At 43.6% G+C, this 72,089-nt stretch overlaps 1 protein-coding gene across 1 annotated transcript; it reads right to left on the bottom strand.

Moving 5' to 3' along the window:
- Positions 1 to 32,414: 32,414 nt before the first annotated feature.
- LOC126278815 (uncharacterized) lies at positions 32,415 to 68,503 on the bottom strand. The gene is made up of 5 exons (XM_049979088.1): positions 68,414 to 68,503; positions 68,130 to 68,299; positions 46,587 to 46,900; positions 41,763 to 41,933; positions 32,415 to 36,311 (listed from the first exon to the last, which is right to left on the bottom strand). The coding sequence occupies exons 1-5, from the start codon at positions 68,501 to 68,503 to the stop codon at positions 36,133 to 36,135; spliced, it is 924 nt and encodes a 307-aa protein (XP_049835045.1). The 3' UTR covers positions 32,415 to 36,132.
- Between the last annotated feature and the right edge of the window lie 3,586 nt (positions 68,504 to 72,089).

Below are 72,089 nucleotides of genomic sequence, written 5' to 3'. Positions count from 1 at the left end.
CTCGGCGGAAATATACTAAGTTGATCACAGCTGTTAAGTTTTATAGCTCTAATAAGCCGAAGCAATTTGCGATATCGCAGTCTGTACTGCGTCTGGTGCGTCAGCAGACTGGTTCTCGTACACGTCTGCTTCAATGGAAGAATTGCAGACACAAGATAACATCTTGCAAACACTAGGGCGGCAGAAGGCGGTCCTCGGACTAATATACTCTAATTCTGCCTTCTCGTCACTGTGTTCTACAGACGAGAAACGCGAACTCCCAGCCACAAGGACGGAGTTGAGAGAACGTCTCAACGTAGTTATAGGCAGTAGAAGTACTCTCAATTAATTAACGATGCGTACTCAATGACGACTTCCAACCCAGAGGTGAAGTCCTGAATCGTATAGGTTCGGAACAGTACAGTGCCTAATTGTTCTAACTGTAAACTCTACTGAGAGCAAAGTCAGGAAGTCCCTCTATACCAACAAAGCTGATATTGAGCGACGGTTACGCATGGGCGCTCACAACGGAAGACCACGTCTCACCACGACTGGCTTCGCAGCAGGGCTCGGCTCCCCACACTCAAAATTCCGAAAACGAATCATATTCTCGAATCCACGGAATATTCTCCCTCTCTACAGATTCTTCCGAACGCCGACTAACCATATTTCAGTCTTTTGTCCTCCAGCGTGGAAAGTTTGCGAGGAAAAACCTATACTCGTACAGTGGTAAGCTTCTGAGTAAAAATCCTTGGAAATAACCCAGCCTTCAAGGTTTTGGAGGTACCGCTTCTTCGTTCCTCTCACCTGCGTCCAAGCTTTGCAGAGTTCTGAAGTATTATCCGGTTATCCTTCCGACCCTACTACAACAGTGGCTGATAGCGGCCGGCAGTCCCTGTATTGTGTCTTTGCGCTCAGGTGTCCAGATTGTCCGACTTGGCACTTCCTATGTGGAGCCGAACCACCACACCTGTGTGGGCCTTCCACCCAGGGCTTGAGTTCCGCCTACTGTGTCATTTCCACTGTCGTTCCAACTTCTACTAGTATAGACAATATATTCATTACGCCGTTCTGATAATAAAGACACTCCATCGCCTTTCATGCAATAACCATTAACAATTACTTACAAGGCGTACGTGACAATGTCAGCCTCCTTTTTATATTCATATATACAATGTAGAACCTATCACATGATACCTAATTGTGTTTGTAAATCATGGCAAAGTATGTGAATGGGTGCTTGTGAAGTGCGAAATTATAGCCACCTTACAAACTGAACAACCTGGTAACGGCGGCTTTGTGGACGTCACGCTCTTCATACAGCTGTACACCAAGCTGTCGGTTTTTATTAAAGATAAGGTGATAGTAAGTAGATGCAAGTCGAAAAGATTCTTCGACGGAGATGTCGAACTTTATCCTTCGTACTGGCAGCGCTGAGTGGAGGCACTTTGCCGTGGAGGAAGAGGAAGCGTGAACTCGATGGCAGTTTCCCGCCACGTCGACAGTCTATGTCACGTCTCACTGTTAGTCCCAGTTCAGCCATCAGCGAACGAAATTTTTGTTGAAGCATTCACACCTTGACACACTCTTTGGGCCAGAAGTAGGAATGAGTTTGAGCCCAAGGAACAATAGGGCCACTTCGTTTTCTTCAGTGAAGTTTCACAGGGAATGTAATGTCGGTTTCCGTTGCTGGCAACGACAGGCGAAAACTTATGTGAACAGATAACATTTGAATAATGACTACAGGGGACAAAGCACCTCCCCTGGTGTGCAATATTTAAGGACGAAGGGCGAAAGAAGCTTTCGCATGATGTGTCACGGCCAGGAAACGTAAGTCGATAAAAATGGGACCACACGTAGAAATACATTCCTGGAAATGGAAAAAAGAACACATTGACACCGGTGTGTCAGACCCACCATACTTGCTCCGGACACTGCGAGAGGGCTGTACAAGCAATGATCACACGCACGGCACAGCGGACACACCAGGAACCGCGGTGTTGGCCGTCGAATGGCGCTACCTGCGCAGCATTTGTGCACCGCCGCCGTCAGTGTCAGCCAGTTTGCCGTGGCATACGGAGCTCCATCGCAGTCTTTAACACAGGTAGCATGCCGCGACAGTGTGGACGTGAACCGTATGTGCAGTTGACGGACTTTGAGCGAGGGCGTATAGTGGGCATGCGGGAGGCCGGGTGGACGTACCGCCGAATTGCTCAACACGTGGGGCGTGAGGTCTCCACAGTACATCGATGTTGTCGCCAGTGGTCGGCGGAAGGTGCACGTGCCCGTCGACCTGGGACCGGACCGCAGCGACGCACGGATGCACGCCAAGCCCGAGGGATCCTACGCAGTGCCGTAGGGGACCGCACCGCCACTTCCCAGCAAATTAGGGACACTGTTGCTCCTGGGGTATCGGCGAGGACCATTCGCAACCGTCTCCATGAAGCTGGGCTACGGTCCTGCACACCGTTAGGCCGTCTTCCGCTCACGCCCCAACATCGTGCAGGCCGCCTCCAGTGGTGTCGCGACAGGCGTGAATGGAGGGACGAATGGAGACGTGTCGTCTTCAGCGATGAGAGTCGCTTCTGCCTTGGTGCCAATGATGGTCGTATTTGTGTTTAGCGCCGTGCAGGTGAGCGCCACAATCAGGACTGCATACGACCGAGGCACACAGGAACAACACCCGGCATCATGGTGTGGGGAGCGATCTCCTACACTTGCCGTACACCTCTGGTGATCGTCGAGGGGACACTGAATAGTGCACGGTACATCCAAACCGTCATCGAACCCATCGTTCTACCATTCCTAGACCGGCAAGGGAACTTGCTGTTCCAACAGGACGATGCACGTGCGCATGTATCCCGTTGCCACCCAACGTGCTCTAGAAGGTGTAAGTCAACTACCCTGGCCAGCAAGATCTCCGGATCTGTCCCCCATTGAGCATGTTTGGGACTGGATGAAGCGTCGTCTCACGCGGTCTGTACGTCCAGCACGAACGCTGGTCCAACTGAGGCGCCAGGTGGAAATGGCATGGCAAGCCGTTCCACAGGACTACATCCAGCATCCCTACGATCGTCTCCATGGGAGAATAGCAGCCTGCATTGCTGCGAAAGGTGGATATACACTGTACTAGTGCCGACATTGTGCATGCTCTGTTGCTTGTGTCTATGTGCCTGTGGTTCTGTCAGTGTGATCATGTGATGTATCTGACCCCAGGAATGTGTCAATAAAGTTTCCCCTTCCTGGGACAATGAATTCACGGTGTTCTTATTTCAATTTCCAGAGGAGTGTAGTTGCTACAATATAGCACAGTATATAACTGAAGGAAATAGGTAGTTACAAATAGGAATTTTATTCGAACACAATAATTACAATAAAGTCAACAGAGTTCGTGATGGCAAATCATATTCTGTAACGTGCTCCCACGCTGGCCAGAAAGTTGGTAAGCTCATGTGGTACGCCGATCCCTACCTACATTGGTGCCGTTGACAACTGATGGAGGACGCCTGGTGTATGTGGAAGTGTGGAAGCACGTCTCTCCAACACATCCCACATGTGCTCAATGAGACCATCAAAATGATAAAGTTCGACAACGTTCCTCGGTGCAATACTTCTCACTTTGCGAGGATATGTGTAGCATCGTCGAATATAATTGTCTTGGCGATCCAGGTGTTATGGTGTGGGCAGCATAATATTGCATAGGCATACTGACCTCAAATTCTTTGAACATGGTTCACTCACCAGTTGACGTTATTTTGGCAGTGTACTCCTTCCCCATATGCGTCTTCTCTGGCGTACATTCAGTCATTATTTTACTTTTAGGGATGGCAATGCGCGAACACACCGAACATCGCAAGTGGAAGAAGCCTTGGAAGGACAGGAATTTCAGCAAGTGGACTGAGCTGTCCTTTCCAATTACTTAAATCCCATCGAGCAAGTGGGTGATGTATTGGGGAGACGTGTTGCAGAATGTCCACATGTGCGAACGACCATCCTGCAGTTGTTAACTGCGCTAGTGTGCGAATAGAATGCCCTAACACCTGGACTGTTTACCAACATTGTGGACAACATGGGAACATATTGTAGAACATGCATTGCCATCTATGATCATCACACACGCTATTACGAACCGTGTTCCGCCGTTTTCAATGACAGCAGACAATCATGAATTGCATTAGATTAGATTAGGTTAGATTCAGTTTTCGTTTCATAGGCTCATCAATGAGATGATTTTTGTGGATGTGGAACATGTCAGAAGGTATAACATAAAAACCATAGAACATTTGAATATAATACTCATTTCCTTGATCAATTATCATGAGATTTTAATGGTTCAAATGGCTCTGAGCACTATGGGACTTAACACCTGTGGTCATCAGTCCCCTAGAACTTAGAACTACTTAAACCTAACTAACCTAAGGACATCACACACATCCATGTCCGCGGCACGATTCGAACCTGCGACCGTAGCAGACGCGCGGTTCCGGTCTGCGCGCCTAGAACCGCGAGACCACCGCCGCCGGCCCATGAGATTTTAAAGATATGTCAACCCATCACAGTAATTTAACACATTTTCAGAATGAAACGTAGTTATGCACTTATAATAACTTTGTCGTACACAAAATACCTAATGTTGACCTTGTGACTAAGTGGTGTCAAAACTGAAAACAGACAATGCTACTTAAGCTGATCTAACAGTCCATGTTAAGATATTCATCTATGGAGTAGGAGTTCCCTATTAAAAAGTCTTTCAATCACTGTTCAAGCTGAAACCAAGTTGTTAATGGCGGCTGGAAATTTATTGAGAAGATGTGTTCCTGAATATTGGACCTCTTTTTCAACTAAAGTGAGGTCTTTATGTAGACTTTTCTTACATCTAGTATTGATGCTATTTATTAAGCTATTGACTGGATGTGGAGGCATATTACTTGCAACACATTTCATTAATACAGTTACTGAGAAGCAGTGGTTAGATTACCTAGGTTCCCGAATAGGTTTCTACATTATGTTCATGAATTTGCACCACAAATGTGTCTTCTAAGGCTCATTTGCACTCTAGAAACGTTTTCTCGGTTTGACGAGCAATCGCAAAATACGCTCCTATGTGACTTAATAGGATGAAAGCAAGCAAAGTACGGAATTTTTTTATATATTTATATCTGTTACATCTGATGTCATTCGCTTTCCCAATACAGACTTGCTTAGGTGCTTCAGCAGTTCTGTGGTATGCCCTTCCCAGATATTTAACACTGTCAAATGGTGGAAGGAAATCTCTTACAAGTCCTGAACTGTGTATAGTAGATATTTTCAAAGTTTAATGACAGCGAATTAGCTTTAAACCATTTATTAATGTCAGGGAAAATTTGATTAGGAGCCATTTCTAAATCTGTGCTTGAATTGCTATTCTAAATCTCTACTTGACTTGTTATTCATTGCAGTTCTTTTATCATCTGCAAACAAAACAAACTTAGCATCTGGCATTGTAACAGACGAGAAGTCGTTAATGTACACAAGAAAACGGAACAGACCCAAGATAAAGCGCTGAGGAATATCACATGTGGTTCATTCCCAGTCAGATGAATGCTGATTGCTTGCTCCACAGGTATTTCGCAACGACATCTTATTAATTATGTTAGACTCGAACCATTTTGCAGCACTGCCGAGGGCTCCATAACATTGTAATGTTCTTAAATTTTGGGAAATTTGTGTTAAGGACTATGGGACCAAACTACGGAGGTCATCGGTCCCTAGGTTTACGCACTACTTAATCTTATGCTAAGGACAACGCACACACACACACACCCATAACCGATGGAGGACTCGATCCACCAACGGGGCGAGCCGCGCAAACCGTGACAAGACGCCCGAGACCGCACGGCTATCCCGCACGGTGAGATTTTGTTAGATACAAGAATGCGATCTTATTAATGTTCATTAATAATTATTATGACAAGATCACTACTAATTACTATAAACACTCGTATTACCGGTTTGAGCATATCAACTGCTATCTGTACATGTGACAATAATCCACATACAGCTTCGTTGTAATTTATAAATACTACTTACAAGCATACTAAATACCACGAGAAATTTTACAAAACCCATAATTATAATAAAAATGGATGTAGACCTTCTTACGTATGTACCATAAACTATTTCAAACAAAGTTGCTACACATGCGACTTAGAGTATGGAAAAGATCGTTGTGGGGATTAGAACCTACCTGCCTATAAAAACGCGGTGGGGCTGTGGGGTAGGGGAGGGGGGCGGTGAGAGTGAAAAAGCTCGAATACCGCTACTTCATTCATCGAGTGTATGAGAATGAGAGCACTCAGTGGCTTGCAACAAACTTAACACACAATTTCAAACTTTTACAAAACTTTATAGCTGACAACCCCCACATAATTAAGAGAATGGCGTGGTTCACATGATTAAAGGCTTTTGACAGCTCACAGAAAATATCAGTTACCTCTAATTTGTTATCTAATAAAATAAGTTAGTGGTGTGAAATTATTGCCTTTTAAGTAACGTGTCATTTCTGATCTTCTCATTGTGTAATTCTTTCAGTTACATTCTGTACCATACCGAAGTAGAGCTTTCTACACACAATCCAAGTGTTACAGAACCGCTTGCCTGGAAACTGTCTCGTAGCATATGCGGATTTTGTTATCAGGAGAAAGAAAACTGGCGTTCTACGGATCGGAGCGTGGAATGTCAGATCCCTTAATCGGGCAGGTAGGTTAGAAAATTTAAAAAGGGGAATGGATAGGTTAAAGTTAGATATAGTGAGAATTAGTAAAGTTCAGTGGCAGGAGGAACAAGACTTTTGATCAGGTGAATACAGGGTTATAAATACAAAATCAAATATGGGTAGTGCAGCAGTAGGTTTAATAATGAATAAAAAAATAGGTGTACAGGTAAGCAACTACAAACAGCATAGTGAACGCATTATTGTGGCCAAGATAGACACGAAGCCCACGCCTACTACAGTAGTACAAGTTTATATGCCAACTAGCTCTGCAGATGACGAAGAAATTGATGAAATGTATGATGAGATAAAAGTAATTATTCAGGTAGTGAAGGTAGACGAAAATTTAATAGTCATGAATGACTGAAATTCGCCAGTAGGAAAAAGGAGAGAAGGAAACATAGTAGGTGAATATGGATTGGGGTTAAGAAATGAAAAAGCAAGCGGCCTGGTAGAATTTTGCACAGAGCATAACTTAATCATAGCTAATACTTGAATTAAGAATCATGAAAAAAGGTTGTATACATGGAAGAACCCTGGAGATGCAAAAAGGTATCAGATATATTATATAATGGTAAGACAGAGATTTAGGAACCAGATTTTAAACTGTAAGACATTTCCAGGGGCAGATGTGGACCCCGACCACAATCTACTGGTTATGAACTGTAGATTAAAACTGAAGAAACTGCAAAAAGTGTGAATTTAAGGAGGTGTAACCTGGATAAACTGAAAGAACCAGAGATTGTACATAGTTTCAGTGAGAGCATAAGGGAACAATCGACAGGAATGGGGGAAAGAAATTCAGTAGAAGAAGAATGGGTAGCTTTGAGGGATGAAATAGTGAAAGCAGCAGAGGATTAAATAGGTAAAAAGACGAGGGAAACAGAAGAAATATTGAATTTAATTGATGAAAGGAGAAAAAAATAAAAATGCAGTAAATGAAGCAGGCAAAAAGGAATAAAAACGTCTCAAAAATGATATCGACCGGAAGTGCAAAATGGCTAAGCAGGAATGGCTAGAGGACAAATGTAAGGATGTAGACACTTATCTCACTAGGGGTAAGATAGATACTGCCTACAGGACAATTAAAGAGACCTCTGGAGAAAGGAGAACCACTTGCATGAATATCAAGAGCTTTGATGGAAACCCAGTTCTAAGCAAAGAAGGGAAAGCAGAAAGGTGGAAGGAGTATATAGAGGGCCTATACAAAGGGCGATGTACTTGAGGACTATATTATGGAAATGGAAGAGGATGTAGATGAAGATGAAATGGGAGATATGATATTGCGTGAAGAGTTTGACAGAGCACTGAAAGACCTGAGTCGAAACAAGGACCCTGGAGTAGACAACATTCCATTAGAACTACTGACAACCTTGGGAGAGCCGGTCCTGACAAAATTCTACCATCTGGTGAGCAAGATGTATGAGACAGGTGAAATACCCTCAGTCTTCAAAAAGAATATAATAATCCCAATCCAAAGGAAAGCAGGTATTGACAGATGTGAAAATTACCGAACTATCAGTTTAATAAGACACAGCTGCAAAATACTAACGCGAATTCTTTACAGACGAATGGAAAAACTGATAGAAGGCGACCTCGGGGAAGATCAGTTTGGATTCCGTAGAAATGTTGGAACACGTGAGGTAATACTGACCCTACGACTTATCGTAGAAGAAAGATTAAGGAAAGGCAAACTTACGTTTCTAGCATTAGTAGACTTAGAGAAAGCTTCTGACAATCTTGATTGCAATACTCTCTTTCAAATTCTGAAGGTGGCAGGGGTAAAGTACAGAGAGCGAAAGGCTATTTACAATTTGTACAGAAAGCAGATGGCAGTTATAAGAGTCGAGGGGTAAGAAAGGGAAGCAGTGGTTGGGAAGGGAGTGAAACAGGTTTGTAGCCCATCCCCGATGTTATTCAATCTGTATATTCAGCAAGCAATATAGGAAAAAAAAGAAAAGGTATTAAAATCCTTGGAGAAGAAATAAAAACCTTGAGGTTCGTCGATGACATTGTAATTCTGTCAGAGGCAGCAAATGACTTGGAAGAGCAGTTGAACGGAATGGACAGTGTCTTGAAGGGATTACATAAGATGCACATCAACAAAAGTAAAACGAGGATAATGGAATGTAGTCGAATTAAATCGGGCGATGCTGAGGGAATTAGATTAGGAAATGAGTCACTTAAAGTAGTAAAGGTTTTTGCTAATTGGGGAGCAAAATAACTTATGATGGTCGAAGTAGAGAGGACATAACATGTTGACTGGGAATGGCAAGGAAAGCGTTTCTTAAGAAGAAAAATTTGTTAACATCTAGTATTGATTTAAATGTTAGGAAGTCGTTTCTGAAAGTATTTGTATGGAGTGTAGCCATGTATGGAATTGAAACGTGGACGATAAATAGCTTAGACATGAAGAGAATAGAAGCTTTCGAAATGTGGTGCTAAAGAAGAATGCTGAAGATTAGATGGGTTGATCACATAACTAATGAGGAGGTATTGAATAGAATTGTGGAGAAGAGGAGATTGTGGCACAACTTGACTAATAGAAGGGATCGGTTGGTAGGACATATTGGGAGACATCGAGGGATCACCAATTTAGTATTGGAGGGCACCGTGTAGGGTAAAAATCGTAGAGGGAGACCAAGAGGTGAATGCACTAAGCAGATTCAGAAGGATGTAGGTAGCAGTAGGTACTGGGAGATGAAGAAACTTGCACAGGATAGAGTAGCACGGAGAGCTGCATCAAACCAGTCTCAGGACTGAAGACCCTAACAACAACAACAACAATATCCTGACATTCTATCGTATTCACAGGATAAGATTAGGAAACGATTAAATTACCAAATGACAATTTACATTATTAATGAGAATAACATACTCCTACTGGAGGACGTATAAGTGCCAAGGCAACTTCACTAGCATTAAAATATCCAATGCCCAAATTATGACTTGTACGTACTCATGTGAAGTCTCTGCCATCAACGGCAAGTAGATGAAGTTGAGGTACATTAGACTCAAACATGACCTCACTTTATTAGATTGATGTTGCCACAGGTTGCCATCTGTTTAGCTATCATTTTTTTGGAATATACCAATGTAATTATACTCGAACAGTCCACGGGTGTACTGCCTGTCCATAGTGTCCATAGTGCTGGTCCATGGTACCCGTTGGACACTATGGACCGGCAGTACACCCGTGGACCGCTGGAGCACGAAATACGCCGGGAGAAACCGAAGAATCACAAAATAATTATAATTCCTGTCTCATTTAATAGTTATAAATTCCCCAGTTAATTATTCTCGAGGGTACCCTTAGACATCTAATCGACGCCACCCAGCATTGTTCACTAACCGGAAATGCCAATCCATGATTTATACACTCCTGGAAATGGAAAAAAGAACACATTGACACCGAAGTGTCAGACCCACCATACTTGCTCCGGACACTGCGAGAGGGCTGTACAAGCAATGATCACACGCACGCCACAGCGGACACACCAGGAACCGCGGTGTTGGCCGTCGAATGGCGCTAGCTGCGCAGCATTTGTGCACCGCCACCGTCAGTGTCAGCCAGTTTGCCGTGGCATACGGAGCTCCATCGCAGTCTTTAACACTGGTAGGATGCCGCACAGCGTGGACGTGAACCGTATGTGCAGTTGACGGACATTGAGCGAGGGCGTATAGTGGGCATGCGGGAGGCCGGGTGGACGTACCGCCGAATTGCTCAACACGTGGGACGTGAGGTCTCCACAGTACATCGATGTTGTTGCCAGTGGTCGGCGGAAGGTGCACGTGCCCGTCGACCTGGGACCGGACCGCAGCGACGCCCGGATGCACGCCAAGTCCGTAGGATCCTACGCAGTGCCGTAGGGGACAGCACCGCCACTTCCCAGCAAATTAGGGACACTGTTGCTCCTGGGGTATCGGCGAGGACCATTTGCAACCGTCTCCATGAAGCTGGGCTACGGTCCCGCATACCGTTAGGTCGTCTTCCGCTCACGCCCCAACATCGTGCAGCCCGAATGGAGACGTGTCGTCTTCAGTGAAGAGAGTCGCGTCTGCCTTGGTGCCAATGGTGGTCGTATGCGTGTTTGGCGCCGTGCAGTTGAGCGCCACAATCAGGACTGCATACGACCGAGGCACACAGGGCCAACACCCGGCATCATGGTGTGGGGAGCGATCTCCTACACTGGCCGTACACCTCTGGTGATCGTCGAGGGGACACTGAATAGTGCACGGTACATCCAAACCGTCATCGAACCCATCGTTCTACCATTCCTAGACCGGCAAGGGAACTTGCTGTTCCAACAAGACAATGCACGTCCGCCTATATCCCGTGCCACCCAACGTGCTTTAGAAGGTGTAAGTCAACTACCCTGGCCAGCAAGATCTCCGGATCTGTCCCCCATTGAGCATGTTTGGGACTGGCTGAAGCGTCGTCTCAGGCGTTCTTGTGCACGTCCAGCACGAACGCTGGTCCAACTGAGGCGCCAGGTGGAAATGGCATGGCAAGCCGTTCCACAGGACTACATCCAGCATCTCTACGATCGTCTCCATGGGAGAATAGCAGCCTGCATTGCTGCGAAAGGTGCATATACACTGTACTAGTGCCGACGTTGTGCATGCTCTGTTGCCTGTGTCTATGTGCCTGTGGTTCTGTCAGTGTGATCATGTGATGTATCTGACCCCAGGAATGTGTCAATAAAGTTTCCCCTTCCTGGGACAATGAATTCACGGTGTTCTTATTTCAATTTCCAGGAGTGTATAAACGCAAAAACTACTCCTAGCACAAGTTCCTTTGAGCTACGTCAGTTGGCAGCAACAAATCATGTGAAAGTTACTTACATCCTTCTTGCACACCATTAACCTTCAAAAGGATGTTTCAGGCTGTTATGAAACTTCCTGGCGGAATAAAACTATGTGCCGGACCGAGATTCGAAGTCGGGACCTTTACCTTTCGCGGGCAATTGCTCTACCAACTGAACTACCCAAGCACGACTCACGCCCCGTCTTCACAGCTTTACTTCTGACAGTACCTCTTCTCCTACCTTGGTAGAGCACTTGCCCACGAAAGGCAAAGGTCCCGAGTTCGAGTCTTGGTCCGGCACACAGTGTAAATCTGCCAGGAGGTTTCATATCAGCGCACACTCCGCTGCAGAGTGGAAATCTCATTCTGGAAACATCCCCCAGGCTGTGGCTAAGCCATGTCTCCGCAATATCCTTTCTTTCAGGAGTGCTAGTTCTGCAAGGTTTACAGGGCAGCATCTGTAAAGTTTGGAAGGTAGGAAACGAGGTACTGCCAGAAGTAAAACTGTGAGGACGGGACGTGAGTCGTGCTTGGGTACCTCAGCTGGTTGAGCACTTGCCCGCGAAACGCAAAGGTCCCGAGTTCGAGTCTCGGTCTGGCACATAGTTTTAATCTGCCAGGAAGATTCATATCAGCGCACACTCCGTTGCATAGTGGAAATCTCATTCTGGATTATTCAGGCAGTTCTGCAATCTGTGGACTTGGTATAGAAAGCCTTAATGACTTTTGTACACTTTTCTAAATTTCTTGTTTCGAGAATGAGAAAATACTGACAATGAGAAACTACAATAGGTGCAGAATTGTTGTGAGCCAATTTGCGGAAAGCACATGACGCAACGTAATCGAAATACAGGAATTTTTGTGACTTTATCAGCTGCTACAATCGTCCCTTTCCATGCGTCCGTTATTAGTCGGCATTATATCCATACCTCAGTCGTTTCATGATTGCGTGATTTCTGTTTCGTGGTTCCCACACTTAAATCTCAGCGCGCATTATCATAATGCAATTTTAATCTCTTTTCCCATGTTTGCAAAAGACAGTGATGAACTCAAGAGGGACCGGCTACTTGTATGAAGTAACTTTTTTCTTTTGTTTAAACGTTTGCCATAGCAGTTGCAGCATCTTCAGTAACTAACCCACTGAAGGGTCCGCAAGAAGACGGGCACTCCTTAACTCATTCTTAACGTGAATAACTGTCAATTTGTAATTAGACAAATGTTGAGGCACACATAGACATCCCTCCTTGCCGCATTCTTTTTCTGCAGCATCTTATATCCTCTCTCAGCGTCCTTTGTCAGTGCTTTCTGCAATTATAATTAACATATGATTACGTGTACCTTTACTATTTGGCCACGAGTACATCTATACTGTCTGAAAATGGAACCTCCCTCCCCCCACTGATTTATGTATAGTGATCTATAACATAATGATTTATAAGAGATGGTTTAACGGTTTCTTTAACAGAAGTTTTTCGTTCCTGCCCTCCCATAACTCCACAACTTGTAATTACAGATCAGTGCGACAAAATGTTTCGCAAGCTAGTAACACAATGTTGTCCTTTTCAGCGAACCTAGTCGCTATTCGAGACTCCGAGATGTAGGGCCGACAGGGCAGAGAGAAATATATATATATATATATATATATATATATATATATATATATATATATATATATATATATATATATATAATTTGCTAATTGTAACCCGATTGTGTGACTAACTACACTTATGGCCATCAAAATTGCTACACCACGAAGATGACGTGCGAAATTTAAGGGGAGGAATAATATGCTGTGATATGCAAATGATTAGCTTTCAAGAGCATTCACACAAGGTTGGCGCCGGTGGCGACACCTACAACGTGCTGACATGAGGAAAGTTTCCAACCAGTTTCTCATACACAAACAGCAGTTGACCGGTGTTGTCTGGTGAAACGTTGTTGAGATGCCTCGTATAAGGAAGAGAAATGCGTACCATCATGTTTCCGACTTTGGTAAAGGTCACATTGCAGCCTGTCGCGATTGCGGTTAATCGTTGGTCGAGATCCAATGACTGTTAGCACAATATGGAATCGGTGGATTCAGGAGGGTAATACGGAACGGCGTGCTGGATCCCAACGGCCTCGTATCACTAGCAGTCGAGATGACAGGCATCTTATCCGCATGACTGTAACGGAACGTGCAGCCTCGTCTCGATCCCTGAGTCAACAGGTGGGGACGTTTGCAAGACAACAACCATCTGCACCAACAGTTCTACGACGTTTGCAGCAGCATGGACTAACAGCTCGGAGACCACGGCTACGGTTACCCTTGACGCTGCATCACAGACAGGAGCGCCTGCGATGGTGTACTCAACGACGAACCTGGGTGCACGAATGGCAAAACGTCATTTTTTTCGGATGAATCCAGGTTCTGTTTACACCATCATGATGATCGCATCCGTGTTTGGCGACATCGAGATGAACGCACATTGGAAGCGTGTATTCGTCATTTCCATACTGGCGTATAACCCGGCGTGATGGTATGGGATGCCGTTGGTTACATGTCTCGGTCTCCTCTTATTCACATTGACGGCACTTTGAATAATGGAAGTTACATTTCAAATGTGTTACGATTCCTCGCTCTATCCTTCATTCAGTCCCTGCGAAACTCTACATTTCAGCAGGATTATGCACGACCGCATGTTGTAGAGCGCTGCAACGCTCAGTGTGTGGCCGGTCACGGCTCGCCCGTTGACGGGGGACGGGGGGACCGAGCCGCTCGTGTCCGGCCCCACACAAATCGGCTCCGTCACGTACTCGCCCCATGTCTGTTGTCCGGATTCCGGACACGCGCATAACCGAGCATGACCGGTCACCACTGATATCTCACCTCGCCCCGCCTCGGCTCGCTGCACTGTACTGTACAAATCCAACGCCTCTCTCTCTCTCTCTCTCTCTCTCTCTCTCTCTCTCTTTCTCTCTCTCTCTCTTACACACACACACACACAATGTATTTATCTCTGTATCCTCCCTTTTAATATAAAAGTAACGTTTCCAAGAACCGGTACATGACACAGCTAAATTTATATAGCACTTGGAAAGTAAAATGACATTTCAATACAATCGCGGATAGAAGACGAGCCTCATTTCCAAACAGAAGACATATTTTTCCTTTCATTAATTGGAAACATTAAATAAGTGCTGTCCCTGTGATCTAGAAGACAACCATCTTCATAAAGAAAGCATACAAAGAACATTAAACATTTACAGACGTAACTTGTACTTTTCACTTGTTTGCCAGAGAAACAAAATTTTATTTATTATTGAACGGCAGTAAATCACTAACGCGTTCCCGGTTTAATTGGCTGCGGCGATTTGTTAGTAATATGCTGGCTTTGCTAAAGCATCTTTCACTAGGTGTGCTTGTTGCTGGGATACATAAAATACTTCTTGCAACTGCAGCCAGGCCTGGCAGATCTGTTTCATGTCTGCTCCACCACTTTAAGATGTCATCATCATCATCTCCGGGGTGCATTAAAATGTAGAGCTCTACTTCACTTGCTGCGTATGATCTGTTGTTCCTCCTTTCCTTGAAACGATCTCTCTTTCTGGGTGGTGATGACTCAGTACTTGAAGGATATATGGTAATAAACAAAAGAGACAAATAATACAGAACTGATGTGGAAATCATCGAAACGTTCCCGTAAAAACGAGGTGTTTAACGTTAATGAAATATTGTACGAATTATAACATTCTCGTTTCTTTATAATACAATATCCAGTAACTATGCAAAATCGATTATGTTAATTCATCTGTGGCCTCTTTAAATGGTCTCAGAAAATCAGTACTTATTGCTGCCAGCTCATTATCATATCCTTGCAATCTGTAAGTGGAGTCATTTTCCGTCAGAAATCAGCAACTTCGTTATACTGAGTGTGTGAGGATTCCAGCATAGTGTACAAGCTGTTCCAGCGTATGCTGACCTCTTGTTAGAAACGATGATTTCAAAGACGAGCAGAGGCCACTCTTCTTAACGCACCTTAAAATCATTTTACACTATTTATTGTTGATGCGATGTTCGTGGTATGATTTAACAAGAAGTTATCTTCATCGAAAGTAGAGCTAAATGCTGTGTTTATGCAATGAGCAGCGCAAGGAATCCTTTCGTGATTTTCCAAGGCGTTTACTACATTGGCATCCTGGTCGGAGACACAACAAAACTGTGCAACATGTCCGGCGAAATGTCCCAACCGCCATCTTCTCTTCAACTTATTTCATAATATTTACTCCCGTCTTCTTAACGTCTGGGAATTTTGTTGTAAATAAAATATTGTTCACTAGAGACCAATCTGTGTTAATGTAATGTGTTGTAAGCGTCAAATACTGCACCTGATTATGCGGATCAGTCCACATATCAACTGTCGCAGCATATGTTTTATTAATAACTTAAGCAAAAACAGACGGCATTATGCTGCTTCGTATTGCATCAGATTGTTCTTTGACATGTCTGCTTATAGTAGAGGGATGTGGCATGACATCTGACACGTTAACTTCTCCATAATGCACACCTAGATATATTAATTATTGGCCTAGTTCTCTGAAACCTTCACCGGAAACAGCATTAAAAGGTCTCATATTTAAGCACACATTGCAACACTTGCTATAATACTATTTTTATTACTGCCGGTATCCCTGAAGAAGCTGTATCTTTGTGAAGTTTCTCGCAACTGTGTTTCTTTAAATGAGCGGTTTCCGACTGGAAACAGAATAATGTGGAGCCGTTTATGCACGATACGTACCCAGTAGACGCACTGTTTTCGTCTACAGCCAACAGAAATGTACTCCATACTTGGCTTTTTAGACCTTCGCATTTCTTCAATGTGTAAACATTGCTTTCAATCTTACGTCTTACTGCACTGGTTTCTTCGCGCTGCACGATTACAGACACACCTCAGATGAGAAGCCCGTAGTGGCTACAGTCGCGCACGGATAATGACACGTGTAATGTGTTTAAAGTTAATTGCTACGTTTTCGGTCACGGCTTCTATGCTCGGTCACTAGAGCTAGTGCGAGCACCCTATCCAGTTAGGGTGTGCTCGCCCCATCTCTTATTTTGTGCTCGCTTACTCGGCCATGCAGGACTCTACCATGTTGCAGATCGTCTACGGGCCTTTCTGGACACAGAAAATGTTCGACTGCTGCCCCGGCCAACACATTCTCCAGACCTCTCAACAATTGAAAACGTCTGGTCAACAGTGGCCGAGAAACTGGCTCGTCACAATACGTCAGTCACTACTCTTGATGAACTGTGGTATCTTGTTGAAGCTGAATGGACATTGTACTTGTACACACCATGCAAGCTCTGTTTCACTCAATGCCCAGGCGTGTCAAGGCCGTTATTACGGCCAGAGGTGGTTGTTCTGGGTACTGATTTCTCAAGATCTATGCACCCAAACTGAGTGAAAATGTAATCACATGTCAGTTCTAGTATAATATATTTGTCCAGTGAATACCCGTTTACGATCTGCATTTCTTCTTGGAGTAGCAGTTATAATGGGCAGTAGTGTAACTTCCACGCAGACATCGGTCTGCAGCGCAGCTGTCGAAAACCGGTGGCGGTGTCGCCACGAGCCCCTGTGATTCGCCAGCATGCTCGCCGTGTTTCCGCGCTAGCCGTCGTCATCCTCACGCGGGTGTTCGCCGCGGGCGTGCGCCCTGGAACCTGATCGGCGCCCGGCGCGAGCACAATGGCGTGCCGGCCATTGTCTCCGCAAGTGAAGCCCGATGGGCGCCAGCAGCAGCTGGAGTAATGTGCCGTCCAGAGCGCGGCCGGCTGGAAGCGCGCTCACTCGCCACTCCATAGGATCATCCGAGAGAATAGTCGCTGCCGCTCTGCACTCTGTGCCTGAGAGCTGCACAAACGACACACTTGGAAACAACGGAAATTCCGTGTCCATCATTCAGGGAAGTTCCTCCTATCACGGTTTCAAAAAATTATTTATTTCAATATTTGACTCCTTGCAGTCCTAAAAAATTGTGATCAGAAGGACTTTTTCGGGAAATTATTCTTTATAACGAAATATCACGTGTCAGTAGAAGCACACATACAATCATTCCAGAAGCTCTCGGCGCTTGGACCATTAGCGACTCCTTTTTCTGTAAAACAATTTATTTTTGAAACATCCTGGCAGGTTAACACTGTGTGCCGGACCGAGACTCGAACACGGGACCTTTGCCTTTCGCGGGTAAGTGCAGAAGTAAAGGTGTGAGGACGGGGCGTGAGTCGTGCTTGGGTAGCTCAGTTGGCAGCCGGCACGGTAGCTCAGCGTGTTCGGTCAGAGGGTTAGCTGGCCTCTGTAATAAAAAAAAACTGAGTTAATTGATCAACGACGAAATGAAACGGGTTTCTTGCGACATCCGTCCGGAGCAGATACAACTATCGAAAGCGAAAAAAATTTGATTTAAAAAAAAAGTGTAAAAAAATGTTGGTAGAGTACTTGCCCGCTAAAGGCAAAGGTCCCGAGTTCGAGTCTCGGTCCAGCACACAGTTTTAATCTGCCAGGAAGTTTCATATCAGCGCACCCACTGCTGCAGAGTGAAAACCTCATTCCGGAATTGTATTTTTCTTGGTCGAAGAACACGTCGGTGTAGGTGTTGTTCTTACCCACCAGATGTCTAAATACACGTTTCAGACAAAATTCAGGTGGGAAAAAAGCGGTTGTAGTGGCACGTTATAACAGGAGTTCGTGAATGACAATCTACAGCACGATTACTTTTCAGGAAGCGGGTGTCTATGGAAGCAAGCTGATATGAACGCCTACAGGATGCTTTCGATCATAAGCAACGACTGAGGAGAGAAATTATTGAAGCTAATGCTGATATGAATAAACATCTGATCGACACAATTTGCTGAAGAGATGCCTTGAAGTTCAAAACGCATGTTTTTGAGTGTAAAAGTTGTATTAACTGCTGACACGCGGGAGTGATTGAGACAGGTTTAAAGCAGTCCTGTACAGTACAAAAGTAACAGGAGTCGTTATTGGAACCACGGCTTATTCATTCACCAAGAAAAGGTATGAGAAAAGGAAACGGAAAACACCTTAAACGTTCGAACTACCGCTCATTTCAGAACAACGTCGAAGCTAGAATTGCGAATAGAGAGAATTGCGTTTTAGCAAGTGGATCCTTCCAAGAAGAGGAAGGTTTAGTGAAAGGTCGAGGAATATCATATTACTTGTAAACTGAAACATTTCGAAGCTGTACACACAAAATAGAACTCAAAAATTTAAATATGTATTTCTCCGGACAAGGTTTTTTTAAACTGTTTCACATGATTTAAAGAAAACTGCTCGATAAAACTGAATGCTGGTTTGGATTTGATGAAGTAGACCTACAATTTTAGATTGAATCTCGTCACCGAATACATGTTTCATGATGTTTTTTATTTCAGTTGCTGAGCACAGCAGCCCAAAAACACACTCAGTACTTTTTGAAAGAATGAAACTTATGTCATGGGCTCCTGCATAGTGGGATCCTGTAATTAAAGAGAATGTAGAAATAAGAATGTGCGAAGAGTACTTCGACCATGACAGCGATTATAATCTTAGTGGTACATAGAAACGAGCTCTCGATTCACAGAACAATCATAGGTATTCGTCGCTTTGTTCACCTGTACTACAGAAACTGTACCGCCACCAGCGCAGACGTTGACACAATATGCGACGTCACTAGAGAATTACCGACCAATCAGAAGCCGCCGACAGGCTATACAAGATCACCACAGGAGCAATTTAGACCAACCACAAGACTACTCCTTCTATGTAAGTGCCTTCATTTATCTCCCTCTTTTCGACGGACTCGTAACCGTGGTACACTCAGACGCCACCATCAAATACAGCCACACATTAGAAATTTATTCACTGCCTAAAACGGCGCCATTGGCGCAAGGCATGCACCAGGCTCAATCCCAATTAACTCCTCCAAGTACTGGAAAGCATTCCACCGACTTACTGTCATCCATCCCATTCCTCACTATGCGATCCTCCACAGCAATATTCCTTTACCTGAAGACATGTGCAGTCATCTCTCCGATATCTTCTCCGTCCCTCATGATCCTCATTTTGATTATCACAATTCCTTACCTCCACGAATGCCCATTCGGTGAATGGGTGAACTGCCCTTTCCCAGGACTTTGATCCCATCGAGCGTGTGTGGCATGCGTTGGAGAGACGCATTCCAGCACGTCCATATGCACAAACGAGTGTCCAGCAGGTGTCAACCGCGGTGCTGGAGCAATGGGGAACCCCACCACAAGAACTGTTTACCAACCTTCTGGCCAGCGTGGGATCACGCCGCAGAGTGTGCACAGTTGTGCGTTGTGATCACACGCCCACTAAAAACAATGTACTGTCTTTTGCAACGTCCACGTGACCATCATAATGCACGATGACTGATGTATAATTATTTGTCATTGAATAAATGTCATTTCATCTTGTCTCATTGCATATTTCATTCAATTACCTTGTGTATTACACTGTAGCAGTTCTTTCTATTCCTGAGCCAAGTTTCAACCAGGTATGTTAGTTAGCAGCGATATTTTAACAGAAAATTGCTTTTTTGTGAAGTTTCGCACACCAATGTACATGCCGCATTGCGAATGTATTCCAGATACCACGTATCTTGGTCAGTAAGCTGCCAAATCCTCTATTACAGACACTGAGACTAAATACTCCTAAGTGTGATAGCATAGCGAAATTGGAAGCACACTGCCAATGCAAAGCAATTTATCAGAATTCATATCCAGCTCCGGCAGACGTTGACCAAGTATCTTCAAATTCTTGTCCCGAAAATGTTTTATGAAGCTAATATTTGCAGTAAGACGTCCCATGGCTTCAAACAGGCTGCCGCCATAAAAACGTGCGTGGATGTGACTTGGCAATTTTTTGCACGCTTTGGTAAGCCAACAGTGTAGGAGGTGTGTCTCAGCAGCCTGAAGTTGTTGCTGCAGAGTCGAGCCGTATGACGCACGCAGTCCAGGCGAGGAGGCCATGCAGTTACGTCAAAGTGTGGCGCTTCCTCAACTCCAGCCATACTACTTAATGCCCCAACATGCGTCGTACCAGTATTTAAGCCATGTTACTTACCTCACTGTGTACAGCCAGTCACGAAAATTACAGAAAAGCGCCGCAGATCATATTAAAGAGCATAAAGCACTGAGTGTTTCGAGGCCATATACGTGTGAATACCATGTAAATTTATTGAAACTCATTAGAGAGAAGAATCCCACGGGAACTTTGAAAAGTTATTACCTATTTAACCAACTCTGATAAACTAATAATCAAAGTAGTAGTTTAAAGGGGTACACGAGAACAATTTTCTGAGATTTCTACCGTTGTCGGCAACGTAGTATTGTGCAGAGACTATGCATCTTACATAAATTTAATCAAGACTCTGTTTAACTAACGAAAGAACGAAGACACACCTTATAACTAGACGGCACTTGCAAGGGAGTTATCAGGCACACCGAACAATGTTTGTAGAATACACGTTTTCATTTACTACTCCAAGTAAACGCAACGCGCTGTAATTTTAAGCATTTACACGCTACTGTTACATGACGGTTTTAATCAGACTGTCCTATTATTGTGGGAGGCCCATAAGAGGGATTTCACTAAACCGGAATAAATTAATCGCCACCACATAATTATTACTAGTGACTGCCAACATATGACTACATTCATTTTGATTTGCTATGTTAGATTGAGTGTGTAGCGTAATGAGAAGCCAACGGGAAGCAGGTTCAAAGCAAACTGACGACGGGTGATGCGCTTTAGGCCGCAAAACCCCAAGGAGTTCGCCCTCAGCACTGTTTGCATTCACCGCCCTTGGGAAGGGAAATGCGTGTCAGGCGAAATCGGCCTCATCTGTGTTTTCTTGAGCGGGAATAAGAAAAGAAAGCCACATTGATGGTAAGCATCCGGAGTAAGAGACTGCAGACTACATCTCTCGGATGTGCAAGAGATCAGAATTTGTCTTTAACAAACCATGTCCAATGGGCGCATGCCGCATAATGGCAAGAGTACCAGAAGAACTGCCGGCCGTGGTGACCGTGCGGTTCTAGGCACTACAGTCTGGAACCGCATGACCGCTATGTTTGCAGGTTCGAAACCGGCCTTGGGCATGCATGTGGGTGATGTCCTTATGTTAGTTTGGTTTAAGTTGTTTTACGTTCTAGGGGACTGATGACCTCAGGAGTTAAGACCAATAGTGCTCAGAGCCATTTGAACTATTTGAACCAGAAGAACTGCTATTGAAGAGGGAAACAGTGGGAAATGAATCTGCACCGAGAAACATGGGCTGTTAAGATAACGTATTAGAAAATAGAACGCGAATATAAAGTTGAGATTTCGCTGTAGCTCATGAGACACCGACAGCCACTTAAAACATGCCATACTGCGTTTTAAAGAAGTGTAAAAGCAGGTCCTATTGGTTCGCATAAATATTCTAGTAGTTGGAGCACGGAGTGTAATTCTTACAGATATCCAAACGTGTTGGCCAGCACACGAAGAGGGAGTAAAACGTACCCATGTTGGAACCCTCAGACTAATATGTTTTTTAAATAGTTAACCACCTTATACATGAGTAAGGAAGGGAGGCCAGTGCGATTCAAGATAAAACCTTAGTGATCAGTCCTCACAAGATAGGGTATTTAGCTGATCGAAATTACGCAGTCCCAAAAAGCATAGACCTCAAAGTTTTCATTGTCAGAAGTGTCCTGCTTGTAGTCACTTCTCCCTTAGACTTTGGCATCAGTACTCCATTTCTGCGCTTCAGGACCTTCACATCCAGGTCGTTTCAATACTGCTGTTCACACAGAATGGGAGGCTCCCACCTGGCAGAGAACACAGGCAGAGAGGAGTTGCTGGTGCCGATACAATGACTAATTATGCTGCCACTTCAGCAGCCACTTGACGATTCTAACTGCGGTGATGTATAGCCACAACAGTGAAGTGATCTGTAAGTAAGGGCGAAGTTTTTGTGGCGATGTTCATTAATATCACTTTTCAATTTTACGATTTATTTGCTGTCAGTATTTCAAGAGATTTTCCATAGAGACGAACACATACGCTTCTTTAGTATTTTATATCTCTATGTCCTAACGTACTGCAATTGTGCCACAACCTCTGTGAACAAAAATGCTTCGTTCAGATATTTGTTACTTTGTGCTATCATTCCAGAGCACTTATCCAAAATTTCCAAGGCTTCAGTTACTGATTTATATTATTGTCAAATTCATTCCTGGTAATAAACTGAGTGAGATCATTGTTTGATTCTGTAGTCAGATGCTTTCCTTAATCACTGACTGATGAGTGATGACTTACAAGTCCACATTATTGAACTTAAGTGTCTAATTAAAGAACCCCATCCAGTCAACTGCCAAGGATTACATGCGCTGTAAGGTTACACTGTCATAAGTAAACGTATAACCCATGCAATAAATTAATGAACGCAATCTGACAGCAAGAAGAAAAATGAGCGTTATCTGAGGAGAACACACATTAGCCACGAAAGGAAAAAAGTAGCAGGCACAGTATGAGATAACTGAACATAAGGGATCCTGAAAAATAATTTGTCAAATCCCAGCAATAACCATTCAATTGTAAAAACTCTTTGTTGGTTACAGCGCCACTGCGATACAAAGCCCAGTTTATAACAGTCAAATATATAACAATAATTACTTACACTTCTGTAGAATCACACACAGTGATTCTCAGGGTTGCAGCAGCATCAGAACCTACCCAATCTACTCTAAAATGCATCCACTATGACCGAACGAGGTGGCGCAGTGGTTAGCACACTGGACTCGCATTCGGGAGGACGACGGTTCAATCCCGTCTCCAGCCATCCTGATTTAGGTTTTCCGTGACTTCCCTAAATCGTTTCAGGCAAATGCTGGGATGGTTCCTTTGAAAGGGCACGGCCGATTTCCTTCCCAGTCCTTCCCTAACTCTACCTTGCGCTCCGTCTCTAATGACCTCGTTGTCGACGGGACGTTAAACATTAACCACATACCTACCCATCCACTATGACGGGAATTTGTAATGTTTAAAATAGATGTTGCTGTCTATGATATGAGTTTCTATACAATGTCGACAAGATGCATCAGTTATTGGGGACTAAAGATACATTTCGCAAAACCCAATCATGCAAAGATGGCTGAATACAAGTTATCCCAATGCAGCTACGTCCAAAGTAAGTGACACGGTAATTGAAATGAGAGATGATATTTGAGTATCACGTCTCATAATTAATTCAACAATGAAATTAATAGAGTAATACAAGAGCTCTTAGCAGCACAGAGACAAATGGAAAGTAAGCCAGGTATGCACAAGTCGTGTCAACCCAGTTCTATACACGACACAAAACACTTAAGAAGCTAATCTGAATGAAAGAGTAACTGAGTTAACTGAAATACTCTTGAGATTAAATGAATCTACACTCATGCTCATAAATTAAGGATAATGTTGATACATGGTGAAACAACGCACTAGTGAGCGTTTGCGGGTTTAAATAACCTCTGGGCATGACCGTGCGGTGCATTTGACCTTCGGTCGTCACACGGTGGCGCTGGCAGCAGTACACATACGCAGAGGTGTATTGGTGATGGACTATGGTGCAGTGAGTAAGGGTGCTGACGTTTTCAGACGTGCTAATGGTGACTGTGTGTTGAAAATACTAGGGCGACTGGAGGCTGGTCAAACACGGCAGGTCGTAGCACGGGCCCTACATGTGCCACAAGGTACGATTTCAAGATTATGGCAACGATTCCAGCAGACAGGAAACGTGGCCAGGCGCTACAGTACGGGACGTCCACAGTGTACAACACCACAAGAAGACCGATGTCTCACCATCAGTGCCCGCAGAGGGCCACAGAGTACTGCAGGTAGGCTTGCTCGGGACATTACCGCGGCCACTGGAACAGTTGTTTCGACACACAGTCTACAGACGACTCAACAGACATGGTTTATTCGCCTGGTGACCTGCAAGGTGAATTCCACTGATCTCTGGTCACATGAGAGCCCATAAAGCCTGGTGTCAAGAACTCAGTACATGGTCATTGGAACAGTGGTCCCAGGTTATGTTCACGGACGAGCCCAGGTATAGTCTGAACAGTGATTCTCGCCAGGTTTTCATCTGGGGTCAACCAGGAACCAGGTACCAACCCCTTAATGTACTGGAAAGGGACCTATATGGAGGCCGTGGTTTGATGGTGTGGGGTGGGGTTACTATTGTTGCACGTACATCCCTGCATGTCTTTGACAGAGGAACTGTAACAGCTCAGGTGTAGCGGCGCGTCACTTTGGAGCAGCATGTCTACTATTTCTGGGGTGCAGTGGGTCTCACCTTCCCTTTGATGGATGACAACGCTCGGCCCCACCGAGCTGCCATCGTGGAGGAGTACCTTGAAACCAAGATATGAGGTGAATGGAGTGGCCTGCCTGTTCTCCAGAGCTAAACCCCCATCGAGCACGTCTGGGATGCTCTCGCTCGACGTAACGCTGCACGTCTTCAACCCGTAGGACCCTTCAGGAGCTCCGATACGCACTGGTGCAAGAACAGGAGGCTGTACCCTAGCAGCTGCTCGACGACCTGATCCAGAGTATGCCAACCCGTTGTGCAGCCTGTGTACGTGTACATGGTAATCATATCCCATATTGATGCCGGGGTACATGTGCTGGATACAGAGGCGTTTTGTAGCACATGTGCTTCGGGACGGTTTTCTCTACTTATCACCAATACCGTGGACTTACAGATATGTGTCATGGGTGTTACCGACGTGCCTGTTCTTTTAGCGCCAGTTTTGTGTAGTGCCACGACGTGTGGCACCACATTCTGCAATTATCGTTAATTTATGAGTACGAGTGTAGATTTAGTACCAAGGATCGTCACTGTTCACCTCATAAGATACAGAATTAGTAACAACTCATGGAATATAATTCCAATTGCGACATCAATAGCAACTTCGCAAAGGAAAACCGTGAAAATTGGACCATGAAATGCATATACTCCGCGAACACTTAACGACACAAATTTGCATACACACAACGCCAACGGATAACACCTATAACATACGCAAACTCAGACAACAGCAAACACGGCGGTCGGTTGCATTCAACCCAGCAGGTCTGACCTGTCCTCTGACCAGCACAAGACAGAAGTGTTGAAACCCCAGCCCTCTGTTGGCGCTGAGACAGTCTCCCTGAACTGGAAACCATCTTGACTTCCCGTTAGCTTCAAAGGCCACAAGAGCTAACCAAACTGTCTGCAGTCGATTCTTGGTACAAAATACTACCGTTGAATTGCTTCAGCTGTAACTCGAAATAAAACAACAATTTAATTGAAACAGGGAAATTGGAAATTCATTAGGTTATTTTCCACTACTTAATTTCATTAATTAACATCACCATTAATTAAAAATGTATGTCAATTACGTGAGAGCTGACAGCATTAACAGAAGGGGGAGGTAATATCTCTTCATAATGATATGCCATTTTGTTTGTCTGTAATAAATTCTGGACACTACTAAAAATTCCGTCAAATTTGGCACTCATGCTTTTTCTATTTTTATTAATTGTGAGCAAACTTACAATCACTGGAATATCTTGACATTTCGTGTAATTTGATTCCGCTAGCATTAAAGATACAGCAATTATAAATTTGTTCTGGAGCAAATTCTGCGCCTGACAGCGGATAGTCACGTGAAAAGCGGCATGAGGGTATTCAAGGGCGAGCTTGACCCCAGAGAGGTGTCTATGTTGTCAGCATCCAGAAGCGGGAAGTGTGTTGTGCTGTGTGGCATGTCGGCTGAACGTTTCAGCTGGAACATATAATAGTTTGCGTGCGTGTTCTCAGCACTAGTGTAAATGTCGCTGTTGAGTCGTAGTTAGAACCACTATGTTAGTCGGTGATTTTGTGGACTTATGAATATTTTTGGTGTGTATTTCTGATGGTTTGTAAGGTTTCCAGTTGTGCGATGTTACATACTTCACAAGTCACCTGCAACGAGTACTTCGTCTTGTTTGCGGCTTAATCAACAGTCAGTTACTTAATTGTAGTTGGTGGTTCAGTCGGGACTTATAAACATTTATGTGGGCCGTAGTTGGACTGATATCGTGGTATATCATGCAGTGAGGAATTTTATTTATTATTTATTGATTAACTTGGAGAATGAACAGTCCAAACATTTATAGTGTCCGCTACTTTGTACAGCGGCTCATGAGCTGGTCCGTGGATTTTATCGTTAGGTTCTACACACAGTTGTGCTGGATTTTGGTGTAGATACGATCCTGCACAGAGAGATTAATGTGACCACTTCTGAATAACCACATTTTGTAGCACGAAATGTGCAGGAAGAGAACCATTGAGATTCTGGAAGGTAGCGACATGAACGTCGACCCTAAACCCGTGGATGCTAGGTTTCTCGACGCAGGATCCATGACTCGAACATCCCAATCGACTGGATTTAAATCCGTGTGGTATGGTGCTCTTCGGAAAACTAAAGTGCACTGTAAGTAGTATGACACGTTGCACTGTTCTGCTGGTATATGCCATCGCGTCGAGGAGAGAGCCAACTACACGTGTGGATGGAGATGGTTCCCAAGGCTAGATCTATTATGCCTTACAGAATGACGATATCACCCAGGGAATTACACGATAACGTTCCCCAAACCATAACACATGCCCCTGGACCGAGGATGTTTATTTTCAGACGTTTCAAACCGTACACGCCAACAGCGATTTGTCCGATGGAGGATAAAATGCGATCCGCCTTTTCGGATCATGTTGATGCAGACAACGATGTTGACGTGATATTTCCAAATCTCTCTGAGAGCGAGGTTGGTAGCTTCAGTCAACTCTAAAACAATGCTCCAAGAGTGCGTTAGTGTACTTTTTCTTAAAGTTAGAAATAGTCTGCTGATCCATAGGCTGTAGTAACGGAGAGGTGTTGAGAGGCAGAAAATGGATGTTGATGTACTGAAATTCTTAAAGGAGATGGTCTTGTAGACCTGCAGAATGGGCAGGAACGTTGTCCACAACAAGAAGACTTGAAGTGCAGATTCAAATCAAGCAAATATTTTTTCACCGAAGGACAAATCACTTTATTGATCCAATCACCAGGGAGATCACGTGTCACTCAAGCTTGTTGTAGTACCTCCACATCACGTTTAACATGCTCTTCTGGACTTTAGACATCTTGCAGGCTCGTGGAACTTCTGAATAATAAACAATTAACGGTTTAATTTTCAAGCCGCCGCTTGCATTGGCACAGAATATCTGTGAGAAATGGTCTTTCATTGGCTTGTCACTTGGCAATGCGTTTTCCTCTGTTGTTATAAAGGTACGCTTCGGCATCCTTTTCCAAAATAGGTCCTGCTCGTCACAGTTAAAAACCTGTTGTGGCAGATAACCCTCAGAATCTACGAGCATCTTGAAGTTGCTGATGAAGTTCTATGATGCCCATGTGTCGGAGCTGGCTGCTTCGCCCTGCCTCACGGCGCTGTGGATGCCGGTTCTTCTCTTAAACTCCGCGAACCACCCTTAAACACTTCTTCGGCCTGTGATGATCTGTCGTCTTCTTAAAGAGGTCGGCGAAAATTATTCTCGCCTTCTCACAAATGATGTTCTCGTTAATAGCGTCGCCTTGCAATTGCTTTTTATTTATCCATATAATTTCAGTACTACCACAACCACCTTATTCACCACATATCGCTCCTTGCGACTTTTTTCTATTTCCAAGAGTCAAAACGGCGGTCAAGGGACACCATTTTCAAACAACACAAGACGTCCACAAAGCTGTGACGGGGCTCTTGGAGGATATTACAGAAGATGAGTTCCAGAAATGTTACCGTCAATGGCAGAAGAACTGGAAAAAGTGTGTGCAATCAGAATACGAAACAGTCGTTTAGATACTCTTACCTCTCCCTCTGAAGCATCTGTCTCTGAATCTTGTCCTTGTTCTTGAGGATGGCGCAAATAGTTGATGTAGACCAATTTTACGTGCGTGCTAAATCAGCAACTTTACACCACTTCCGCGATTTTCAATGATTTTGCTTTTGGTTTGTAAAATTATTTTCTTCCTCCTAGGGTGGTCTTCATGCAGCTTTATCTACGGGGACATTTCCACGAAATGTATTAAAATTTGCACATAAACACACTGTGGGAACACAAGTTTGGAAAACTGTGTGATCACAAAGCTGGACTAAGATGGTATCAGAAAGATCCCTAAAGCCCGATTACATTACGTACCAAAGACATTGTTTATACCTCGCTACCGACAGTGAAAGGTGTTCTTGTTGTTGAATGTCCCCCGCCGCCGCTTGTGAACGTCTGGTGACAGACTAAATCGTCGTCACTCGTTATGCGAAACATAGCTCGTTAAACGAGTAATTTTTTACAATTTGTTTTCCTCTTTATGGGAATAGCGCTTTATGGAAGGTGCTCGTTAGGCGAAGTTATACTGTATTTTATTTACCTTCTCTTCCGGATGTCCCTCATGTCGCCACAGTCGTCAGTTACCTGAGGGTCGGAAGTCCCATGCGCCACCTACTTGTGAATTGCGTAAACTTTGATCTGTATGTGGCTGTAATTTAATTTTTTGTGTATCGAACTTTGTGAGGTGTTAATTGAGTGCCAGCTCAACATTTGCCTACATGAGTATAGGGAACTGCCTAAAAGCCACACGCAGCTGGTCGACGCACGCCAGCCATCCTTGTCTGTAGGATGTTCGTATTCGATCCAGGCCTGGCCCATCTTCCTGTTGACGCTTTACGAGCGTGTGCTCACAGGCGGCTTCAGCGAACATTATTTATGATGCTCAGTAAATGAACTTACTGCCTGCCCAATATTTTTTATTTGTCCCATTATAGAAAATAGTGCGCAGTCACTTTATCAACTGAGCTAAAAGCGGTTGGCATGGCCGATCCCCTATATAACATAGAATCATGGATAGCAGTTTGGATGCATTCCATTTCATCAGTATCCTAGGGTACTGTATAATTTTGTATTATTACTAGGTGCGATAATAAAGTAATGTGACAAATGTGAACAGAAAAATGTTGCTTACCGTTTTAGTCAAGTTTAGTGTTGTCTCCATCAAAGCAGTTCCCTTCTGATTGCACATACTTTTCCAGCGCCCCTGCCATTGCTGGTAACATTTCTGGAACTCATCTTCTGTAATATCCTCAAAGACCCTCGCCACAGCTATTTGGACATCTTGTGTTGTTTAAAAGCTGTGTCCCTTGACCGCCGTTTTGACTCTTGGAAATAGAAAAATGTCGCACGGAGCGGTATCTGGTGAATAAGGTGGCTATGGTAGCACTGAAATCTGTTTTGAGGTTAAAAATTGCTGTAGTGACAGTAGTACGGGATGGCCCATTATCGTGATGCAGAGTCCAATTATCAGTAATGTTGGCACGGACACGAGGAACTCTTTCACGAAGTCTTTCTAAAATTTCTTTGTAGTAAAACTGGTTAACTGTTTGTCCCGCAGGTACCCACTCTTTATGAACAATTCCCTTGGAATCAAAGAAGCACACAACGATACATTTCACTTTTTACTTTGACATGCGAGCGTTTTTTGGTCTGGGTGATCCTTTTGAGCACCATTGCGAAATTTGGCGTTTTGTATCGGGACCAAACTGATAAAAACCAACTTTCATCACCGGCGATAACACGGCTCAACAATTCTGGATTGATTTCCGTTTGCTCTAACAGATCGGTTTCCACATTTTTTCATATTTCTTGCTATTGTGGTGTGATAGTTTTGGGGACCATTTTTGCACAAATTTTTCTCATACCAAGATCTCCAGTTATTATTAGACGAGCCATTTCTCGATTGATGTTCAGTTCTTCTACAATCATTTTCACGGACAATCTTGGATCAGATCGTACGAGTTCACGCACCCTGGCTAAGCTGACGTCCGTCAGTGAGGTTGATGGCCGTCCACTGCAGTCTTCAACATTCGTTCTGCTTCACAAAACATTTTATGCAACGAAAACAGACATATCTTGTTATGACCCCCTCTCCAAAAGCCTTCTAAAGCTTACCGTAAGATTTCGTCCCGTTTTCACACAATTTAACGCAAAAAGAAATGGTATACCGTTGCGCAACATTATGAGGTTCCATTTCCGTCACGAGAGACAAAAACACGTGTTAACTTATTACAGCACGACTCACGACTGAGCAGTTGCACTGATTTGACGCTTGGACTAGAAGCAACTTATAGACCAAGGTCAAAGATATTGTGCCTACGCAAACAGGGTTGCCACATCTTGCAAAGAAAATCACTCTCATTACTTTATTGCCGCACCTCGTAGTTCAGGGTTTCGTACCTTAAATGAATTTCATTTGTTTTTAATACTGAACGATACTTTGAGTGAAAATAATTGTCGTGGAATTAGGCGATTCTAAAGTTAATGGAAAGGTAGTTGTCAGCGTACATGGAACATTTCCATAGCGTTTCCTTTATAATTTTCTATTCGTAACGAAAAACGTGTAATCAAATGTACAGCCAATACGAAAATATTGTGTTTTTATGTGCTCTATCTTAAGCTTCTAAATGTGCTTCGTGCTCTCTACCAAAATAATATAAAGCTCCGGAACGATGCCAAATTAAATTGTGAAACCTAGCAAAAGGAAAATATTGTAAACTCCAGAGAAACAAAAGACAATTGTTCAAAATTTAGTAACATTTGTATCTTTACTGAACCATTGTGTTCACATATCATACAAATTTCCTCATGATGATAAATAGAATTTATGAGACTTTCAAAACTGCATGCAAATAAACAGCGTAATACGTGATCCCTATTAGCTCGGGTTGACTTTTGGGGGAGGAGACCAAACTGTGAGGTCATTGGTCTCATCGGAGTACGGAAGGATGGGGAAGGAAGTCGGCCTTCCCCTTTCAAAGGAACCATCACGGCATTTGCCTTAAGCGATTGAGGGAAATCACGGAAAACCTAAATTAGGATGGTCGGGCGTGGGATTGAGCCGTCGCCCTCCCGAATGCCAATCCAATGTGGTAACCACTGCGATACCTCACTCGGTGATTCCTACTAGGTGAGGAAGAGAGGTCTGGTGAGATAGGGGATGTTACAAAGGGGAGGTAGGGGATCTTATAAGACAGCAATATCTTGATAAGATTCCATTTTAGCTCCTTTGCAGTATAGGAGAAATATAAAATGACATCCTCATCAAACTGGACTCTTACAGACGTGACAGTGTCGTATCTACCATCGTTTTGTACATCAAAGATTCTTCTGAGAACATTCGCCTCCACTAATGGAAGAACATGCAACTAAAGTTGTTTCACAGAACTGATTAATTACGTTTCCTCCCTATGTGTCCCTAAATCTTTTGAAAATCACTATTTTCAACTTACCTTAATCTTTACAATAGCTAGTTGAATGACATTCTTGCTAACGCATTGCCATTTAACCGAGCGTGGAGGGTACGTACATGCGTATGAACATCTTATTAAAAACACCAGACTAAAGTCCGCTGTATATGCACGTCAGTTAGTTTAGTATTTGGCAGGTAATACTTGCACAGACAAAAAATAAGTGACTCGTGTTTATTAGTGTACACTACGGAAAATCACTCTTCCCAAATACTCATTTTACTGGTGAAAGTAAGACTTCTGCAAAGAGTCACACAGGCTGCAGCGTACAACTTTACCCATCGCATTGAGTAAGTGCATTTGACCGCTATTCAAAAGGTTGTCGGTCATAATTAGTTTATTCGTTAAGCATCAGGGAAACCATATATATTACATTTAGATTGTAGTACAGGTTACAGAATCTCAATAATGTAACAGAAATCGTCATGAGCCATTTCTTTCGGAAGATCTGTATTTACACCGCATTTACACATATAAAATCTGTTATAGCGTAGATTATACAAAAGTACAACAATACTTTTATATTACAGCTCTCAGGATTAAACAGATACACATAAAGTTGCTGTTAGTTTCAATAGAAGCAGACATACATACAACTGTTTTAACAAACAGAGAATAGTCAACAGTGTCGAATAAACTATACAATCCTCGAAGGACACAGCGAAGTTTTCTGAGAGGCATCATTTACACGGTCAGTGGTCACTCACCAACGCGAGTAAAACAAGACAAACAATAACAGCGAATCGATATAAAACAACGTTACAAATTCTAACCATCTCTATACGAATACTACATTATTCACAAATACATTTCCATAAAACGTTCATTGAACATCGATCATAAGCACTCTATAAAAATTATACAATTGCATGTAGGTACACTCTTCTCCGCCACTAACTTCCAGCTTCCAGAAATTCACACGTTTGATCAGTCTTCGTCTACGATCGGTCCAATAAACCAGAGATCTCTAGAAAGAAACTGTATTCTGACATCTACAGAAAATTATAATTTTTACCAAATTCTATTAACACTTTAATCCTTTTGTCATGCTATAGGCCGAGAGACATCAAAATTATGTACCAATACCTCTATGCATACAAGATAATTTTTCTGGACACAATCAATTTCATATTGATTAAAATATTATTCATTACATGACGATATACTGAACAAATTTAAAGCCACAAAATTATTTTCATTATTTTGCTATAAATCCTTCATTTTTGTTATGATTTCGTCTTCTGTAACATTTATCCACTTCGCTTATGATGAAAACAATAGTGGTAAGTAATTGTTTATAGCAACACAATATTGTTATGGTACAAGAATGATGTTATCTGTTAATGGCGGAACTGTATTCAAACAGAAGTGATGGCTACCTTTGTCTTTACCGTATATTTATAGAAAATGTGGTCCCAAGAGAGAATACAGAGGAAATGAGACTGTGTCTGAGAGAACTGCAGCACACACAATTAGCGTGTTTTATAAAGGGAAAAGAAAATACAAGTCTCACAATATACATTGAAATCTTAGAGAGGACCTAGGTTTAAGTAGGAAATTTGCAGTTTTGCAACACATAAAAGAAGAGGTAAAGTGATATTAATAATGATAATGTGTATTCATCCAGACAAAAAATACTTTGAACATCAATTTCATAATACTGTGTTTCAAGTATCTCCCTTTTCAGATTGATTATTTGAGATTTAGAAATATTTACTACTATAAATATGGTATTTCAAATGAAAACGCGCGTGGAACAAGAATAACCTAGTTTTGGGAACACTAAATATACAAAAACTATTATTATCTAATAAATTAGAAAACATGCTTCGGTAAGAAGAAACATTTTTAAAAATCCAGTCTTTAACTCGAACCAGTCTTGCGTTGCTAGCTATCGATGGAAAAGTATTTTAAATGTATAAAAAGCTAACAATAAAATGCGTTTCACATGCTATGCGGGTAGTCGCTAGCAATCTGAATGTAGTTTTAAGTAAGATTATAGGCCCAAACATTACGTTATTCATTGCATGGAAAGTAATTAATTTAAAAACTTCGGCGATGTAATCCTACGATGAAACATTTGAAATGTTTCGCCTTTGGCAGAAGGCAGTACGATGTACTAAGACTTCTCGCCAGACGAAATTCGTGTTTTGAGTCAGTCACAGTATGAACATTCATCTCTCTTTCTTCGATCAATTAATTATTCCAACTCTTTACTGGAACAGAGCTAAAATATCACCTACTTGACTTAGTAACATGGACTGTCTTTCAAGTGATAAATTTTAAGCCAGTAGGGGGCTCTCCTGACATAGTCCACTCTGGTTCATAGTAGACCATTATAACCATTCTTCTCATCTCAGTTTCATGATACTACAAATTGTCATATGTTTAAAAACACTTTTAAATTTCAGTAAAGTTTTGAATCTTTGGTAAGAAAGTCTTTATCAATACAATATTAACAAGATTTAATTATAAAATAATTTATTATGCTGCAGGATTGAAATCGATCTAATGTTTATCATGAGCGACCCTGTTTACAGAAGACAAAAGTCTATGTAATTACAAATGTGTAGTACATCGTCAGTGTCAGTAAGTGCCAAGACAACAACATAAAAATGTGAAAAATTCGATATTTTACAGAAAATGACGTTCTTACGACGTATAAAACGTTTAGAGCACTGAATTTACAAGATTTGTGGATCTTTCCAGTACACTTCTCTTATGTATGTTACGTTGCTGCGGTTCTACGTAGCCTTCTGGCAGACCACTTCACTTCCTTTTCAAATCTTACTGCAAGAAGGATGGGGCATGAATGAGAATGGAAGACTTGTCAGCATCAGCCTAGTGGAAAACTGATGTCTTAATAATGCGGTCTTTAAGAAAAACAGTAAATTGGTAGCTTCTCTTCAGTTTGTTAACTGCAAGAAATACTGTTTAGAACAGTGCGTAAACTATATTATGACTTCTTAATGGATTGTTCCTGTCCCATTGGAACTCGACTGCAAACCTTGCCCTTTCGTGGACAAGACTCTGACTGACTGGCTCACCTGATTATCCTTTGATCGATGTTTTCGACCAGTTAAAATCTCTGCTTCATATTTTTAAAGAAGCTGTCTTGTATCTTGCTGGATCACTATCCCCGGGAGTAATAATAAAATCGAGTCTACAATGTATTTCCAGAGAAACGCATTTTAATATGAAATGCAGATCTCATTCTTCAGATTAATAAGGAAAGTAAATGTGATATACTTCCTACGACAGGCTTAGGACTCAGCAAAAGATTTCATTCTGGAAGTTTTAGTTACTAAAATTTTGAAAATGGCTTACAGGCCAGTCCAACAAATGTGCCTCAACTTCAGAGCTTCAGATAAACATGTGTCGCAAATAGTTCACTATCACGTAACTGAAGTGGCTTCAGTGTTCACATTGCTAATATTCAGGAAGAGACCTTTAAACTTTTGTCGAGAAATCTGTGTCCCAATTTTCTCATACTGAAAAAACAGATCAAAGCACTTGGCATAATTTATTCATTAAAAAGGAAAAGGAACTTAACTGGTTCTTCGTTGAACTCTTTTTCCAATATTAGTTTCGCATCCATAACTCTTAACAGTAAGAACGCACCTTCTGAACCATAAAACGTATTTCTCTCTCAGGGAAACAATACATCAAGTTCAGGCTGCATTTTGTATGTGTAAATTTTTGTCACACTACATTCACAGTACAGAGGAGAAACATCGGTATCGAGGCGCAAAAAGAAAGAAATTTAGAGCAGTCTGTTAAACCCAGAGAATTCGGACAACAGCTGCTACGCTTGGCATCAGTACGAGTGTTAGTGATACCTCCGAGGCACATGAAACATTACTAGGCGTAGTGATGGCTGTGAGACAATATGGTGGCTGCAAGACTGGACAATGGCTGGGAGAAATGATGGCAGTTGCCTGCCGAACTGACCATTGTTTGGGAGATGGGATGATAACTTCAAGACAAGGCGACAGCTGCAAGACAGGACAGCTGCGAGACAGGGCAACAGCTGCGGGACAGGCAGATGGCTGCAAGACTGGCTGAAATCTTGGTGACGGATGTGAGGTAGGGTGGTAGGGTGAGCTGCTTAGGTGGGCGTCGTAGGCGGCACGATTGCCGCGACGCCGGCGTCAGCGAGGCGGCCGCGTCCACGGCGGCAGGGGTGGCGTCGGTGTGTGGCAGTCAAAACACGTGGCCATCAGCACCCGCGACTTGCAGGCCGCTACGCGCTTGCGCAGAATCTCCGTCTCCCGCTGCAGGGCCTCCACAAAGCCCGGCGCCCGTGGGTCCATGCTCTCCTCCACGTGCACTGGAACATATTTGCCAAAGCCCGCCCTTGCAACATCTATTTCATACGCGTCCCTTTCTGCAAGGTAGTAGCCTGTTCCTGGACATCTAGTTACACGCAATTTGTAGGTCAGGTACTGCCTGATATCCAAAGGTGCTGGATGCATTTTATCCGGCAAATATGATACTGACATCGAGAGTTATTTCTTATTTCTGCAGGGAAAGAAAAAAACAGACAAACGTTCTCTAAACATTCAGTGAATACTTTTCACATAGTAATGGGTATCTAATGGCAAAATACTTGGTGTACATATTTGTTGCTCACCCTAAAGTAGAAAAGGGATCTAAGAGCCGTTAGCGACATGAGCAAAAGAATTGCTGACACAGAATCATGTAACTATGTAATCCACCATATGTAGGGTGGTCCATTGATCGTGACCGGGCCAAATAGCTCAAGAAATAAGGGTCAAAAAAACAACAATAAACGAAACTTGTCTAGCTTGAAGGGGGAAACCAGATGTCGTTATGGTTTATCCCGCTAGATGGCGCTGCCATAGGTCGAACGAATATCAACAACGTTTTTTTTTTAAATAGGAACCCACATTTTTAATCACATATCCGTGTAGTACGTTAAGAAATATCAATGTTTTAGTTGGACCACTTTTTGCTCTTTGTGACAGATGGCACTGTAATAGCCACAAACATAGCTCACAAATTTGGACGAACAGTTGGTAAGAGGTAGGTTCTTTAAATTAAAATATAGAACGTAGGTACGTTTGAACATTTTATTTCGGTTGTTCCAATGTGATACATGTACCTTTGTGAACTTATCATTTCTGAGAAAGTATGTTGTTACAGCGTGGTTACCTGTAAATACCACATTAATGCAATAAATGCTCAAAATGATGTCCGTCAACTTGAATGAATCTGGCAATACGTGTAACGACATTCCTCTCAACAGCGAGTAGTTCGCCTTCCGTAATGTTCGTACATACATTGACAATGCGCTGACGCATGTTGTCAGGCGTTGTTGGTGGATCACGGTAGCAAATATCCTTCAACTTTCCCCACAGAAAGAAATCCGGGGACGTCAGATCCGGTGAACATGCGGGCCATGATATAGAGCTTCGATGACCAATCCCCTTTCATGAACTATGCTACTAAATACCGCTTCAACCGCACGGGAGCTATGTGCCGGACATCCATCATGTTGGAAGTACATCGCCATTCTGTTATGCAGTGAAACGTCTTGTAGTAACATCGCTAGAACATTACGTAGGAAATCAACATACATTGCACCATTTAGACTGCCATCGATAAAATTGGGGCCAATTATCCTTCCTCCCACAATGCCGCACCATACATTAACCCGCCAACGTCGCTGATGTTACACGTGTCGTGGATAGTGCATATTATGCCGGTTTACGTTACCGCTGTTGGTGAATGACGCTTCGTCACTAAATAAAACGCGTGCAAAAACTCTGTCATTGTCCCGTAATTTCTCGTTTTCCCAGTGACAGAACTGCACACGTACTTCAAAGTCGTCATTTTGCAGTTCCTGGTGCATAGAAATATGGTACAGTTGCAATCGATGTTGATGTAGCATTCTCAACACCGACGTTTTTGAAATTCCCGATTCTCGGGCAATTTGTCTGCTACTAACGTGCCGATTAACCGCGACAGCAGCGAAAAACACCTACTTAGGCATCATCATTTGTTGCAGGTCGTGGTTGACGTTTCACATGTGACTGAACACTTCCTGTTTCCTTAAATAACGTAACTTCTCCGGCTAACGGTCCGGACACTTGGATGGTGTCGTCCAGGATACCGAACAGCATACATAGCACACGCCCGTTGGGAAATTTGATAAAAATAGCCATACATCAACAGTATATCGACGTTCTCTGCAATTGGTAAACGGTCCATTTTAACATGGGTAATGTATCACGAAGCAAATACCGTCCGCACTGGCGGAATGTTACGTGATACCACGTTTGTGACTATTACAGGGCCATCTGTCACAAAGCGAAAGAAGTGGTCCAACTAAAACATTCATATTTCTTAACTTACTACACGAATATGTAATAAAAAATGGGGGTTCCTGTTTTTAAAAAAAACGCAGTTGATATCCGTTTGACCTATGGATGCGCCATCTAGCGGGCCAACAATAGCGTCATTTGGTTTCCCCCTTCAAGCTAGACAAGTTTCGTTCTTTGTAGTTTTTTCGTTTGACGCTTATTTCGTTAGATATTTGGCCTTGTCACTATCAATGGACCGCCCTATATACCTACACAGAGACGTACACAGTCACATATATATATATATATATATATATTATATATATACATGTGGAAGTACAGTATGAGCTTCTGCTCTATGTAAGCAACATCTGGAAGTGTGGTATGGGTATTTAGGATTCCTCAAATATGCAGCGTGGTAATTCAAGACATAAACATTGAAGGTAAAACGTAGAAAGATGTCTTCCATGCTCTAATCCAGTGTAACCAGTTAGTGGCAGAAATGGTGATATCGCATGAGGACACATACATTGTTGTGGCTCTGTGCTAGAGGGTCATTAGGTGAAGTTCCTTGTTGTCGACTAGAGGGTTTGTAATTGAGGGGTAATAGTAGAGTGGGTCATGTGATGCAGTGACACCCATAGAGATGTAAGACCAGTGAGATAGTCAACAAATGCCGTGGTAGGCTCCCAGATGAATATGGCCTTCTGATAAGAGTACCCTGCTTTTTCGCCAGTGCTGGTAGTATAGAGAATCAGCAACATAGGTTTTCTTAAGTAGAACAGGTACTCACACAGCATCTTAATGACAACAGGAGGCAGTCATCAGCTGACATAACTCTTCATCAGACAGTGAAAAAGGCGAAAAGAATTGACGATGTAGCGGAACGGCTGGTTACAGTGTTATCCCAGGAGGAAGTATGCATCAGGAATAATGGCTTGCTGTTACACAATGTGTATAGTACAGAGAGATAGGGCCAGCGCTAGAAAATCAGCATAGGGACGCGTGTGTCATCATAGCCCCTTAATGAACTGGAAAGCAGACGTTGTGTCTTCCCATGAGCAAGGAAACATCTGTTGACAAGGAGGCAGTTGGAAACTTTGTGGGGTGACTCCTACATGATTGAGGCATGGAACTCAGGCAACAAGCTGTGTGCGTTGTCATTCACCAGTGCAAGCAGAACAAAAGTTGGGGACAGATTTGTGATCTCAACCTCACATACAGTTGTACTCACAGCAGGAGATAGTAAATAAGTCGCATGCCTTCCCATCGTCAAATGTAGGCAGTTTAAAGGCTTACCCACAAGGCTGACAGTGTATAGCAGGGAAACATACAGCGGTAGTCCCAACCAGATTCCGTCAACTTCTGCCATTACGTCAGTCGGTATAAGTACCATAAATGGCTACGGACAGAGTTGAGTATGTGGCATGGAGCCTTGTGTATGGTTGCAGGCATAGCACCAGGTTAGTAACAGCTGATGTGCCCTGGAATCAACCTGTGTAGGGAGATGGTTAATGATGCAATGAGAAAACTCAACTACTGTAACTTAGCAGCGGTGACCAGCAGGAGCCTTTCAATGTACATAATAAAGATGTGCAGGGACAGAGCTGGCGATGCTGTGTAGGAGCTTCCATATCTTTAAAGACCCGCAGAGAAGTGGGCAGCAGCTGATGTGTTGTCAAGCCCTGTATAGGTCATTTATTTCGATTAAGACAGAGCTGGGGATTTAATAGGGTGACCTCATATTTTCAATGTTCAATGGATCGTGGACAATAAGTTGTGTAAATTTACGTTTGCCTTTATAGGTAATATACAGATCTACAGATATACATTGTGATCATAATCACATACAGTTGTGTGGTATCCATTACCATTAAACCTCAGCAAAGATCAACGGCGCGATCCATCATGTGCTGCTAATAACGTTCACTAGACTTAGTGTGTCAACAGACTTGTGATTTCCGCCGGAATTCTGTGTTTCACTTGCTCTTCCTGTTCATTGTTATAACCACCATCCATTATGTATAATTTTCCATAAAGTGCTGATCTACAATTTGGTAATTGGTAATAGACTTATTTGTGCGAGTGCTGTGTAAATAAACTGTAGAACGGTAATACATTTATTGTGTTATTCCTTGTTATAACAGGTTGTTGCCCCATTTGGAGACAGACGGTAAGATGGATGGCTTGGTGCTGGATATTATAATCAGGTTTAGAAACTGATTTGATGTGGCAGAGGACTCGATGTGAGCACGTTGTTAGTATCAGCAAGAGGTGGGTAGCATGATGTGGATATAGACTTGGGTCACGTTACGTAACGAAGTGAGGTGGAGACAGAGTTGTTGGCAGAGAAACGTCAACGACCTAGTTAACAGGTACCTTTGCATCAGTTAGTGAGAGTAGTCAAGAAAGTTAGGAAAACATTATGTGATGCTGCATAGAAATTAATTTATGGTCATAGCCATAACGGAAGGCATGCAACAGGAAGTAAATTTGGAACAGACATGTGAACTTAGTATAGGTTTAGGGCAGATTCCTTCATAATGCAGAATCAGTCAGAGTTGTAGTGGAGCCATTTAGATGTCAATCTGAATAGTCTTCCCTCGCTTGTGGTGTACGAGACAAAGGACGAATAATATTCTTATAGCTTGTCGGACTTCGCTGAAGATGAGTGATACTACTCACCCTTGTAACACAGTGGACTGCACAGAAGTTATGGCGTTGTGAATCTCATTCACTTACGTATAGACTGCAAAGTTGCGTGTGAGCGCAGGCGGGCTCGATGCGCCACCATGACACCTTGCACAGCACTGTGACTTTGCAAACCGCCATTTTTCCTTATTCACTGGGAAAGGCCATGCAACTGTTAGAGGTGGGAGATCGCTCACCTGTAGACGAGCGAGAAAACTGCCGGCTGTGTGGAACAGAGTCGTGTAGAAAGCGAATGGGGAAGAATGAGTGCTGCTAACACAGCTTCTCCATGCGGGTTCGGTACTCTAAGCCATAGACTCGGCTCTTGACAGCCCGTGTGTAGCCTAGCCCAGCAGAGAGCTAGGAAGAGAGTAGCTGGCGTGAAGATTCGTGTATGATCGAATCCCCAGTTGGAGGAGGTAAGCAGAAAGCACGCTTTGTTGTTGGTCAGTGCTGTAGCCTAGCCTACTAGAAAGTTTGGAAGATAATTGAGGCACTCTAAGACTCACATATAGTCGGGGCCTCAGAGAATGGAGCTCAGGAAGTGTCCTGCCTTAGTGTCGGGCAGTGTGGATAGCCTATCCTGGAAGAGAGGGAGAGATTAGACGAGGCAGTGCAGGGACTTATGTATGCACGGAGTCAAAGGGAGGAGGTTAACAGGTAGCGAGAGGTGGCTTGTCTTCGTGTTAGCCAGTGTTGGTAACGTAGCTTAGTAGACGGTATAGTAGAGTAGAGTAGATGAGGCGGCGCGGAGACTCACGTACGGTCGTAGCCCCAGCGGGAAGTGGGCAGCAGGAGGCGCGCCTTGGCGTCGGCCAACTCCCGCCTGAGCCCCGCCTGCTGCTGGCGCAGCTCCCGCACCTGGCTGGCGCGAACCTCCGTCCAGCGGCGCTCCAGGCGCGCCACGTCCTCCCGGCAGTACTGTAGCACCGACACTGCAACAAGAGCGCGCCACTGGTCACCTTGTAGTGACTATACAATATTTCTAATCCTCATTTCCTGTACTGTAACGATTTAGCAGCTGGGTGTAAACCGCACTGGTGCTCAAAACTTGTGGGTGAAAGCAACTTCCGCGTGGTGTATCACTGCCAAGTGACATAGCCCGATGGAATTTGGACCAGATTTATAAATAACTGGAGTATTGTACAGAAGCTGAAAGAAATACTCAGACAGACAAACAGAAATAACACTTACTCAAACACAATTACTGCACTGATATTATCGCTATTTATTGTGGTTCCCTGGACATTAAAAAAGACTTAACATATAGTTTCTAAGACTTTCCCGTCGATTTGTTGTCATCCCGTAGAATCAGGTGGATTGTCAGTAGTATCGGTGCAGTCACCTACCCTACAGCCTCCTACCTTAAGAAGATGTTGACACCATATGTGTGGAAGTGTGTCCACCACATCCGCAACTCCTTGGACTTTGTAGAACGTCTCAACAACCTACGGATCTCGGACACAGAAATCATGGTCAGTTTTGATGTGGTGTCTCTATTCATCAGGGTACCACTTCAGGACACATCGATGTAATTAGTGAGAAATTTGAGCCTTGCTGGATATTTGCAAGCATATTTTGACATCGTGGAGGCCAATTCTATGAGCAGACTGAAGGAGTGGCCATGGGTAGCCCCTTATCTCCAGTAGTGGCGAATCTGTTTGTGGAGAAATTCGAGGATGAGGTTCTTACAACTGCTGCCTACAAGACGACATGTTTCTTCAGATACGTTCATTACACGTTCGTCATCTGGCCACATGGCAAGAGAAGACTGGATGAGTTTCTGGACCATCTGAACACAAACCAACCCAACATCAAGTTCACCATGGAACAAGAGAGTGATGTCCTGCTAAAGAGGAAGGCAAACGGCACCTTAGGCCACAGCATGTACAGGAAACCAACACACACTGACTTATATCTACAGGCTGACAGCTGCCATCACCCAGCACAGAAGCAAGGAGTACTGACAACACTCTTACAAGATCAACAGAATCTTGATGAAACACTACATCAAGAATGTGTTCTTCCCACCTATCAAGATAAGGACGCTCTTGGAACTGTCAAGGATGATTTGGGGTTAAGGAAACCTGGTGTGTACCATATACCCTGTGAACGGGGGATGTCTTACATCGGTCAAACTACCAGATCAGTTGAAATAAGATGTAAAGAACACCAGTGACATAGCAGGCTACGGCGGGTAACTAAATCTGCAATAGCAGAGCATTGCCTGGACTTAGCATGGATTATGACAAAACCAGGATCCTGGCTCAGACCGTCCGAATCTGGACTAGTGTCCTTAAATGAATCGATTGAAATCAAGATGGCAGAGTACTTGATCAAGCGGGAAGCGGGATATCAGCTTCGTACTGCGTGGAATCCTGCTTTAGTACTACTATAGAAACAACGGAAGAACGTTCCCTCCTCCAGGAACGAACTACAGACCTCCAAGGGCGTAGGTAACGGAACAGAACGGCATACGCGATACCAGGCGGCAGCAAGCTCCTTGAAGGATGGCCATTATAATATGCAGCTCCCACAGCAGCCGGATGCCGCAGGAAGCGCACCTCACAGGCGCATACCGGGTTCAGGCCAGGAGACTGGCTCGGCCAAGGGAGAAACTCGCCGCGGTCGCGGACAGCATAAGGAACTTCAACAGAGCTATGATAGTGCTAGGATTGCTCCCATCGGGCGCAGACCCAATAGGGAACGCCTTGGGATGTTCGATGCGGGTGCGGAGCGAAGATGGAACGCCTGGAGACTGATACCACCGCCAGAAATTGTCACCGTGAGCGCGGACGGTATAGGGAGCGCCACACACTGCCCAGTCATAAATATGGGACAAGGTCAGCTCGTCAACTAGTCTCAGGAAACACCTGATGAAGACGTCTACTCACGACGTCCCGGCAACACACACAATTCTACCAAATGACAAGACTAAACATGGTCCTTGATAGCATTAGTGATCACCAAGGACGGTAATGCTATTTCTGCAACGTGCTCTAATACTTGCTACAAGCTTGGTAAAGAGTCCTTGCAGTAGGGTGTTTGATTCTTACACCAGTGTGGTCGCCATGTGCATGACGGTCATTCGTGCATGTAAACAGCTGCGGTGCGTCTCCCAACGCATTGCGCACGTGATCGATGGGATTTAAGTCGTGGGAAAGGGCAGGTCAGCCAGTCCTTTTAATATCCTCTCGTTCTAAAACCTCCTACATCTACGCTGATCAATGAAATCAAGCACTGTCTTCCACAAAAATGATATAAGAACAGTACGTACCCCTTAATAGACTCACACGTGGAAGAACTAGGTTGACACAATAACATTGACTGTTGAATGCACAGATTAGGGGGCTGTTACGACTATGATACACATACTCCCCACATCGAAACACCTGGAGCACCAAACTGAACACGTGCAACGATGTGTGTGGGTGCATTACGTGTTCCCGCGTATCATGATCACTACTCATACTGAACCTGCTATCATCCGAGAACATGTGACCTCACTACTCACTGATCCATGCTCTTGGTATCACTGCAAAAGATGCTACTGCTGATCGGGTGTTAAGACAACGTAATGATCGCCGGGTAAGAGACCACCCTCATGCTATCGCTGTGCCACTATGAGGAGCGAGATGGTTCAAATGGCTCTAAGCACTATGCTGGAAGATGCCATAGAGATCGAGGAAAAACAAAATCCATGTAGGGATGGACGTAATCCCCAAAAATATATGCATACTTTTGTTGATGTGTCGTGCCTTCCAGAGCGACAGGATCACCCAGAGAATGCTATCAAAACATTGCCCAGACTGTAATACTCTCTCCTCCGGGATGGATCTTACCAACGATTGTTGCACGGTATTAGATTCAACATGTTGAGACACAATAGTGTGATGCATACCTTTTTATTGGTTAGCAGTTTCATATAGAAGCTGTCCCAAAATAAAAGTCTGCAACATATTCAGGCGTTTTAGAGATGTTCTCAGTTTTACTAATGATAGATCTGGCCTATATGACTAGATATACTTCTTCGATAAGGATTTGTATTTCGTATCTGTCTGATGTCTTTTGACATATAAATAAGTTTCTGTAATTTAAAATGGCCTAAGGCCGAGTTATGGATGGTACAACAATAAAATAAAAATTATTGTAGTTAAATGGCGGCAGCATCGATCAAAAAATTTGCCTGAGTGTGGCTCTAGCGAAAACAAAAAAATTATTTTTATTGTTCTGCATTTGGTCACATTAGTAGAGTTAAATCTTTAGGTTTACTGCGGCACGTCTTTGTCACAAGTGAAAGTGATGGTACTTCCTAAGAAGTTTATTTACTTCAGTCTTTCTAGTGGCTTGTCATTTGTTACAATTTCAGTCACCAACTTTATCCTCTGAATGCCAAAAGATTTTATTGACTTCCATCTACAAAGGATGAAACGATAGTCATTCTAAAATGCGAGATGTCAGAGTTTGTTTGGAGATAATTAAGTTTTCATTTCACGTGCGTAACGGTAAAGAAATGGTGAGAAACTAGTTCCACTAATCCCCCCGCCAAACACTTAAGTGTATTACAAACGTCAGTCCCGCCAGACATACACATTAGAACATTTGAGAACTGTTCCACTGAGGCAGTCTAGAAGTAGGCTGCAGGGAAGATAGGTACCTAACTTCATTCTTTTGATGTGATAACAGTGAGGGCTGACTTCGAGGCTCGTTGTGATAAACACAGACTCAGGGCTTCAAGACTAGCTGCATGAAGGAGGAAGGAAGGAAGATTGAGGCCTCACATTGAGGACATTAGAGACGGAGCACAAACTCTGAGTGTTTCAAGGACAGGGAAGGATATTGGTCGTGCCCTTTCAAAGGAACCATTGCCGCTAGCCCGGAGGGATTTAGGGAAATTACGGAAAATCCAAAACAGATGGCTGGAGGCGGGTTTGAACCGCCGTCCTCCCGAATGGGAGTCCATTATGTTAATCAACGCATGTCGATACTCAGCCAGCAACAGAAAGGAGTCTCCAGATATGAACAAATATGGCAATGGAAGAGCATTGCAAACGTGACCAGCTGTTCAGAGTGTTGTGAAAGCAGGGCTAAGGGCCATATAAATAGGAGCTGATCGGCACAGCTCACATATCGCCGGACATCGGACTTAGGTTGACTAGCCTCGGCAACTTCCGTTGTGGCGGAGATAGATTATTCAGAGCATCAGATAGACTACTTGTGAGAAGTGGGTTTGACAAATAGTGCCAGAGGATTTTTCAAGTGGTACTTAGCTAATGGGAGCACTTAGAATTTTTATCCTGATTCCTTACTTATCCTCACCGAGTACCGTACTGTGCACCACTTACAGCTTGTATCTAGCAGCTGTCGGAGTTGTGTAACCAGCCCACGCAATCTTCCACTCATCGACTAGTCGACTAAGGTGAGACCAGTGTGACTTCAGCTACGTGCTCTTCGCACTCCTTTTCGGGACACGACAATTGTGAAATGCAGAATGATCATGTAGGTATAGACGCAGATGAGCCTGTTATGGAAAATGAACATCATAAGAAGGTGTACACATGAGAGGCTTCCCTAACAACGTCACTTACTGGCGTCAGCGTCGAGCGTGGCCTTTGTCCTGGGAACGACGCGCGCTACACGACCCCCAGCCGGCGCCGCTGGCGCCGACGCCGAACCCGACGCCGACGCCGACGCCGCCCCCGCAGCGCCGGCAGGTGGGGCTGCCGCCTCCCCCACGACGGGCGGCCGCTGCTGCGCCCACAGCCGCCACGAGGCGGCAGGTGCCAGCGGGGGCGGCAGCTCCGGGGGCGGCTCTTCGTCGTCTCGCTCCAACTCCTCCTTCAGGTTGAGGTCCGGGTTCGACGCTCCGTCGGGATGCCGCAGCGACGAGATACTGCTACTGCTGAGGATACAAGCGCCGGAGAGTCAGCCAACTGGCAGAGCGTGTCGCAGTCCTTACACAAACCAAACTCTGAGTAGCACGGGAAAGATTATATCAGAATCAATCGCTGTCAAATATCATTGTCCTTGATACAATATTTCAGTATATTTCACAATTTCTGATTATTATGTGACATGCAACAGCTAAAATTAACATGAAGAAGAACGTAATTGTTTACCTATGAGGGGTCGTCAAAGGAAAAGGAACGTAATAAGGGTGTCGGTGCAACTGAAGGCGTTATTGAAAAGTGATCACAGAGTCTTGATCACAGTTATCCCACTGTGTCAAGAGCCGAAGTGTTCCCTGTTCCAAGAGTGGCTGTGACAGGGGAAAGTCTTCCAATGTGTCCTTCAACTCGTCGTCCGAATTGAAGCACTTCACTGGGAAGGCTTTATTTTTTTAACGGACCGTACACATGCAAGTCGCATGGTGATTTTTCCGAGCTGTAGGGCGGATGTTCGTGCTGATTCCACTTGAAGTTCCTCAGTGTACTTTATTTGACCTTGGAGACGTGTGGACGCGCTTTATTGTAGAGCACTATCACGCCCTCCATGATCAGGAAAGGCCGTTTGTTCTTGATAGTTGCATTGGCTACGTAGTGTCTACAGTACATACATCACTGTTAGTGGTTTTTCCGCGCTCCAGGAGATCTATGAGTATCGAACCTCCGACGTCGAAAAAGTTGGTGAGCGCCGCCTTGTCTGCTGAGGGCACAGCTTTACTCAGGGGACACAGGCGCAAATGGCCTGGGTGTAGCTCTGTCACAAGGAGCCTCGAGGTCAGGATGAGTCAATGTTTCTTGACTTCCCTGTAACTGATTTCTAGACTGTCCCAGTGGAACAGTTCTCAAGTTCTCAAACGTGTATGTCGGGTGGCAGTTTGAAACACACTTAAGTGTTTGGCAAGGACACAAGAGCCAGCTTCTGACTATTTATTTAACGTCACACTCTCTAAATGAACACTTTACTATTTTCATGCGAGCTCTGACATGTCTTACGCAAATATGTGTCTCACTACGTTATTCGAAAGCGGCAAATTTTAATTTTAAACGATTTCTTGTTAAGACGTTTCGTATCTTTTCGTTTGAACAATCTTTATACTTATCGATGATACTGATGGTCGCCTTTGTTGCGCTCCAAGAGTAGAAGATTGGCGCCTAAAGTGAAAAGAAGCTGGTATTATTCACCGTCAGAGTGTGCCGTTGACTGACTCTCGCGTCGGCGACACGGAACGGATCGAGACGCCAACAGAATTAAAACTTGAATGAAACGTTCTCGGTTTTCAAGCAGTGTCAGTTCTAATAAAATCCTCGAGCTTTCGATGGCCATCTCCGCCACCGTCATCAGGAGTTCACTGACTGTCGAGGCTGCTCCGGTTTTTCGCTTATGCAGGCATGATGACATCATCAGCAGCCAATCAGATAGACCCAATGTGGCGCGCGTGCATAAGTCGACCCGGGTCTTTAGTAATCCATAAAACCTACGAAACGGACATAAAATACGGTACGAAAATTCAAAATTGTTGGCTCACGCATCTACATATTGGGACTCCGTTATAAAGGAAGCGGCCGAGATTCGTTTAAACAGCAACAATTTCAACAGAGACAAGGGGTACACACTCAGCAGGGCATGGGGACGGGCGTTGGACATCGAAAGAAAGCACAGACAGATGCGCGACGCTGGAGCGGCAGTTTCAAACGTGGCGCCTGCCCCTGGCGCCACCTGATGTCACCGGTTCTGCCACGGGCAATAGCTCCACTAGCTGCCCGGATACACTTACGCGCGCGCGCCACGTTGGGTCTATCTGATTGGCTTCTTATGATGTCATCGTGCATATATAAGCAAGAAGCCGTAGCAGCTCCGGCAGTCAGTGAACTCCTGACGACAATGGCGAAGATGGTCATCGAAAGCTCGAGGACGTTATTAGAACTGACACTGCTTGAAATCCGAGAAAGTTTTATTCATGTATGCCGCCGCGAAAGACTCCGAGGACAAATGAAATTAAAACTTGTGTTGAGGGGTATTTGATGATGTTCGTTTATGCAGGTATCTCTCATAATGGTGCCAACGTTCGCGGAATGGAGACCAAAATCTCCTCTGCAGGAATCAAAATGGGTTCTGAAAACATCGATCGCGTGTGACACAGTTCGCTCTCTTCGCTCACGTGACTCAGAAGGCAGTAGATGCAAGCGCCCAGGTAGACGCCGTGCTCCTTGCCTTTCGGAGGGCGTTATATACAGTTTAGCACTGCAGTCTGATGAACAAAATACGAGCTGCGGAGTATTGGACCAACTGTGTGACTGAATTGAAGAGTTTCTAGCAAACGCTGAAACTACTTAGAATTTTTTTTCTTTTTTCTGAGATATTAGTGTTGCAGCATAACATAGTGCGCAGTTCATCTTGCCCGCATTTTTGAATATCCAAGAGCACAGGTAATTGGATACACACTTCCTTTGGTGTTCGACAGTAACAGCACTATCTGCCGAGTCGTAATGCGTCGAACATGGTGAGCAAGATCTTCAACTCGCTGAAACACGTCAGATGTGACTGCCGCGTATGGTCTGTCCGCTGGCTGCAGATCATGGATCTCCACCGAACCGCCTTCTGATGTCCCACCTTCTGGGCCCAGTGATCATCCTGTTGACTTCACATAAGCGTTTGTGAGTACTCCCCACAGTTAAAAATTCAGTGAAATTAGTTACAAACATTTTGACACATTACTGCATCAATGCCTGTTGGAGGACACAAAAGTTTCTGTGCACTCTCAGACAACATTGTTGATGTGTTAGGAGGAGAAAAATGTGAGTCGAGCTTCCTGTGCGATGATAACGGTCAATATTCAACAGAAACATAAGGAGCATCAGATGTACGCTGTTGAACGACAGATTATCCCCAAACTGTTACATAGCCTACTTTATAATGTAATGTTCAAGTCGCAATAGTCAGTATGTCGCTTCTTTAGCAGTCCCTGATAACTGTTGGCATTATTCACTACAGCCAGTGTCCACACAGCTAATTAGTCCTTCTGCTCCTCTCTTTTTACTGTGATGAGAGGGACCTGTTACCTTCTGTAGCCTTTGGAGCACTTATAGCTGTATCCGGACATGGAAGTTAAAGTGATCAGAGCCTCATAAACTTGTTCGGCGCTGAAAGCAGCCGTCCAGGGCAGGTAGAGGATAAAACATTCGCTATTTCCCATCTGCGCGCACCAGGGGTCTTACGGGTGGCCTGACTGTTGCAAAACTGCATTGTGCGAGACAATAAGAGATATCCTTTTTCGGAAAATAAAAATGGAAGTCAGATGTAGCACTCAGAATGGTTGACCCTGGGACCGGCTCTTTGCCTGTAGCCACGCCACGGAAGCTTGTTCGTTTGAATCGAAGTAACAGGGACTCTGATCGGCTCACGATAATTATCTCTGTGGAATGTATGTTTCCCTTCGCGTCTTTACATTTAAGCCTTTTGGTTATCGGGATTAGAAACCTGCATGGTGTGGGAAAGGTATTCTGCCCTGATCCCAACACAGCAGCACTATTTGTTCATCATACCAAAACGAGCGAGGCTGGGAGTTTGTTAAACTTCCCTATAAAGTTATTTTTGTTCTTAACTCGCAAGGTCTGCTGCAACTGGTTAGTGAGGTTCCTGCGCTGGCGGAACAAGCCAAGTTTAGAAGGTTAATTCAGAGAATGTTTGCTGCTTATAGACCAAAGAGCTGGAGCAGTGAAGAGTAGATACTAGCTGCCAAGGCGCTTCAGGGACGGATGTCTTCACCTTAGGGTACAGCACAGACTGCGAGGTGGACTCAAAATTTCCAGCCGTTACTGCCACTCTCTTCCAGATCCACACAATATAAGAGAGGTAAGAACGATCTAGCGATGCAGTCTCTGAATAGAGGGGGTATGCGAGGCTAGTTAACTTACATCCAGGCTTAACTTCACAGATTTATGGTTCGCAGCCAACTAGTTACTTCCGTCATACAATCTGGCGCTTCTTCAGGTCTTTATACTTGCTTTTTGGTTTCTTTCCTTAGACTACTAACCAATTTTTGCAGTCATTGGGCGAATTCATGTTGTGCCTTCACGTGTCCACCCACCTGTACCAAGATTGTATTTCATATTTGCGCTCCTTTTATGCAGTTATTAAATTTTTAAATACTCAATTCAGTTGGTAATACATTTGTTTGATGTTCTACGGCAATAAATGGAAAAGTGATTCTGACTGCTAGTTTCTTTTGTAGTTAGATGAACCCCATCATTAATATGGAGAGGTACCTATACTTTCATCTTTAATTGGAGTACCCCTAGTAGCTTTTCCTCAGTTACACGTTTCCGTTACGTGGCACTGTTTTTCTTAATTTCACATGTTATTAGGGCAGCTCCCCCAAAAAGTCATCGGGGGTCCGATTTACAACTTATTGGGCGCAAATGCAATAGCTCAACCGACACCTCCCAGCACCACGGAAATATAATAGATTCTTTGACATTCCCCGTTATAAATAAACGATTTATCAGATACTATCTGAGGTGCTGTGACATTATTTGCTGAGGATGCTATTGTGTAAGGATAAGTTTCGTCCAGTAGATCACCTTGAGGAAATGCTGAAAGATTTCCTCTTGTAATGGTTGGTATCTCTCTTTAAATGTGGATAAACTTAAGGCAATACCGATAGCAAAGAGAAAGAACCCATCAGCATTTTGATTACCTGATTGGTAGTGAACATCTTGAGCACGTCACATCCTGTAGCTTTTCAGGGGAAATACTCATAACCTACATGAAATTTGACGATCTCGTAAAATTATCATTAAGTAAGATCATGTGCTCCTCTATTTTGAATCATTATCAAGTGGTCATGACAACAGAGGTCAGATGAATTCAGGAAGCGCGCTGTTACACTCATAACATGTCGACATAGATCACACGAAAGAGCAACAAAAATGCTTAGCGAGCGTAAATGGGAATTCTTGGATGAAAGGCATGTTTTTTGCTCGAGTATCATGTCGTTTTTCGAAACCCAGAATCTACTCTGTAGGAATCAACACGGATTCCGGAAACAGCGATCGTGTGAGACCCAACTCGCTTTATTTGTTCATGAGATCCAGAAAATATTAGATACAGGCTCCTAGGTAGATGCTATTTTCCTTGACTTCCGGATGGCATTCGATACAGTTGCACACTGTCGCCTGATAAACAAAGTAAGAGCCTACGGAATATCAGACCAGCTGTGTGGCTGGATTGAAGAGTTTTTAGCAAACAGAACACAGTATGTTGTTATCAGTGGAGAGACGTCTACAGACGTTAAAGTAACCTCTGGCATGCCAGAGGGGAGTGTTATGGGACCATTGCTTTTCACGATATATATAAATGACCTAGTAGATAGTGTCGGAAGTTCCATGAGGGTTTTCGCGGATGATGCTGTAGTACACAGAGAAGTTGCAGCATTAGAAAATTGTAGCGAAATGCAGGAAGATCTGCAGCGGATAAGCACTTGGTGCAGGGAGTGGCAGCTGACCCTTAACATAGACAAATGTAATGTATTGCGAATACATAGAAAGAAGGATCCTTTACTGTATGATTATATGATAGCGGAACAAACACTGGTAGCAGTTACTTCTGTAAAATATCTGGGAGTATGCGTGCGGAACGATTTGAAGTGGAATGATCATATAAAATTAACTGTTGGTAAGGCGGGTATCAGGTTGAGATTCATTGGGAGAGTCCTTAGAAAATGTAGTCCATCAACAAAGGAGGTGGCTTACAAAACACTCGTTCGACCTATACTTGAGTATTGCTGATCAGTGTGGGATCCGTACCAGGAGGAGATAGAGAAGATCCAAAGAAGAGCGGCGTGTTTCGTCACAGGGTTATTTGGTAATCGTGATAGCGTTACAGAGATGTTTAATAAACTCAAGTGGCAGACTCTGCAAGAGAGGCGCTCTGCATCGCGGTGTAGCTTGCTCGCCAGGTTTAGAGAGGGTGCGTTTCTGGATGAGGTATCGAATATATTGTTTCCCCCTACTTATACCTCCTGAGGAGATCACGAATGTAAAATTAGAGAGATTAGAGCGCGCAAGGAGGCTTTCAGACAGTCGTTCTTCCCGTGAACCATACGCGACTGGAACAGGAAACGGAGGTAATGACAGTGGCACTTAAAGTGCCCTCCACCACACACCGTTGAGTGACTTGCGGAGTATAAATGTAGATCTAGAAGGCTCCTTAGTTCTCACGAAACCCTACTCAGAAAATATAGAGAACCTGTATTGGACGATAGACTGTGCGACTTATGCTTCCACCGTTGTATATCTAGCGTACAGATTAAGAATATATGATACGAGACACTGAGGCATGTACTGAGGCAAACGGACAGGTAAACAGGCGGATGGAGAAGGAGTGACAGTCGAGAATGTTGCTGCGATGTAGCAGTCGCATCACTGGCAAGGGAAACTCCATATCGCACCCCACTCAGATTTAGTGGTAAGATGGCGCAGTGGGTACCCCGTCAAAAACTGACACACAGATCATGCATGAAAACAGGAAGAATATGTGCGGGGCTATTGAAAAAAGCAAAATATAATCAGGGAACGCTCCAAGATCAAGAAGTGGAATATATAGCAGCCACGAACAGAAGTGGCGTCATGGTTAAGTGGTTACACTGTTGGACTGCCGAACAGGCATATATAATGTTCGCTTTATTCAAATTGTCTCTGTTGCGTGGTGTAGCGTCCGTTTAGAACAGCGAGGTGTAAAGTAGGGACCTATAATGACAATTGATTCTGCAGAATTACTCTATTAGAAGCCAAAGAAAGTGGTTTACGAATGGTATCCGCAAATGTTTGATGACATTGCGACAAGTCAACTGAATCTTCCACCGGAAATCATGTTTGGTGTTTCATACACAGCATTAGTGACAGTACATATATGATATGACAGGAATCTCTTATCGACGCACCTAACTTGTACGCCTGGTAAGTTAGTGAGATATGTCACCTTGTCCGATACACGTGTTCGTATTAATCTGATTACACCCAAGGAAATTATGAACATGGAATAGTTTTTAACATAAGCTGAAACAAATGAACATCATATATTTTCTCTGTACTCTGTTACAACATATGTTTTTAACGTTTTTGATGTTGCTTCCAGTTTTGGAAATGTTGATCCTTGAATTCCTTTGTTGTAATATAGTTCACTCTCGCTTTTTCATTGTGTGATATCTCGCTTGCTTCCACTATTCATCACATTTACTTGTGACGGTAATGTTTTCTTACCACATGATTCATATTCTATAACCAACTATGGTATGACAACTGCCAAGACTACAGAAAGAGAACAAACATTTCAGTGATAGCTCATAATGTTGTAAGAAATAAAAAGAAAAACTCGCACGAGAAAGCTTTCAACATTTCACACTTGCTTGCAGTCAAACATCATGAGCACATACCTACCACGCAATTGTTGGTTTTGGCTGCTCTTTACCGCTCTTCTATTTCTTGGACCTTTCACTGTTTCTATTTTGCTTTTTTTTTACAGTTCAGTACACATTCTTCTTGTTTTCATACTTGATCTGTGTTCAGTTTTTGACGGGGTACCCACTGCGGCATCTTACCACTGAATCGGGGGGGGGGGGGGGGGGGGGGAGGTATGGGTATACACAGACTCGACAGCTTGTAAGGGTTTTGCAGGGTGCGTTAGCTAAGAAATAATTAAGAAAAAATTGGAGACGTTGCGCCGTTTCCGACTTAATTGGCGTTGAAGTTAGCCAAACAGGGCATTGCTCGCTCAATTTTAAGCAGATACAATTAGTGTTAGTTTTTCTCATAGCGTAGATGACGGCGCACGAGATTGCTCAGCCCTCGGCTAGGGTTCGATCCTATCTAATACGTCATGTCCAATTTTGGCATGGCTTTCTCCTTTTGTTATAGGAAACAAAATGGAGAACTGGTTTGGCGACACAATCTCTGGCACTCCGCTCAAATTAGCGCTCGCAACGGTCTGACTGTCTAACTTCAATGCAGATTAACTCGAAACTGAGCAACGTTTCGATTTTTTTTCTCAACAGTTATTTCCGAGCACAACCTACCATGCTACAACCTTACAAGCTTTTGACACTCTTTCTGACCACCCTGTACGTAGATGTAGGAGTAGACTCCTAGTAGAAAATGGTAATACGAATGTCTGAGCTCTAAAGCTGGAAGGAAGTTTCCACTTTATTATGAGGCATAGGGATTGGACAAAAATATGGAAACACCGCGAGAAATACATGCTTGAACATATATGCAGATTGTAGACTAGCCAGCAGGTTACGATGTTGTATATGACCACGAACGGCAAATGTTGTCAGTGTGTTGCAAATGTCAGTCACGGTAACGACAGTGTTCTGTGTTGTTCTGAGTGCATTATGTCGGAGCTAAGTGAGTTCGAACGTGGGCGAATCCCTGGTGCTGGTGTGGTGGATACTGCTGTAACTACGGTAGCGGAAGGGTTTGCCGTTTCAAGGGGCATGGCGTCGGCGGTTCACATCGCATACAGGGAAGGCGGAAAAACATCATTCGCTAAATCACAACGCAGACGAAAGTATGTGTTGAGTCATGGTAGGAGATGGTCATTGAGGAGGACTGTGACGAAATGTAAGAAGACGACAGATGCAAAAGTCATTGCAGAACTGAATATCGGAGTCACAAACAGGGCCAAAGGGAAAACAACACAAAGGGAACTCCATAAGCAAAGAATTGCGAGCGGGCTGGAATCCAAAAACCACGCATAATTAATGCAAATGTCTCTAACGGGAAAACGTGGTGCCGAAGACATAAAACCTGGACTAGGGAGCAATGGAAGAAATTTGTTTGATCGGATGAGTCTAGGTTCACACTATATACATCTTCTGGCCGAGTTTATATTCCAAGAGTCGAACATGGTGGGGTTTGGTGGTCATTTGGGCAGCCATATCGAGGTATTCGATGGACCTCGTGGTCCTTACGCAAGGTCACATTACTACCAAAGATTAAATTATCATTTTGGCGCATCAGATACATACCACGATACAACGTTTGTTCCCCAGTGGCAATGCTGTGATCCGAGAAGACAGGGCTCCTGCTCACAGACCTCCCATTGTCCCGGATTGGTTTTGTGAGCACTAGAATGAATTTTCACATCACCCATAATCACCACAGATCTCAATATCATTTAATCTTTGCGGTCTACTTTGAGGAGAAGTGTTCGTGATTGCTACCCACCTTCATCATCGTTATGAAAACTTCCCATTATTTTGTAGGAAGAATGGTATGAGGTTCCCTTGCACATTACATGGGACACTTTACTTGTCTATCCCGAGACGACTGGGTGATATTCTCAATGCCAGAGGTTTTTCTACTCCATATTAGGGGTGGTAATATGTCGTGTGTTTGGCTATCCATATTTTTGACCACGTCCTTATGCTGCGTGTCCCAACAAATAAAGGCGTTTACCAAACAAAAAACCTGTAACATCATTAAAAGAATGCACCAGAATGGCTCAGTGGTCAGCCAGAATACAGGTTTGATGCAAGTCTTGCTCTTCCCCCTTTCATACCCACTCCCTGTCCCGTGCTCCTCCAACACACACTCACACTTCCACCTAACATTAATTATAGACACAGGATGCGTCCAGTCACCCAATACCTTCTATTAGTAGTGCCAAAAGCTCTTAGATTCCGTATTTTTTCGTTTGCCATCTGATGTATCTTTGTAATCTTTAGAACACAACAATACAAGAAAGAAACAATACAATGCAGAACTGAATGCAGAATCTGTCTCAGGTGTTTCCATTTTCGAAGATAACATCTGTGCGCCTGCCGCTCCATCGCTGGTTGAAACCGTTTCTCTCCCGGGCCACGCTGGCGTGCACATACGTGTCGATAAATGCAAGAAACGCCCACAGTAACGAGAGCGATCTCGACAGGCACGGGATACAAGCTTAGCACTGTTCATATCACATCGTATAAATTAGTACCATTAAAACTAAGAAGCGATATTAAACGGAACGAGCACGAAAAATCTGTACTGTCCATAGTTAACAGCTGATGCACGCTACAGGAAAGCGACAACGGGTCTGATGAAGCAGTGAAGACACGTTGTCCTACAATAATCTGTATGAAAATTTTCACTGTAACCGACCTCAAGACGAAGATACATTAAAACGTCTTACCTCTTCAGCGTACTGGCAGTTCCCAAACAATATCTACCAAATTCTCCATTTTTGTGAACATGGCATCAATAGATGTTGTATCAATAAATTATTAATATCGGCATGATGTAGGAAACCAATGAAATGTACTTTTCGTAATCATACTCGTTCCGTTTTACTCATTTGAAATATCGGCAACGATAGGCCTCATTCGTCCGATTCTAGCTTACAATTTGGATGTTATGTCTGGAACGTTTCTTTAGGAAATTCCCCTTTCTCGCCTGTGCTCCACACAAAAGTGAATGAAATTATGATACCATAAATATCGAACAATGGAATGGAAGAACGCTAACGATGAAGTCTACTGATAAGAAAACATTTTTCGGACGGCCAGTATCATGGATTATAGGTTGCAGCTGGTGGAAGGACTTATTCTTCTTTTCCTTAACCCTCAAGCAAGTATTCCTGTGGACTGTCCAGCATAGTAGGGAAAGCGAATGAGGGAGAGAAGTGAATGCGCAAAGTAATTGGCATAGAGACTTTGATGTAATGTAATATAGAGAATTAATTCAATTGTTTCGAATCCTTACCAAAAGGACAAATATCAGATGCCTGCTAGGCTCATACTAAACCGATTATAGTTCATATGGTGCTCTATTACTGATGTTCGCGGAACTTAACAGGAAATCTTTGGAAGAATTGCGTGGCTGGGATCGAGTGAGTTTGAAGAACCGTAGATTAACTGCCGCAGTGCAAGAGATTCAGTACCTGTATAGCGTATATAGAATAAAATGAAGTGGAAGGAAGCGAAACACACAGTGTTTGAGAAGTATCTATATTAGAAACTGCTGATTGTCCATCCAAGTGCTCCCAGAGGCACCAAAAATTTGGTTTTCAATTTCATTATAGTTACAAAATCGAAATCAAAAATTTAAAATTCTGCCAAAAACTAATCATTATGTGGCATAATCTTACGTTCACGTTTTGACACAATAAGGCAACTATTTCAAGATCTTGTAGATGGCTGGAGTAGCAAACGTAGATTGGTGAGGAAATATCAAATGAGAACTACCTTGTTGTGTATGTTATAACTATTTTGGAGGTGAAATTTTATATTTGACCGGCGTTTTTCTGATATATTTTAACCTATCTCCTCCACAACATGTAAACCAGTTGTGTATATTTCCTTCTGAAGAAGACTTTTTATAAACGTTAAAACCAGAGTAAAATGTTTTAAATAAACCTTCCCTTTTGCAACTGATTTGCTGTTTAGTATTCCTGCAGGAATAAGTCACGTATTGAAGTTATAAACCGTATGTCTTGAGGCTCCCTAACTGATAGAGTCCAAAAAACCGAGACTGTATTCACCTAGTGTTCGAGAATGAGAGCAGTTAGCGGCCTCTAGCAAAACCTAACACATAACACGAATGCTATTCTTTAATACAGGGCTGAATAGCCCGAAAGCAATAAAATTAACGTCATTGGGGTTTGGGTCTGCTTCAATGCTGATTTTAGTTGTATAACGTCAAATGTGGTTAAGTAATCAGACTCTAAAATCTGTTTTGTACATGGGAGTTTAATTGCTTAAAGTATGGGAGGTGAGAGCTTAATGGTTATTCAGACTGCTTAACACTATTTCTTGCACTTGAGTAGAATAAGAAATTTGGTGTAATCTTAATTTACTCTCAGAGGTACAAAGTTTTCTTCTTCAAAAAATCATCAGATACTACAGTGGTATGTCTAACGTGCATATGCAAACAACTTCGGAGTACTGCCTATAATTAGGTTTAGGATAAAAGTTATCAGGTATCTTTGACCGACGTTAGATATGTCTTCTAACAAAATACAGAGTTAGAAAAAAAGAACCTAGCCGCTACTTTTGTGGAGCATACTTCACTTACTCCATTATCTGTTCTTGCTATTCGGTGTCGCAGATCACCGAAAGATTTCGGAAAGGTAGGTACATAAACGTAGTCTTTCAAGACCCTCTTCCATCCCCAAAAAAGTCACATACGCCATGTGATCAGACGGCCTTGGAGACCAATGGAGCAATGCAACATGTATGCGCTTCTTTTGGCCGATTCGACGCTGTAGTAGGTTATTGTTTTGAAATATTCTGTCAAACTAGCCAGTGCAGTGGTGCTCCATCCTGTTGAAATACGATATTATCCGCATATTCTCACAGTTTTAGGAAAAGTTAGTCTCCATCATACTCTGGTACATAAAAAAGCGACCAATCTGTACTCGGGAAAAGGCTCAAAACTCTAGTTTTGTTTGGTTTAACTCGCAACTAACTATGGTACGTGTCTTCTGTGTTTCCTACATTCTTAGGTTACGGCTATTCATTGTAATACGTTTTTATTTGGTCTCTTTCTTATCTGTCTCGCAAATTTTGCAACTGATCTCAAAACACCTTCCCGACGTGTTAGAGACTTAAATCTTAAATCTAGCTAACAACTGAGTATAATTGCAATATTACCTCACTTTCTTGTCGGTCTGTTTGGTAGGGGTGGCGGTAGAATGGAAAAGATTTGTAACGACTGACATCTCAGCTGCCCTACACAGACTGACGTACTGTACAGGTACACTATGTAATTAAAAGTATTCGGACAACCATAAAAACATAATTTTTCCGTATTAGGTCCATTGTGCTGCCACCTACCGCGAGGTACTCCATATCAGCGACCTCAGTAGTCATTATACATCATGAGAGCGCTGAATGGGGTGCTCCTCGGAAATCTCGGATTTTCAACGTGATCAGGTGATTAAGTGTCACTTGTGTCACAGGTCTTTACGCGAGATTTTTACACTCCTAAACATCCCTAGGTCCAATTTTTCCGATGTGATAGTGAAGTGGGAACGTGAAGGGACGTGTAGATCTGTTGCATCTTGTGTTTCCATTAAAATGCAGTTTTCGTTTCGCATTTACCACAACATGCTCTAAGGAATTATTCCAACTCAAGTTGTTTGTTCTTGTAATCCCTAGATGTTTAGTTGAATAGATTTAAATCATTTATCCTGTAACTGAAATGTAATGGATTCCTTTAAGTCCGCATGTGGATGACTTCTCGATTTTCATAATTCATGATCAGTTTCCAATTTTCACACCGTACTGATATTTTGACTAAATCATATCAGAGTTGGTTTTTATCTCCTGACGACTTTACCAGACGACAAGTGACAGCATCATCTACAAACAATCTAAGAAGGCTGCTCAGATTATCCGCCAAAGCGTTTACATATATTAAGAAGATCAGAGGGCATGTATCACTGGCTTTGTGAACGCCAGATGTCACTTCTGTTTGAGTCGGAAACTTTCAGTCAGTTACTAACAAATGTGAATATTCTGACAGGAAGTCATGAATCCAGTCGCACAACCGGGGCTGTACTCCGCAAGTAGCTGTTTCATTAAAGACGTTTTTGAGGAAAAGTTTCGGAAGCCTTTTGGAAATCTATAAATGTTGAATCTCTTTGTGATTATCTGTCGATAGCACTCATTACTTCGTGCGAATAAAGAGCTGTTCATGTTTCACAACAACGATATTTTTTTGAATCCGTGGTGACTATGTGGCAATATATCGTTTCCTCAGAGGTAACTCACAATGTTCGAATACAGTATATGTTGCAAAATCCTACTGCAAATCGACAACAGTGAAATGGATCTGTAATTCAGTCGGTAACTTTTATTTCCTTTCTTGAGCATCAGTGTGACCTGTAAAACTTCCCAGGTGTTAGGTAGCCTACAGATATTTCGCCCAGCGAGTAGTGGTACATGGTTGCAAGGAATGGAGCTATTATGTCAGCAAATACTGAAATGAACCTAACTGGTACACAGCCTGACCCAGAAAACTTATCTTTATTAAGTGATTTACGTTCCTTTGCTACTTAAATCGGAAAGTGCTCGAAATGCTGTGCGATTGGCCGAGCACAACCGAGCATAGTGAAGGGTAGAAAGAAGGTGGACAGAGGAACGGGGAGGAAGAGGTTTGAGCAATATATGCGACAAACCCGTAAACGGACGAATCCACTTACCAAAAACTAGTATATTTATAAATAATTATTCAAAGAAAAAATATAGCAGCATTAACATTTTTAAAATCCGTTAAGAAATTTGACACGACAAGGCTATACAGCAGAAAACAATCATTTAAATAAAAATACATTTTTAATATTACACTTTTAAATGGGTATAAAAAGCATAAAATAATATCTCATAGCCCCACGCAGATTCCTTACCCCACTTTTTCCGTTATGTCGTACATGTATTGTCATAGCTATCAAATACTACCGAGTACCAATTTTTATGACTATCTGTATGGTGTTAGGAATCCGTAAGGGGTAGGACAAATTACGTACTTTCCAGAACTATAGTCCGATCTGAAGAGATGTCATTTTAAAAATTTACCTTTTACCAATAATTTTTTGCGCGTGAATGGTATATCATCCCATTAATTCCATTTCTACGCCCAGGATTAGTTCATGAGATTCTACCCGTTATTGTTCATATCATCCTGAAAGACTTGTAATACCTGAATCCAGTATGAAGTGAAACACAAACTTTGTTGAAAAGCACGGCAGACAGACGCATGGGGCGCTACCAACTTTCGGCTGGTGCGACAAGACTTCTGTGATTACTACGTTGAATGCGCTTTATGTCTTCAGTGAAGGCAAGGCAGTGAGCTGTGAATTTCCCCCTTCTGCAATCATGTGGAACTTGTATGTATTCGTTGTCTGGGATCTTGTTAGTGCAGTGACTTGTCTCCTCAACGAAGCCTCAGAGCAGGAATACCGAGGTACCACTATAGTTTTTTTATAATCACTGTAACGCAGTAGATAATTCCGAAATTTCATTCCCTGCTGTGAAGAAGCGCTTTCAGACTGTGTCTTGCCATGTAACCGAGAGGGAGAGCAATTTTTTCTTGTTTTTGTTTTTTGTCCTGACTCACGCACAGCTGCGCTGAGGACTGGGGAAGTCTGCTGGCCTAGCATTCTATCGATTCGTTACGCACGCTCCAAATGGGTCTAAAACAGTAGTATTATATTTTATTCGATCTCTTTCATACTCCACATACATAATTTTACTGATGTTACACCTGTACTGAAAAATCACAGTCCACTACTGGCAGTAATTTCAGATATATAATGTTTCATCCAAAAACAATAATAGGCTATCTCATACAACAATAATGAAACCATGACTGTAAGGGCACTGATAAGCTGGCCGTTGAGCCCCCATAAGCTCCAAAAACACACCCACCCACACATACAAACACACACTGACACACACTGACACACACACACACACACACACACACACACACACACACACACACACACACACACAGTAATGGAACAAGGGGCTGTAACGTATTCATTTTCAATCCTACATGTCGCTGTAACTATAAAGATTCAGTTCACGTAATTTTTTTTTAAAAAACAATCATCTTAAAATTCTTATTTAATTATGTTTTGGTGTGCGAGTGTTGGAAAGCGGCTGAGAGATGGACATATGTAAAGTGTGACTATTTTATATTATGAAAAAAAGACTTAAAATGTATGCGTGGTGAAATTCTTGTGCAATCATGAATCATGGACCGTAGGTCCATTGTTAGGTATTACACAATTAGTAGTCTATTTTATTTCTGGGGACAATTCGTACTTCCTTTTAATGAAATTAATTTGGATTCTTTTAGAAACTGCTGTCTGCATTTGTACTGGCTGAGATAAGGATTACCGGAAGTATTGGAGCGCTGGATGTGTTCTGACAGGCTGCCTAAGTCATCAGCCAATTAAACGTTTACCGAAATTAATGCTGGTGCCTTGTGCTAAAGTTTTGTGTCTCTAGGAGTCACTCGGGAACGTTCTTACTATGAAGATCAATGTGGAACAGTACAACACATATTTTTGCTAAGATAAAGGAAATCATTCAATTACCGGCTTTTGGTATCTTATACATAAAGCGTCTACAGTTTTAAACACATTAGCAAAGCTCTGAGAATTTTAAGTAACTTCGTTTGGAAGTTATCTGCCTGTGACCTTACTTGTACTTCTACCCAGTGTGGCAACATTCGTTACGATCTCGAAACATATGGGCAAGCGCTTCCTTTTAAGATCACTGAACAACTTGATTTATTCACTCGCGAATAGCTGTGAGTCAGTGAGAGTCAGTGAATCTTTAGAATATAACAGTTATTCGGGTCGGACTCGTAAACTTCTGGCTGCTTAAGTTTTCCAATTTGTATTGAAAACAGAAATCATTTTACAACAAAAATAGTTTTCGCAGTAAATAAGAACTTGATAGCCACCTACAACTTGTGGCAGAGGTAAAAAATCCCAGCTAAGTGAAGTTTAAACCCTGTCACACAAATTATTTAGAATTCCGATGTTATTACGGACTTGCAAATGCTGTTTCCAAGCGTGAGTTACGTCGCCTTTGTTTGAATTTAGTCGATTTTTCTTCAATGTTGCTTTCATCGGCTGAGCTAATATCGACAACCTTAGTGAAGGGGATGGACCACAAGAAGCTTATCGAGGTAGGTGGACTACAAATGTCGGAGGCGCATATTGCGACCATGCCCCTCTGCAATAGTATTAAATTATATAATATGTGTAAACAGCACTCGCGAGATCTATTATTGGTCTAATAAGCATCCAATAGTTAAAAAAACGTTTACTAGCCTATTTTTCGCAATTTGATTTTGCGTTGTTGTCTCAGTGACAGAGGTACTACTGCCGAGTCTGTACGCCAGTATCGTCGGTTCATAAGTTTCGTCTCTATTTTGAATTAGCATGGCAGCCATAGAGCGTCAACCTGTCTCTACCAACTCCTTCCATCCCCCCCCCCCCCCCCCCCCAATCTACATCTCATTTACTTGGATACTCTGCAAATCACATTTAAGAAGCCTGGCAGAGGATTCAATGAACACCTTCACAATTCTCTATTATTCCAATCTCGTATAGCGCGCGGAAAGAACGAACACCTATGTCTTTCCGTACGAACTCTGATTTCCCCTTATTTTATCGTCGTGATCGTTTCTCTCTATTTAGGTCGCGGTCTCAACAAAATATTTTCGCATTTGAAGTAGAAAGTTGGTGTTTGGAATTTCATGAGAAGATTGCGTCGCAACGAAAAACACCTTTCTTTAATGATATCCAGCGCAAATCCTGTATCATTTCTGTGACACTCTCTCTCATGTTCCGCGATAGTACAAAACGTGCTACCCTTGTTTGAACTTTTTTGATGTACTCCGTCAGTCCTATCTGGTAAGGATCCCAAACCGCGCAGCAATATTCTAAGAGAAGACCGTCAAGCGTAATGTAGGCAGTGTCCTTAGTAGGTCTGTTATATTTTCTGTGTCCTGCCAATAAAACGCAGTCTTTGGTTAACCTTCCCCACAACACTTTCTATGTGTTCCTTCCAGTTTAAGTTGTTCGTAACTGTAATACCTAGGTCTTTAGTCGAATTTACGGCTTTTAGATTATACTGATTTATCGTGTAACCGATGTTTAAAGAGTTCCTTTTAGCAATCATGTGGATGACCTCACACTTTTCATTATTTAGGGTCAACTGCCAATTTTCGCACCATTGAGATATCTTTTCTAAATCGTTTTCAATTTGTTTTGATATTCTGATAACTTTATTAGTCGATAAATGACAGCGTCATCTGCAAACAACCTAAGACGGCTGCTCAGATTGTCTACCAAATCGTTTATATAGATGACAAACAGCAAAAGGCCTATAACACTACCTTTGGGAACGCCAGAAAACACTTCTGTTTTCCTCGATGACTTTCCGTCAATAACTACGAACTGTGACCTCTCTGATAGGAAATCAGAAATCCAATCACATAACTGAGTCGATATTCCATAAGCACGCAATTTCACTACAAGCCGCATGTGTGGTACAGTGTCAAAAGCCTACCGGAAATCCAGAAATACGGAATCTATCTAAAATCCTTTGTCAATAGCACTCAACACTTGATGTGAATAAAGAGCTAGTTGTGTTTCACAAAAACGATGTTTTCTACATCCATGTTGACTGAGTGTCAATAGACAGCCTTCTTCGAGGTAATTCATAATGTTTGAACACAGTATATGTTCCAAAATACTGCTGCACATCGGCGTCACCGATGTGGGCCTGTTATTTAGTGAATTACTCCTACTACCTTTCGTGAACATTCGTGTGACCGTGCAACTTTCTCGTATTTGGGTATGGATCTTTCGTCGAGCGAACGGTTGTATACGATTGTTAAGTGTGGAGCTAGTGCATCAGCATACTCCAAAAGGAACCTAAAGGAACCTCTGTCTCTGTATAGGCCCTACAGCTAATCATATTATAAAGTTCATCCTTCCTTAGTGGAAGATATTTGAACCGGGGGATTTACTTTCTAAATTTTTTCTTAAAGAATTTATTTACTAGCGATTCATCAAGAACATAAACACATTTAATCACACCATGTGAGCGTGGAAGTAGTTTCCAGTGGGTAACTGGTTTCTTTCAACAAATGGAAATTTTATTCCAAAAAACCCTTTCCTCTTAAAAAAATACAGATTTAAAAATTATAATCAGAAAGCACCCTCTAAATATCAAGTTACAATTTATTCACAAACATAAATAACAACTTTTTTTTCACAGTATGAGTTTTTGGGCTGAGAATATTGCCGCTGCCTCTTAACACGGCCGTAGTCACGACAGCTCACAACAACCTATGAAAGACCACACTGGCGCAAATCTGCAACACATCAGATTATTTTAAACTAAAAATTTTAATAACTCACACAAACATATAAACTATGCACCCAGTAGGAGGGCTGGAAATGGTACAAACCACTCACCTAATATATATATATATATATATATATATATATATATATATATATATATATATATACTTGTCATCGAAAGTAAAACTTGTTTTTAAAAGAAAACTCTTAAGGTGGAAGGGTGACAACTTAATATACTGAAATGACAATTTAAATAAAAACCCATGATATGCAGTCTTACATAAAATGTACCAACATGGTCTACATTACACATATACCGCCTCTCAAGATGATAGGCAAGATAAAAACATATTTCAGGAATTTGGCCGTTACACTTCATGGACAAATTTCGTTAACACCGAATCCGACAAAAATGACAGAGGCAGCTATTAACGTATAGCAGACTCACAGACAGACAGACAGGCACTAACTGCCTAACAAATGCGGACCAGAGACAGACGAGCAAGCTGGGGACGAGAGACTGACCAAGAAAACAAGTGGAATTCAAGAAGTACATGAAAGAACATATTACGAATCGCTTAACTTCTAATAAACTGCGATGTCTGGCGAAGACATGGCATAGCAACCACAAAAAGCTCTCCCGAACCGTTCGCTGTCAGCCGCTTCAACGGACGCAGGAAGGCGCGCCGATCTCCCGTCTCACGGCGTCGCAGCTCGCACCGGCCACTACCCCTCGATATACGGGGCGGCCCACTGAACTCACGTGGCGACCTCACATGCGCCGACGCTCAAGGCGACCAGGTCATCTTGTGTCTCAGCGCGCGACCGACCAACCGATCGATCCAACCGCCAATGACCGTTGCCTGAGGAACTCGAGCAGACTGACGGCCTAATACACACTAGCACTCCGGACGACAGACAGACACTAACTGACTCACCAATACGGAAGAGAGACAGACCCAGACTGACTTGGCTTACCAACTGCTCCAATGGCTATTTTTTTTCTTTATTAATTTTCGATTCCTCTCGAAGGGGGCGGGATGGCAGCAGTGTAGTATGCCGTTCTTCAGCCTACAGACTTTGTTAAAAAGATGAAGGGAATAAATAAAAAAACAGGCCATAAAATTGGAGACTTAAATAGCAACATAGGACAATGGGATGATGGTGCGATTAAAATACATACGAAGCAGTCAGGTAAAATAATAAACAGACAATTAAAAAACATTGCGACAGTCTGCTTTCTGTCCGCAAATGACATTAAATTCACACCCAGTGACAGCATGGTTTCTGTTCGCAACGCTAGAAAGACGAACAACACTGAACATTCACTGGAACACTGCACTAAAAGTTGGCACATGTGACATACCACAGCCGAGTGCAGGTGGGGGGAAACGGGACAGATGAAGAGAAAATAAGAAAGGCGGGGAAGGAAAGGAAAAGCGAAAGAGGGGAGGGGGAGAGGAGCCAATGGAGGATGAGGACCCATAAGAGGGGCGGGGGGTGCTGGGCAGATGCAACAGGGAGTGGGGAGGGCAGAGGAGAGGAAGACAAAAGGACTCTGGCGGGAGAAGGGAGGTTGGGAGAGGTTAGGTGGGTATGAAAGGGGGAGAGAGGGAGCCCAGGGAAAGGATGGAGGAAAGGAGAAGTGGGTGAGGATCAGAGTTTATCGGAGGGATAAATGGAGGGAGAGAGGGAGGGGGAGTTGATGGAAGCCACCTTACAAAAGGAGATGAAGGCTGTAGAGACAGAGGGTAGGGGGGACACAACAGTGAAGGTGTGGGGGGGGGGGGGGGCGGACAGGAGGGGAGAGGAGAGGAGCAACCAGGGGATGAGGGGGATCAAGGCGGCAGGAGGTGTAGAGTATGTGAATATGTTCAAGGAATAAGACCAGATGGGGGAAAGGAATCAGGTCATAGAGGATCTGTGTGGGGGACGGGAGGCATATACGGAAGGCGAGACAGAGTGCAAGACTCTCAAGGATCTGGAGGGACTTATAGAATTTGGATAGCGGGGGGGGGGGGGGGGGGAGGGGAGGGCACTGGCGAGCTTATCGCGCCCCTTAAATGCACGTGAAGAAGCAATCTTTCCACCAGAGGGAGACACCAAAGCTGTGTGTGCCACAGTGGCGCCACCGCCAGAAACGGAGGGCAACTGCTTCACACTACGCGCTGCGGCGCGCTCTTCAAAACAGCAATCCTTACCACTGTTCAATATAGCCTTGTGAAACTGCGTGACTGTTTCTGAGTCGTTCAGTACTGGAGGATTGACGCTTGAGGTCAGTAGCAGGAGAGAGAGGCAGAGGAACTGACCTGAAGAAGAAGCTGTGCTGGTGGTACCAGGGCTGGGGGCGGATGGCGCCGCGGCAGCTGTCGCAGATGTTGCTGTCCGAGTAGACGCCCAGGCCCAGCCCGAGGCCGACGCCGAGCCGCAGCGAGCGGTCGTAGGAGCAGCGCAGGCGCGCCAGCTCGTCGAGCGAGCGCTGCGACGCGGACAGCAGCTCGGGCAGCGGCAGCGGCGGCGACGGCGGCTCCGACAGGAAGGCGCCCGCGAGCGACGCCGACGACGACGACGAGGAGCAGGCCGAGGCGGGCGCCGACGCCGTCGCCGCCGGCGGGTGGCAGCCGTGCACGCTGTACGGCCGCTGCGGCGCGCCCGGCCCGCCGTGGCGCGACAGCTCCGACATCAGCGGCAGCGAGTCTGCGGGCACAGCCGGGGGCCGCTCACCTCCCTCCCTGCTCTTACCTGAAGCCTAGCTACAGGAGTTCCAAACAAAAGACCGAATCGGCGCGAGATATCGATGACTGAAGATAAATGGACAAAGCTTGCAAGCTGTCGTGTTGTATGGGACCACAAATGTCCCTTTCTCCACGGGGGTACGTGTGTGGCCCACGCAGGGTCCCGAGCGGCTGTTGCCTTTCTTTCCTCCCAGGCTGAATTCCCTCCCCCATATCCACTCCTCCCCATCTCAGATCCCCATGTGCCCCATCTTTGTCCTTGGTATTTCCCTTTTTGACGACGTAGCTATTCTCTCAGTTCGGCTGTGCCTTACCAGTCTTATGTCTTCACTCTCCTGTTTGTTAGATTTTTCTGATCCCCCTTGAGGACGTAGTGTGAGGCATTTAGGGAATAACTCGCTGCCTATGGTCTTCGGCGTGGTTCCTATCAACCCCGCCCCCCTCCTACTCTGCCACAGCCTCTCTCGCTGCTAGGTCATCAGCAGGTCTAGCCAGACCATGTGGTGGGCCTGTTATGTAGCCTCCAGCTGCGGTGACAGAACGGTTCTAGGCGCTTCAGTCTGGAACCTCGTGATTGCTACGATCGCAGGTTCGAATCCTGCCTCAATTAGTCATCGGGCCGCACGGTACTGGTTAAAGATGGGCAGACTAGACCAGGTAAATATAATCACTGTTTCTCCACTGAACAACAAGCGGGACCTCAAACAATAGAAAATCTATACATGGCAAGAATAATGGGGCACAAGTGATAAGGGACGGAGAGTACATACATTTTTTCCGGATATCACGGAAAGATTAAGAATGAAACATGCCGATCCTATCCACGGCATGGTGCATTGCTTGACTGGGCACGGACCTTATCCCACGCACTTGAACCGCGTGAGTCTAAGAGACACATCTACCTGTACATGCGGAGGTATGGAAACCCCCGAACACACAATCCTATTCTGCGGGAAATACAGACAACACAGGAACACACCAGGAATACAACACTTACAAACTGAACGACACATGTACGATGCAATCAGAACACCAGAATTATGGGACGAACTAAACGCACTGACAGAAATAAATCTCAGATGAATACCATAAAGAGTACAGGCGCGAAAGACCGTACAGACGACAAACCTAGATGTAGCACCTACATAGACGCCATAGTGTTGAGGATGAAAACCGAGATAGAAAGAAGACCCACAGAAATGCATTAGTCTAAACATAATGTACAGCTCTCACAATAGAGTACACATAACTAAAACTCCACATGAATAGATGTAAACAGTGTCGGCGCACCGTCGCAATTGCTACAGGCAAACACAGCACTTTAAACCTGTTAATAGAGTAATTATCTTCGTAACAGCTTTAGTAATTAGCGTAGAAACTAGATTACCATAGATCTTCTTAGTTAAAGCAAGCAAAGGATTGGAGACTGAGGATCAATGGCTTGACGACTAATTCCAGGGCTTTCATCTCCCCAGGGTGGAGGGACTATAAACTTCTTCCTTTCCTATCTTCTTTCCTCTTCTTCATTCTAAACCATATTTTTCTATTTCTGTTTCAAAATTTAAACTTCATTTTAAACGGTTTGGTAAAGCTGCCATAAACAAAAGAAAAGAAAGATAAATAGAAAACAAAGATACCAAGTAAGAGGAAACAAAATAAAAGAGACAAAAACGAAACATGATGAACTATGACCCCCCCTCCACGGGACACGGGCAACAGCGCGATCGGATGTGGGAACTGGTGTGGAGGTTAAGCCATATCAGCGCCCATATACCGATGGCAGCGGCTAAGTGGTCAATAAAGACCCACCTTAAGCAATTAGATGGTGGGTCGTAAAATCAGGGCGGCAAGGGAAAACAAATCCTGCCTCTGGCATGGATATGTGTGGTGTCCTTAGGTTAGTTAGGTTTAAGTAGTTCTAAGGACTGATGCTAAGTCGCATGGTGCTCAGAGCCATTTGGACCATTTTTTGTTATGTACCCACCCAGCTGAGCCTCCTGACAACACAGGGATAACAGTTCTGGTACCTGAGCTGCTCCTGCCTCCTGCATGCTTCCTAGTGGTTGCTCATCTTTGTGGGCATCGGAACTCCCAGCAGTGACCGACATGCCAGACAGCTCTTGCCGCAGCTGGGTGATGGCCATGGCGTGAGCTCCTGATTGGAGTGGTTCATACCATGGCAAATGATGCTCCACACCTTTGGCTCTATTGCAGCCGCCTCTACAGACAGGACTCGTCCTCACTCTACTCCTACTTTTGCTTTCTTAGATTTCCCATGCCTGGTCACCTCCTGGAAGGAGGGCCATGCCTGCCAGCTTTGGGAAAAGCCGTTTCTCTGTTTCCTGTTATGTTCCAGAACAGATTAGGACACTGCCAGCTACCAAGGTGCTCTTTTTTGTATAATGTATGGAAGATAAGTTTGGTCAGGTTGACTCACTTGGTAAGATGTGATTAGAAAGATAGTTCAGTACTGAATAAAACCTGTCCTTCCAGTCAGTCGGCTTCACTTTGTGGTTGCGAGGACTTAGGAGAACATTATTTATAACCACCCTTAAAATGGTGAAATGTGGTACAGGGCATCATTTTCTCCAGTGTGACGGGGGACCTCAGGCCTGCTCTGGAATGGCACAGCATTCATTCCATATGATGAGTCTAGAGAGATCCTAAGGACAATCATGGTGATACTCGCGCTTTCGTCCTGTCTTTTGAGGGGGATACCATTCTTGAAAAAGTCACAGTTATGGTTTACCATAGTGGCGTGAATCCCAAAATCCTACCTCCCATGTGCTTCTTCCAGCATTTTGGTCATACGCCTTCTAAATGTGAAGAAAATCCTACCTGTAGCAGCTATGGCCCCCTCTCCATGTCCTTGCACACCACCACTGAAGTGTACAAACTGTTCCAGCTCACATTCTCCTCAGTCATTGGATTGTCCAATATATGAAAAGGATAAAAAGATTCAAATGTGTTCAAATGTGTGTGAATTCCTAAGGGACCAAACCGCTGAGGTCATCGGTCCCTAGACTTACACGCTACATAAACTAACTTATGCTAAGTACAACACACACACCCATGCCCGAGGGAGACTCGCAGATCCGGCGGGAGGGGCAGCGCAATCCCTGACATGGCACTTCAAACCGCATGGCCACTCTGCGGGTCCAAGAAGATTCAGTAATTCAAGATTTCGAGCATGTATCCTACGCTAAGGCCCAACAGATTTTCGACTATCTCCACTTGTTAGCCTTAGCGTCTACTCTTGCTTCTGTTGTATTATTTCCACTTCCTCCTTCCTCCATACACTTTCCTCCTCCTTGGCGGTTTCCATTCCCATCTCCTTGGCCAGAGAACAAACCCTCTTCTTTGGCACGCACCACAGATGCGGCTCCTAGGTGTCTCCAGGACAAGAGCCTGTTATTTCGAGTCAGATGCATGCCTCAGGGTTGTTAGGTGTCAAGGCACTTTTTATTTTTCAGATCTTGATATTGCCGAGACTTGCTCTCTTTCTGATCACATCTCCTCTTGCCCGCATTAGAA

The sequence above is a fragment of the Schistocerca gregaria genome, chromosome 6, assembly GCF_023897955.1.
Source record: "Schistocerca gregaria isolate iqSchGreg1 chromosome 6, iqSchGreg1.2, whole genome shotgun sequence".
NCBI classification, from domain to species: domain Eukaryota; kingdom Metazoa; phylum Arthropoda; class Insecta; order Orthoptera; family Acrididae; genus Schistocerca; species Schistocerca gregaria.
Note: the sequence above shows the minus strand (reverse complement) of the source record. Positions and strands in the feature narration are given on the sequence as shown.

Excerpts from the sequence above, each read along its gene's own strand:
- LOC126278815 (XM_049979088.1), bottom strand. The coding sequence starts at position 68,503 with ATGTCGGAGCTGTCGCGCCACGGCGGGCCGGGCGCGCCGCAGCGGCCG. Across the intron at positions 46,901-68,129 it reads CAGCACAGCTTCTTCTTCAG|CAGTAGCAGTATCTCGTCGC; the intron begins GTCAGTTCCTCT and ends TTGTATCCTCAG. Across the intron at positions 36,312-41,762 it reads TTCCCGCTGGGGCTACGACC|TGCACGTGGAGGAGAGCATG; the intron begins GTACGTGAGTCT and ends AATATGTTCCAG.